The sequence below is a fragment of the Strongylocentrotus purpuratus genome, unplaced genomic scaffold (assembly GCF_000002235.5).
Source record: "Strongylocentrotus purpuratus isolate Spur 01 unplaced genomic scaffold, Spur_5.0 spur5_scaffold_1, whole genome shotgun sequence".
Taxonomy (NCBI): domain Eukaryota; kingdom Metazoa; phylum Echinodermata; class Echinoidea; order Camarodonta; family Strongylocentrotidae; genus Strongylocentrotus; species Strongylocentrotus purpuratus.
In genome coordinates, this window is record NW_022145594.1 from 43,485,342 (window position 1) to 43,557,430 (window position 72,089).

The 72,089-nt window shown below is 36.7% G+C and overlaps 2 protein-coding genes across 4 annotated transcripts; one reads left to right on the forward strand and one right to left on the reverse strand.

The window, feature by feature from the left end:
* Window positions 1–2,708: 2,708 nt before the first annotated feature.
* On the forward strand, window positions 2,709–31,960 carry LOC100890565 (nuclear factor related to kappa-B-binding protein). 3 transcript variants are annotated; one of them, XM_030978273.1, is made up of 20 exons: window positions 2,709–2,765; window positions 4,257–4,393; window positions 5,388–5,521; window positions 6,414–6,609; window positions 6,991–7,103; window positions 7,758–7,788; window positions 8,278–8,314; window positions 8,667–8,837; window positions 8,980–9,089; window positions 10,476–10,569; window positions 11,429–11,696; window positions 12,540–12,614; window positions 17,248–17,434; window positions 18,273–18,378; window positions 20,271–20,406; window positions 21,381–21,447; window positions 22,577–22,751; window positions 23,712–23,939; window positions 24,377–24,459; window positions 26,022–31,960. In XM_030978273.1, the coding sequence occupies exons 2-20, from the start codon at window positions 4,271–4,273 to the stop codon at window positions 29,526–29,528; spliced, it is 5,841 nt and encodes a 1,946-aa protein (XP_030834133.1). In that variant the 5' UTR covers window positions 2,709–2,765; window positions 4,257–4,270; the 3' UTR covers window positions 29,529–31,960. The 3 variants fall into 3 exon arrangements, with proteins under 3 accessions (XP_030834133.1, XP_030834134.1, XP_011678077.2); XM_030978274.1 differs by lacking the exon at window positions 12,540–12,614; XM_011679775.2 differs by lacking the exons at window positions 2,709–2,765; window positions 4,257–4,393; window positions 5,388–5,521; ... (4 more) ...; window positions 8,667–8,837; window positions 8,980–9,089 and adding an exon at window positions 9,349–9,460.
* Window positions 31,961–34,426: 2,466 nt separating this feature from the next.
* LOC589600 (tetratricopeptide repeat protein 12) lies at window positions 34,427–47,402 on the reverse strand (the record flags this gene model as incomplete). The annotated part of the gene is made up of 14 exons (XM_030978813.1): window positions 34,427–35,179; window positions 35,669–35,888; window positions 36,953–37,058; window positions 37,557–37,661; window positions 38,217–38,390; window positions 38,807–38,944; window positions 39,824–39,887; window positions 40,561–40,653; window positions 41,496–41,664; window positions 43,620–43,717; window positions 44,173–44,239; window positions 45,039–45,227; window positions 45,829–46,021; window positions 47,172–47,402. Coding segments are annotated over 14 exons (1,920 nt in total), but the record flags the coding sequence as incomplete, so codon positions are not given.
* Window positions 47,403–72,089: the final 24,687 nt, after the last annotated feature.

A 72,089-nucleotide genomic window follows, 5' to 3' on the forward strand; every position in this document is an offset into this window, starting at 1 on the left:
GCCCTCAGCTTTCCAAAGATATGTGATTTATAGGAGTTTACTTTATCAAGTAATGATTTATCAAAATTCTTTATCAACTTGTATTTCACTGTATTTTACCCTCAAATGCATTTAAAGGCCCACTGCACTACTTATGACTACTTGCGCCCTCTATATAACAAACGATGTCTAATCTGTGACCATCGGTCCCCCATGATCCTCGATCTTTTTCTAATGTTAATTGAGAGCTGAGTTGATGAGATAACCACCTGTCCAGTGACCTTGCAGGGTGCTCTAATCCTTCCTGTACACTAGTATACAGATGAAATAATTGAATTTCAGTAATCAGAATGGAAATTGTATAACGATCATATTATTACGTGTTGTTTTTTTGGGCAAGTCATAATGTAATTAATTGTCTTACCTTGTAACAACTAGTGTATGCAATTTGAATTCTGGCTATTGAGATATATTTATTCATAAGGTGAATGAAATAATTTATATTGACACACTTAAATTTGGTTATAATACATGACAGAAATGGCCAATTGATGTGTTTGTCATAAGCAGTCATGATTCTAAATTAAATAAACAAGGACGATTTAATATACTTCTGAATCTCTAATCTATTTTGTCTGATGTGAAATCTAGGAGAGACATGGGAAGTAGATGAGAGAGAGAGAGAGAGAGAGAGAGCGTGAAAGGGAGAGAAAGAGAGAGAGAGAGAGAGAAGTGGGCTAGAGAGGGTGGGAGAGATGAGCAGACACGTAACTTTTTATAAATGTAATGCTTCCTGGGAGAAATTTCAATTATTAAATATATTTGTGGCTTCCACCCAGTAAATAAGATCGATTGATCGATCTGTATCAATAAGGTCGATTAATCGACCTGTATTGAAAAACACAAGTCAGAACAAATCTTGGAACCAGCGGGATTTCATCTTCTTCAAATCCCGCTGGTTCCAAGATTTTTTCTGACTTGTTTTTCAATACAGGTCGATTAATCGACCTAATTGATACAGATCGATCAATCGATCTTATATTTACTGGGTGGAAGCCACAAATATATTTAATAAAAGACACACGTAAGTTTCAATGGGATCGAGTGAGCAACAAAAACAAAAATACCAAGGATCCGAGAAAAGGGAGATGCCATAAAAAGAAAGGGGGGATTAAAGAAATTAGCAAAGGAGAGAGCATAGGCAATGGTGATAGCTAGATGAGTTTGGAGGAAGACTAAATGAGAAGAGCTAGGGACCAGAGAAAGGCAGAAAGAAGATGAAATCAAAAGGCGGTTCATTAAAAAAAAAAAATATATATATATAGAGCATATGGGAAATGGTGATGTACGTTAACGTAGCTAAAGGCCCGGTCCCACTGCACTTACGGATGCAAAGAGGATGTAAAACGTAAAAAAATCTTGCCATCCGTTGGAAAACGCTATGCATCCGTTCTGTACTCATTGCATACGTGTTTCATACGCTCTATCCATCGAGCATCCGTCCACTGTGATTTCATCCGCGCAAAAAGTTTTGAGCTGCACAAAACTTTTAGAACGGATGAACTTCCGCCGTGTACGATGTAAATCCGCGACAAATACGAGCAACAAACGTTCTATGTCCGTTATCATCCGTTAAACGTCCGCTGTATCCTCTCTGCATCCTCTGGGCATCCTCGCAACTCACATCCGCTGCAGCTGAAAACGGAAAGAGGGAGGAAAGATAAGGAACATGGAACGTCTATACATCGTTAGTAGCACGGAAATAGAAAGGATGTAAGCGTATGCATCTCGTATATAAAGTATTCAAAGCTGTCATCCACTTCCATCCGCTTTCATCCGCTAGGCTTCGGATGAACATCCGTTTAGAATCCCCGCTACATACTACCCACGTCCGTTATTTTCCGTTCTGTTTTCGCAAATTTTCGCAAATTTTGTCCATTTCTGGAGCGGATGAAAACGGATGGAGCCACCCGCGAAATTTTGCTCGTCCGCTGTGTCCTTTATGCATACGTTTTCCCGGTGGGGTCACTCCCCTGCAAAGAGTGACACGTATGACCGTTACCACCAATGCATATAACCCCCTTTTGCGGTCAATTTCAAGGACATTTTGTGAAATTTAACCCCCTTTTTTACGTCAAAACAAGGACAAAATCGTACTTTGGAATACCCCTATTTATAAGATTGTAAGGACACTTTCGCAAATTTACCCCTATTTTACCATATTTCAAGGACAAGACTCGGCTCCGAGAATTTTTCTTCCCGGTTTTCTCTTTTCCCTTCCCGGTTTTCTCTTTTCCCTTTTCCTGACCCCTATTTATCAATTTCGGGGACACCTGTGCCCCCCTATTTTTCTTTATTTCGAGGAATATTTTGTCCGCGGACATTGCTTGAAATTGACCCCTTTTTCCGCGATTTTGGTAACGGTCATGCGGTCCGGAAGTCACATTGAGTGACCCCACCGGGTACGTTTTGTGTCCATCGGCCAGTGGGACCGGGCCATAAGATATGGAGGCCGGAGACTAAATGAGAATATTTTTAAAAAAAGCTAGAGAGAGCTAGAGAGAGGAAATATTCAATATAGCTAGATATGAAGATGAGAGTATACTCACCCTGAAATTAGTTTACACCATAAGATTTTTATTTCTTCGAAAATCAGTTCGTAGACATGATATGCTGAGTGCACCGACAATGTTGTTCCTTGACCCTTGAGTTGATTCGTGATGAACAGTTGAAATTGTATTTAAAACGGCAGTGCCAGCGTAGGGCTGGCCTACACATCATAACATGTAAGTTTAAACGTTTTTTCTGTTTTTTGAATCTATTTGGACATTAAAAGCAAAATTTTTCTTTATAGTGTATAATTTGCTTTCTATTATTAAAGTAACATACAGTACGGTTAGCCGATATGATCATATTATGATTGGTTTCCTTTGCTAGTTCCGCCAGCATTGTCCCACTAACTTGATTTTGTGTGTTGTTGCGTGTGAGTGTTCGTTTGATTCATCACTTGACTTGTTGTCAGTATCATTTGTGCAAAGAAACTTTCTAAGAAAGCTCCATGAATTGCCGTATTATCAACTTTATTCTTCTCCTTCTTGGTCTACTCTCATTTATTTTTGTCATGACTCAGTCTAGACTTTATATTTTTAGTTCTTATTTTTATTTCTTTGAATCTTTGCCTTTTTTAAAAATCCATGTTCATGATTTTTTTCTTTTTTTTTCCTTCTCTCTTCTCTTCTTTTTCACATTTTCTTCAGCACTTCAAGGCCTTTGTTCTTTTTGTACTTCTTATTTTCTTCATAAGTATAGCCATGTTTTTGTTATTGCCATCTTTGCTTTACTTTGATTTAATCAAGTAATGTTACATGATCTTTTCTTCAAATTTATTTAATCTTGTTTATTTTGATGAAGATCTAGATCTAGCCTAATTTAATCGAATGTAAAAGATATGTTTCTGAATCTGTTCACAGAAGCTCTTTTAGGATTGGAATATGGTGAATGTGCAGTTTTATCAGAGAGGTAATAAAGAAGAACTATTTTACTGCCCCGGCCTGCCTGCCTGCCTGCTGTGTATTTTTTTCAGTTGTTTTTTTAATATCATAAATATAAGATTGACTTCACGTCTTCACGACATGTTATTTTTTAACTCTTGCTTTCTAATTTTTAACTCTTGCTTTTTAATTTTTAACTCTTGCTTTTTAATTTTTAACTCTTGCTTTTTAATGTACCAAATGTGGCAGTTCTTACAGGTATGCTGCATCAATACTTTGCCAATTAAAATTTGATCTATTTTCAGCAAATAAAAAAAAATATGCAAAGTCTACCTGACCCAAGTCAGGCTTGTCAGGATCGGGAAGGCAACTGATGACTGCTGCCGTCTGTGTCGGGCAGAGCGAGAGGATGTTGAGCATCTTGTTGCAACTTGCCCAGCCCTATCATCTGTGCGTCAAGACCTTATTAATCGTATTAAGGATAACCTCAACGCAAAGCAGTTTGATCAATACTTCGAGTCTGCGCCTGCGCTGTTCTTGGAGTCAGTGCTCTTTCTCCCTGCTGGGCACATCAGCAGTAGTGCCAAAACACAGCTGCATACACTTATCCTTTATTTTATACGCAACCTTCACACAACCCGTCAAAATCTACTTAACGACCTATAGAAAGCCATTTATGTAACTTCGGCAGACTCACAGTGCCGCCGATCTCCGACCTGAGCGGAGGAAGGATACAAGAGAGAGATAGCATTTGCAATGTCATTTTTTTATTTTCATTGTTTACAGAGTAGGGGGAAAAGATGACTCATTTGAGTAGGAAAACAGCAGACATGGAGTCTAAGAGAGATGGCGCTAACTTAACCTTTGAACCTTGCATCCTCGGCAAGGCAAAAGTGTGGCTCCCTGTTGATCTCATAGAAGATGTGAGTAGAAATATATTCAGCTACTTAAAGACCTACATCAAGTTGACTATTTTTGTCGTTTGATTTTGATTGATATTGAGTTTATTTGTCATCTCTTTGGTGATGTCAAATTGTCAAAATATCACTATAAACAGGTTTTGTTTTGTTCTACATAGTCATCCTTTTCCGGTAACTTATAGACAGACTTATAACCAGAAAGGTGTCTGGGCTTCCAAAAGACTCATTGAATCATTTGTAAGAATAATTTAACAGAGCCCCTTTGTTAAAAAACGCCTTACTTTTTTCATTATGGACACCCAAATTTGAATTGCTGGCTAAAAGCCTGCTTCCTGAAATTGTATTTTTAAAGGAGAATCCAACATTGATAGCAAACTACTCTGAAGAAAAGCAGAACAATTCTGATTAGTAGACCGGTGAGAGTTTTGAATGAAATCAGACAAAACATAAAAAAGTATGAATTTTAAAATATTTGATCACTAAAGGTATAGGCTCTTCAAATTGGATGAATCAGTAATGTGTCTGTGATGTCGTGGCAGACAGCTTTCTTATATGTTCCAACACACAAAATGGCTAATATTTTGATTTTTCTAAAATGAAAGACTCGGGGAGAGTCATTTCTCTCTAGAGGATCTAGATAATAATATGCTATCCAAGGGAAAAGGCACTTATGAGAAAAGCAGAAATGATTTTATGTACACAACAATTGGGAGTTATCTGCGACTAAGTTACAATCAAATGACCAAACTGCCAAATTAATATTTGCATAAACTTAGTGATTTCATATTTCAAATATTCATATTTTCTTATTATTGGTCCCATTTATTTTTAAAATGTTTCCATTCTGTTTATCTTATTTTTCTGCTTTTATATAAATGAACTTATTGCAAGCTTTGGATTTCCCTACAGTTACCATTTTCTTTTGTAACGCAATGGCATTGCCAATACTAAACATTATCTGTAACAAAATGATTGCTTTTCAAACTTTCTCTTACAGCCTTGTGTATTCAAGTCTGTAATGAGTCAAGAGACATGGGATTCTTCCCTGACTGGAGAAGAGAGGGACAGACTCATGAAACTAATGCCTCAGTTCCCTGAAGATGATGAGAAGGAAAAACAAGAAACATTAAGGTTTGTTTTCGTGTAAATATTGATAATCGCGATAAGATCTTATATAAAATTTCTCTTACAGATACAAAGGTGTGATTGACGATAGAAACGCCTGTATAAAGCACCCTATAAGTGTAATTATTATTATTATTATTGGTCTACAGCTCGTCAAGTAATATCGACTGCGAGGATCGTAACTGGCATATTTCACACCCGGTGATTTTTTATGTTATATTGACCATCTGGTCTAATGAGTATATTTTTGTGTCATACTGTATCCATGCACCCCTGCGCTCACTAGCACGTACCAATGGTTTGCATTGTCTTAGCGGCATGTAATTGATGTGAAAGGCTGGAAGGCTCAAGAAAAAAAAGAAGAGAAACCATGAGATTACAATTGCCCTTAATTTTATATAAGAAAGTTTAATCAAGGCTATCTAATAATAATTATAAAACGGTGCTCATAAAGCGCTTTCCACCAAAGTCTCTAAGCTCTATATAACAGATATTAACTGGTACTAGTGGTAGGGTGTGTAATATAACAAATTTGGGACAGCAAGGGAGAAATAATTTCCCTCATGATCATATTTTCCCTCAGCACTGCAAGTTTCGTCAAAATATAACCTATTGGGAAAATGTCCTGTTTAAATTTTAGACATGGAGAGGTGAAAATTAAAAGTTATAACTACCGGTATTGAATAATTCAATGATTAAACAAAGGAAGAAACATAATTATTTAAAGTGGAAACATGCTACTCACATGCAAGGAATACACGAATAATGATTTGATTTCTATTTTGTCATTACCAATTGCTCAGTGTATGACAGTCTTTGAACATTTGACATATTCCATTGCCTGAGGAACATAGCTTTGTAAGCTCATTGCTTGCTTGGCCTATCATTCACATTTCAGATGTCTCTTTGAGCGAGAGAACTTCATGTTCGGCAACCCGCTGACTACCTTTGAGGAGAGGTTGAGGGCGGGCTTCATGAATCCAGAGATCGTGGAGGTCGAGCGAGGGTTACGCCGAGCTACATACAAGGATTATAAGTTCAGTGAGCAGAGGAGACTCCACAGGTTACTCAAAGAAGTTCTGATATCTAGACAGGTTAGTTGTCTTCTCTACTTGCACACTTCTCTCTGAAAATGTACTTCACCTTATGTTTCCTTTAAGTGTCGCGATCCAGTGGATATGTCACTCGAGTGTGGATCACATGGTTCGGGGTTCAAGTACTGCCATGGCACCAATGTCCTTAGGCAAGACATTAATCTACATTTGCCAGGTGTAGTGTAAATGGGAACCTGGTAGAAATTTATTCCTTGAATGCTTTTAGTGCCTTTTAGGGCAGCTGGGCTAAAGCCAGGGTAATAATAATACTTTGTACGCACCTTGAGCATTTCCTGGGATGGATATGTGCTCAATATAAATATAGCTATTATTATTATTATTTATATGTGGGTGTCTCTATATTTCTTCCATTTTATGTAGGAGTTATTAGAAGCTGCTATTTTCACTTCTCCCTCCGCTGCTGTGCCAGTGAAAAGAAGACTGTATCGGAATGATAAAGCAGTAGATGCAGTGGTGGACAAGAAATACAGAAAGTAAGTCCGTTGGAATCAATGAAAATAAAAAAATATAGTAGCAATGAGTGATTAAGCTCTGGATTGCTCTGTCCTGGAAATGATCTTGTTAAAAACACAATGTATAGTCAAACCTGCTTTAGTGACCACCTGTATAGAAATACCACCTGTCTCTAAAGACCACATTTTGTTTCCTTGAAACAGTTTCTCATTGAATAATTTACTAAAGGAACCTGTACATAAAGACCATTTTTCTTGTCTCCCTTGACTGGTCTTTATAGACAGATTTCTCTGCATTATGAGGAAATCTCACTTTTTCCAATAGCAAAGCATTAAAACAGATTGCATTAACAATTATTTCTATGTTATATAGATTGAATCAAATGTTAACACTCTAATTAACCCCTATTTTGAAGCTACCCATCATCTTCTCCATTTTACAATGACATAACTGCAAGTATTTCCTATTTTTGGAGGAAGGATGGATATCCTGTTTTTCCCCTTTAATAAACTAATGGTATGATCGGTTTAGATGTTTGTGAATGTAAATGGTACAATGTTTGAGGGTACATATTTTGATGTCCACTAGACAGTAAAATGTTCAGACACTTTAAAGGTATAGTAGGGTTCTCTTTAAAAACAATGTGATGTTTTGTTTTGTTTTCTGTTTTGTAGGATGCTAGCATCGGCAAGGGAAGGTGACACAGTAAGTTCTTGTTTGTTATTGTTATTGTTATTATTATTATTATCATCGTTGTTGTTGTAGTTGATGTTATTATTTTATTATTATTATTATTATTATTTTGGCAATTATTATTTATTTGGCAATCATTTAAACATAAGTACATAGTAATAAAATAGAATACAGCACAATTGAAATATAATCCATAATTACATGTAATAGGAACTAAGAGTGCATTTTCTCCCTCATTTCCCTAGGACACCGGGGCAGAAAAAACATGTATGAATTCCTAAGACCGAAAGGCCTTCCTACCTTTTTTAAGGAAATGTGGTATATAATGTTTGATCCCTGGTTCAGAAATGTATCAAAAATGTTATTTGCTTTTTGAAGAAATAGTATGAGATGAAGAATAATGAGGTACCTAGCCACCTGTCAGTAATTAGTCAAAATAATAATTACTTAATAATTAAAAAATTTAAGTTACTGATATCTACTTTTCTGGTTTACACCCAGACACCAGACTCATCGGATGAAGGAGAAAGCAAACCAGGTTAGTATGACCCTCTGTGTATGATCATCATTACAAATAGTCTCTTTGAACGAGGAGGAATTCAAGAATCAGTGATATCAAAATACATGAAGAATCTTAAGTGTTACACTTGGCGACGTTCATATAAATGCTACTGAACCGATGATTGTTTTGGTGTAATTTGGCTAATCCACGCCAACATTAATGATCCTCCCCCTTTTCTCTCATATGGTGCAACCGTAAACCTACTGTATACCTACTTACATGTATAAGCCGCATCTATCATTGATGATGTTTGAAAAACTTTGCAAAAAGGTTACATGCCTTTAACTAGAAGGTTCATGGTTCAAATCTGCTCTCCCTACTTGTACAGAAATGAATGGATTCCATCGGAGTCCCGGAGGTCGCCTCTCAGACCTAGACCTGCGACTGGATCCAAAATGGACCGATTTCTGGCCCCAGGAGCTGGACCAGGAAGAGGAAGTCAGAACACATTCGACCTTTGACCCGAAGCCAGTGCAGGCTGATGGGAATGGTACACCAGGTGAGTCACATGCTAAGGTCAAAAGTCATTTGTTAACGTTTACATGCAAGACTTTCTTATCACAAATAAGGTGTATTATTCTAACATTGTTGTCATTGCTATTGAATTTGTCTTCGTCCTTGCCTTTGACCTTGTGCTGTAGGAAAGACATCTTCACCAACCAAGCCGCCTTCACCAGTCAGGCTGAGCCAACAGCAGTACATCAAACTCATAGAGAACTACCAAGACCGCATAGAAGATGAACATTTGAGGGTAAGCTGACTGCAGAGAAAAGTCAATTGTCTCTGTTGTGTTGAGAAGAGAAGATAATTTAAATTTGTTTATAAATTGAACATTTTCAGCCTGCAAGCTGCTTGTTTGATGTGGTTTTGCAATAAACCAAACCAATTCAATTTGATAAAAAAACCTGTGAAAAAGATCATGGGATCTGAAAGGGAATGGTATAAGAAGGAAAGGAAGACCAAAGATTTCATGGAAAGATGGTGAAGAAAGAAAACAGCAAAGTTGGTCTAAACATGCTAGTGGATAAACAAAGCATATACAAATTTAATAAAGAAAATGATAAATGATACATCAAACTTATAGAGAACTATCAAGACCGCGTAGAAGACGAACATTTGAGGGTAAGCTGACTGCAGAGAAAGGTCGATTCTCTTTGATGTGTTGGGGAGGGAAGTTGATGAACCTGTGAAAAAGAGCATAGAACAAAGTACAAAGAGTAGACAATGCCAAAAATGAAATGAGAGATCCGGGGTACAGAAAATAATACAAAATGATGAGCTGCAGCATGTGGGGTTGAGAAGAAGATGAGGAAAGAGAAATGCGCATTATACAGGAGATAAGCATGAGGAGGCACAATATAATATATCAAATTACATTTTTAGTCAGCGAGTGGAGAATGATCTTGTATTCAACAAAAACAAAACAAAAAACAGATAAGAGGGAAAGGAAGACCAAAGATTTCATGGAAAGATGGTGTAGAAAGAAAGCAATAAGGTTGGTCTAAACATGCTAGTGGATAAACAAAGCATATACAAATTTAATAAAGAAAATGATAAATGATACATCAAACTTATAGAGAACTATTAAGACTGCATAGAAAATGAACATTTGAGGGTAATCTGACTGCAGAGAAAAGTTGATTCTCTTTGATGTGTTACGAAGGGAAGATGATGAACCTGTGAAAAAAGAGTGTGGGTTTTGGAAGGCGATTGTATAAGAGGGAAAGGAAGACCAAAGATTCAATTGAAAGATATGGTGAAGAAAGAAAGCAGTAAGGTTGGTCTCAATATGCTGATTGGGTAAACAAAGCATATAAGAATTTTAAAAGATGATAATTTTACTGTTCTGATAATAATAAGGCCTAAAACAAGATGTTGTACTGCCCTTTGCGACCGACCCAAAAATCTTGAAATCTACGGTCGGCTTTTTTTTTTTTTTTTTTAACCATTAAAAAAAAAAAATCCCACCGACCCATGTTTCGGCACCTAAAGGGCAATACAATATCTTTTTTTTTAGGCCTAACCAGTGAGTCCTTGCACAGTACACGTACTTGTGTCTGTCACACTTAATAAGCATGAACTTTGACTTTGTTGCCAATTTGGTTCCCTCCTTATGATAGTGATTGTATTGTTTCAGAAACACCCTGAGCTGAATACGAAGCACATCACCGTGACTGGAATCATCTCTAGAGCCTTCCCTACGCCTCCACCTCCTCAGCTACCCATCCCAGGTGAGTTTATTCATTCTGTTGTAGATCGTTAAGGTATCTGCCAACCCTTCCAAAAAATCAGATTTTCTTGATTTTTAGGACCTAAGAATTCAGAATATTTAAATTTTTCAATTTTTTTTTTTTAATGTTTTGTTTTGGTGTGTGCTTAAGCCAAATTAAGCTTGTTTTATCATGTGCTGCGATTTGGGGAGTTCACATATTGCGTGCGTTGAATGGCTGCATGATCGAGCAGCAAATTTATATTCAATTTTTCGTACAGATTTACCGCATATTGCCAGTTACAATGCCGCTGCATGTGCGAACGCCTGTTAAGGGTACAGATTTCTTATTTTCGAAGGCATACCGTGCTAGAAATTCCTAATTCTTATTTTCAAATGTTGGCAGGTATGGGTTATTACAGTCCAAACTTTCTTGGCGGCCACCTCTCTATAAAGACCACCTGTATATAGAGGTCATTAATGTTGCCCCCCTAGAAAAATAAATGTGTGTTTTAGATCTTGTCTAGAAAGGCCACCTGTCTACAGTGGCCACTTTTTCTGTTTTCCTTGGGAGGCCTTAATAAACAGGTTTGACAGTACATGTGTATACAGCCTTAAGACAATTTGCACTTTGAATAAGGTAGCTTAAAATCGAAATGCAGTGGCACGAAAAGACACCTCTGAAATGCAAAAGGTGTGATAGCGATACTGGCGATTTAAAATTTCTTTTTTGTTCCAATGTATTACATCAGCACAACACATCTTGATATCTAAGATTAACCACAATGTTGATAATTATTTTCTGAACCACATAATAGTCACTCATTGAAATGACTCCTGTGAAATTGTGCATGCTTTTCATATTCACAATTTTTCTCCAGGAGGAATGCTTTTAAAAACTGAAGAAATGGAAGTCAAGACAGGAAAGAAGAGAAAGGACCGGGAGAAAGACCGGAAGAAGAGAAAGAAGAAGAAAATGGCAGTGATGACACCAATGACCCCACCCAAAGCTGTCACGCCCATCTCCATCGGTTCCTTGGAGGGGAATTCCCCTGTGGACATCCTAAGTACTCCGGAGTCTCGACCGTCTACTAGGGACGATTTCTCTACCTCGCCAGCCACCTGTTCGCCCGCTTCAGCTGGCTCTTCGTAAGTACTACCATCTTACCCCAATGATGTACATCTTTCATTTATATGCCTTTATGCAGTTCCATTGCAATGTTGTTAATGATTATTGCTTTGCTGTATTCCTCCTTCCTTTTAAATGCCAGTCCCATCTCAATTTTCTGTTCCACTCCCCTTTTTCTCTCTGTCTCTTTGTCTCTCTTTCTCTCTGTCTCTCTCTCTCCCTGTCTCTCTCTGTCTCTCTCTCTCTCCATCTCTACCTCTCTCTCTCCTCTCTCTCTCTCTCTCTCTGTCTCCATCTCTGTCTCTCTTTCCCTCTCTTTTTTCAATATAAGCCTGTATTACCTCAATCTCCCATGCGTACCCAACACCAGCTCCACAGGCCCCTAAGCCTTCTTCCACATGAAGATGAGTGTAGTACAACCTTAAATTTTGTTTTCATTTTATTTTGCCATATTTCAAATTTGATGAGCAAAGATCTTGGACTTTGTAGTTTAGTAGAAGGGGACTCCTTATATCTTACTGAATTTGTAATATGTTTGAGGATGTTTGTCCTATGATATAGTTTAATCCTATAATGAATTGTGAAAAAGGGGAAGTCCCTAGTATCTTTTGTATTATTATTATTATGATGATGATGATGATGATGATAGGGGAAATCCCCCAATATGTTCTGTTGTTGCAAGTTGATGTTTCTTTCTCCATCCGTAAGAGTAATATTTGAAGACCCTTCATATGCATTTATCCATGTTATGCTATCTGTTCCTAGACTAATTGGGGAAGTCCCTCTTTTGCCAGCGATCCTTTGTTTTGTGTATTATAAGCTGACAGGGAAAGCCCCTCTTTTATGTTTGTTTTTGTTGGTAGGGTAACTGCATCCAGCACAAATGATTTCCTTACTTCACCATCTCCTGCTTGCTCTCCCGCTTCCCCATCGTCACCGTAAGACTGGTTACCTGTTCTTATTCGTATTAACCATTCTTGAACTGTTCCTCGGCCAAACAAACCGTGTTATTAACCATTCTTTTACTTATATAGCCAAATTATGTTATTAACTATTCCATTTCTATTCCAAATTCCAGCAAGTTGTTAATCATTCTTATTAATCATTCTAGTTGTTTGCTTCATTCCATCAAATTGTGTCATTATAAATACTACCTGTTCTATTCCTTATTCTTACAAATTGTGTTATTAACCATTCTTTTACTTAAATAGTCATATTATATTATTAACTAATCCTTTCCAATTCCAAATTTCAACAAATTTTGTCGAACTTATTAGTCATTCGTATTACTATTAATCATTCTTGTTGTATGTCTCATTTCATTAAACCGTTAGTTATAAATACTACCTGTTTTATTCCTTATTCTAACAAATTGCATTATTAAGCATTCATAATATATTCCTTAGTACAACACCATTACCATTTGGTTTAATTCTCGCTGTTGCCACTATACTACAGTATTCTGCCAAAGAGGACAGCACTGGCCATGGGTATATATGTGGCAAAAGCCTCTCCAGGTCCCATACAAATAAAGTGGGTTGAGAACGCGAAATTATAGTTTTGGAGCCAATAAAATAACAGCCACAGATTATGATGGTACCTACACAGATCTGGGAGTTCATGAAACCTGAAATATACTTTTGTAAAATCAGGAATTTGTTGATACTGCTGTACAATCTCTATGGAAGCTGGATGATGCTTGTCTTGTCGTCTTCCCCAGCATGTGCTGACCTGTGCAGCGTTTGAGGGAAGTCCCCCTCTACCGTCTAATATCGTATCGGTGGGAAGGGTCCATAGTAGAATACCCCACTCCACATCAGAACAATGGATTAGGGTTTGGGTTGTGGTTAGAGTTATGTTTAGGTTTAGGGTTAAGGTTATTTATTTGTCGGGGTATACTGCAGTCTTTCGTAATGTATGACTTATTCCAACTAAATACATCATTTAATTTCCTATTCCTTGTTTCAACAAACCATGTTATTAACCACTGTATACAGTGTAGGTCTATTCATATATGGCATGGAAAACCGCAGCAAAAAAAGCTTATGTCATTTAAAACAAGATTTAAATGAATGGCTTGTAACAATGGACTTGCATGTATTCATTGAGCTTAAAAGCAAAATGCTGCGGTTTTGATGCATCATATCTAAAAGAGCCTTTTCTGTATTCTTTAGTCCAACAGACTCTCTTATTGACTGTCTTAACCCATTGAGTGTTGAATTCTCTCATTGTGATAGGCTTAACACAGGGACCACTGGGGTCCCATAGTGAAGGGGTTAATATACTTACCTGTATGAAACACTCTAACAATAATTAATTGCTTCCGAATAATACCATTTGAACCATTACAGTACATGTTCTGTGGGAAAAGAAATGGGAGTTCAAAATTTTATTGACCTCAAAATAGTTCACAGATGCAACTCTCCTAGCATTATGTACTCCACAATTAATAGCTAACAACTACTCCTCTTGTATTTTCCTTCTTCCATGATGTTTGTTGTACATGATAACCAATTCCTAGTCTGTTCGCCATTTCATTGAATGTTTGTAATGTATGTGGTTGTAGCCTCTTAAGTGAGATATGAAACTAATTTGCATTTTATAGTGGAAACACAAACAAGACCTTGGTTTAAATGGCTTCTGTTAAAATCGACCTATAGAATAGAACTTAGACTGGAGACTCTGCATCAGATTTAGTTAGACCGAGAGCCCAGTTTAAGCCTAGGTTTACAGTAGAACTTGGGCCTAATGGTCCACACGTTTAACTCTCTTGGCATTAACTATTTCTTGATTAATACATGTAGGTAACAACTGCTCATGTATTTTTCTTCTTCCATGATGTTCATTGTACATGATATCTGATTCCTAGTTTGTTCCCCATTTCATTGAATGTTTGTAATTAATAACATTCTATTGTACTATATTTCTATGTTTTTATGTAGCCTCTTCACTGAGATATGGAAACTAACAAGGCAGGTTCAAACCCTAAATAACTCCAAAAGATGGTTTAACACTAGACGAGGGCTCTACACTAACAGGACGCCTGGACACACAAACTAACACTTGACCCCCCCCCCCCCCCCCAAAAAAAAAAAAAAAAAAAAAAAAAATTCTATATAGGGCTCATACTTAATAGAGACTGTAAAAAGTTCAATCCAGACATACATGTATGGCCCCCCTCCCCCAAATTTAAGTCTGGACCATCCCCCCAAAAAAGGACATTTCCATATAGATCTCAAGCGTGGAGTCTGTAAAAAGTTCAAACCCCCTTTAAAATAGGTTAGTGTGGAGCCCTTCCTAAAAGACAGTCTGAACTAACAATTTAGTGTGGGTAGCCAAAGTGGTAGAAAATGAAAGCTGAACAGAAGATTTGCTTTTTGTTCTTCAAAATCATATTTTTTTTGTTTTGGGGGTTTGTTTGTTTTTAAAAGACATCACATAAAGATAAACATACCGGTACTTCGTTTGCATGTATGTTCTATTTTGATTTTGGGAAAGAATTATTTACTTCTTTGGCCACCCGCAGTAAACCGGTAGTTTATGCCATGCTGTCGGACTTTAAACCATCTTTGATTTATTTAGATTATTGCACTTCTTTGTTGACTGTTTGAATAGAAGCAGTTGCTAAAAATGTTTGCAGATGCTTCATTTTTTTCTTTTTTTTCTTCTTCTCCTTTCTTTTCTTTGTTTCTTACCTTCCTATCTTTTTATTTTTTATTTGTATTTTTCTTCTTCTTCTTTATCTTCTTCTTTCTTCCTCTACTAATTCTTGTCTTCTTCTTTCTCTTTGTCTCTGTATGTCTGTCTCTCTATCTGTTTTCTCTCTCTTCTCGCTCTCTCTCTCTGATTTGGTTTCTGTAAAACCTCTCACAGGTTCACATATTTTTATGGCAATAGTTGACGTATCATTTTTTGTCCCTTCAAAATCTATTTTATGGTAGAATAGTTCAATCTATGCACAACCATATTTGATCTCTGTCTTTATGCACATATGTAGGCACTCCATTGTTATGTCAAATGTTCTTTGCACAAGTTGTAACTAGTGTTAACACCCTTTCACCAGCATTTATCTGTGTTTCATTTTCTGTATTCTTGTTCTTGTGACTCAGAAGTTTTGTGAAGTCATTGTTATTTTCAAACTCACAGGTTCACACATTCTAATGGCACTATTTTGCATATAATTTATTTCCCAATTCAAGTTTATATTGGGAGGGTAGTTAATCAATGCACATCCTTATTTTTATATCTGTCTTTATGCACATAATTATGTAGGCACTTAATTTTCTGTTAGCGGTAAATGTACTTTGCACAATATGTAACTGTTAACACTCGTTTTTGTTTATCTGTGTTTTTACTTTCTGTATTCATGTACAGTCATATTCTTTTTTTCGTTACTTGAAGGTTTTAAAAAGTCATTGTCATAATGGTATTTAAAGTTATTGTACTGTAAGCTAGATGAAATTGAGTTGAACCAGAAATTAAACCAACAATGATTTTTTTTTTTGCAAAACGTATGAAAAAAGAAATAGAAGAATTATCTAAACTAAAATGATTAATTTTATTTAAAATTTTGTTCAAATTTAAGTCTTATTTGCTTTGCAAACACACATTAGCTCAATTAAAATTAATTCATGATTTCTTGTCTACACCTGCTTCTACCTTTACATGGAACTCCCTTCTAATTTTCGAAAAATGTGGACAAGAAACTAGGTTTCAATTTTATTTTGCCTGAGCCTTAGTATTTGTACAATTTGTCTAAGCCGTATTAAAGTATTGCACAATTTCCATATTGCGATTGGCAGCATTCTTACACATGCATATATATTGATGTGCACTCTGCCTTGTACATACACTTAGATGCACTCACTTTACAATCCTCTCATTGTAGTTCACTTGTAAAACCCGGTTCAGATTTCACCTGGTAAACTGCCTCAAAAAATAAAATATAAACACCGCAGCCAAAATGAATGTACATAAAGTCTGAAGCAATATATCAGATTACTGGTAATCCAACATTTACCTGGCGACAATACCGTAGGCCATTTTCGTAGTGCCATATTTCATGCATTCATCTTTGTGAAGTGCCTCAATGCTAGTTATTTCATTCACATGATACAAATTGTTTCTCAATAACCTGAATGCGTATTGCATACATTAGTTGTTGCTAGGTAGGACAAACATTTTGGCTTGCCTTACCTTACACCATGTAAAATATGCAATTTGCATACTGACTATTGGAATACAATAAATCATAACAGGTGATTAAATGGTTCATATCAAGGCACTATAAGCATGAAATTTGGTAACATTACGAAAAATGGCTTTATTGCTCTTGGCTATATTTCGTCAAAAGTATAGGATAAGGGTAAGGGGCTATTAGGACTGCAGTTGGGTTCTATATATTTAGGATCAGGGTTGCATGTTTGAGAAGAGTTAGGTCCAGGGTTCAAGGTAGGAATTCTGTTAGTGTAGGAAACTGACAGAGAACCACTGTCGCAGGAGCATATGTCGTACAACACACACAATTGTATTATGATTTCTATTATGTATTATTATCCTTTCTACTCTTAGATCCAGTGACATCAAGCCGCCGCTTCGTGTCCATCCATCGTTCTTCAGTCTGATCAGAGACATCTTCAGTGCGGCACCAAGCCATCGACTCACCCTCGCCAAGCTGCGAGAGAGCTTGGCAAACTGGCAACGCTCACCAGTCAGTATGCTGAGCACTTGGGCTATCCTCCAGCCAAGCTGGGCCAAGGTAATAATATTAATGGCGCAAGTTACTTAGGCCTAAACAAAAAAAAAGATTGTATCGCCCTTCAGGTGCCAAAACATGGGTCTGTCGGTCGGAAATATTTAAAAAATATTCTTTTTTTTTTACTCCCTCTTTGGGCTGATATTTCTCAGTTTTTAATGCTTTAATACATTTTTTTTCTCTAAAAAACTGTAAAAAAAAAACCGTTTTAAAAAAGCCGACCATAGATTTCAAGATTTGTTCCAACATATTGTCTTTTTAGGCCTCATATTACACCATCTATGTAGTAAACCAATTTGGAAGATGATTGTGGAACTAGGAAGAACAAAAGAGATGCAATACAGTAGACTAGGGAATGCTACATAATTATGTTGAAGTACATTCAGATACTGAAAGATGACTGATTACCGATGATACTTGAAAGAACCACAATTTTTAAAAGGCTTGCTCAGATATGGGGCGTTAAACCAAAGCGAATCAGCCGCCGGCAAACGTTCATTAAAAGCAGATTTTCGATAACTGGCTTCTAAGGTTTTGGCAGCTCTTTACATGTAATACCATTTTTGTAAAACATGACTTGGATTTTCTTTGTGGTGACTAATGAAAACAGAAAGTGGATTGTAACTCCTTAATTTGAGTACTTTCATGTCTTATGAGCACTTCATTTTTTTGTTTTTATGGGAGTTTTATTGCTAATGATGGTGTGCATCCGTGTGTAGCAGAATAGTGCAACGCGTAAACCCCCTCCAAGCCGGACAACCATTCTGCTTAGCTACCTAATGGACCACAACTTTGTCCTTGATACGCTCTCTGACTCGATGCAAATTTAATCCTTTGATAGGTCGTTGATGGTGCTATGAGGTTTCTCAACGGAGAGGTCACCGTCAGTCCAGAGGTCATTCCGAGGGTCAGGTACGACGAGGAGAGACAAATGTGGCAGTGGAGAAGTAAGTAACAGTGGAGGTGTTGTGGTTTAGTGGTTCATTCACTGGACTCTCAATCCAAGGGTTGAGGGTTCCAATCCTAGCCTGGTACTTACGTCACTTGACAAGACATTAAGCCACTTTTGCCACTCTTACCCAGATGTTAAAAGGGTAGCCGGTAGGATGTGAAAGTCATTGTAGTTTGCTCAGCATTGTGACTTTGTGAGCATCTGTAATATGGCACATTGCTGGAATACTCCCAGGGAGCGGAGAATGTGCATACATTGTGTGTGGGCAGATCTGAATCCATATTCAGTATAAATTTTCTGTGTAAAACTGATGTATTGACATTGCAAATTTATATGAAACTAAAAAATAAAAAATATGAATCCAGTCACCAGTGAATTATGCAGAAATGTCCCAAAGTCATTGAAATTTATCTTGGGTGTGGGTCGTGTGTGGTGTCAGATTTAAATACTGTAAATTACTATGGTCTGACGATAAATTAGGTTCTGATGAAATGAGTATGTATCACAAGAAAATCAAGCAATTTCAAGAGTAAAATATAGTGTACAAACAGTTTATTTAAGAGCCATCGGCTCAATTTAATTAAACATGCAAATAATTGACAAAAATAAAATGATTCAGAATCACTATGAACTTAAATAGGAGTATTTCCTATCACTGTATATATCGTCTTATCGGCACTCGATTATATCACAATATATCACTCCACATTTCCACAGGAAAATAAATTACCTGATGACCAGGTCATCCTTCGAGGTATAACATAAAATCAATCATCCACCGATTCTAGCCCGGTCTTTATATATAAAGTAAACTGTTGTGAGTTAGAGAGTCCCGATTTAGAGTTCGTAAATACCACCTCTTCCTGTTTCTGAGTATGTGAAACAAAATACTCCAGTGTATGTAGTATCCCGGTGCGGTGGTGCATGACCTGCTAAGCCTGTCCAACCTGACCGGTGTACGACCGCAACGGGAGTTGACTCGATGACTTGACGCGAGTAGGTTGCCTGAGCGTGTCGACTACGAACACATGTCCATTCACTCCATTGATGGTGCCTAGAATTATGGCTACGAGCCCAGCTTGTCCAGTTCAGATGTTCAAACAATGATTCAAGATGAGGCGAGGACTGATGAGGCTTCTACCACGTCGGCCTGTGCTGCCTGGTTCTTGCCTGGCCCCATAATATAGGGAAAGTCTATGCCAACAGCAGCATGCGTACAGCCTGTGTTTGTAACTTTTACCTTCGTGGCCAACACCCCTCATTCACTCCCAAAATCAGATCAAGTTCTGACAGGTCTGCTCCTCTCGAGATCTCATATGCAATCTGATTAAACTACCCTAAATCTCTCATCCACTTTGGCTCTCTCAATAGTAACCTCCTTAACATTCTTTGTATTCCTCTCATGCCAAAACTGTCCATCCAAATTCCTTTTACTGAATCCTCTATACCAAACTTTCCTATTAACATTCTCCTCATCCTTTCCACACACACAGACAAAGACAGACACCTGCTCTACTAGAGACCCAAGTTAGTTGACCTAGTAAATTGCTACCAACAACATCTATTCGGCTAACACCTGTCCATTACATTCTCTGTCTAAAAAAAAGAAATCCCAGTCACATTGTGACATGTGGCTAGGGCAGCCTTTTAGGTTTAACTGACGATGGGCGTGGTATTTGCACGCCACTTGGATACTGCAAACTATACCAAACTGGTACTAATCCGGTCATGGAAAGTCAAGGAATTAGGTTCTCAAAAAACTGTGATTGAAAATTGTACATACAATTGGTAGAGGAAAAAGGAATCACTTTATTTGTGAAAATCTGAAAAGTTGGGGTTGCACCTTAAACAAACTATTAGTTTTTACATGTAATTTATCTTTAACAGGTGAGTTACCTCCAGATTCAGAGGAAGAGCTGGTGACCCTTTTTAAGCAGTGGTTAGACACCCTCCCAGGTATGAGAGCAGTACCACCAATACCCAAAGAACTTGACACCAGTACCCCTACCACACCATCAACTAGGTGAGTGTTTGTATGTATGTTCCTTGGTCCGTATTCAACAACCTTTGTACTATAGCCTATGTAATTAGTTGACAACTGGCTAACGTTTTATGAATATTGGCCCTGGGGAGTGTTTCACAAAGCCTTTTTTCAATGACAAATGACAAAAAACAGTGACAAATCTGCTGATAACCAATCAGAAGCAAGGATTTCAGTAGCTTATAACAAAAACTGTCATTTGTCACTGATGACAAGTTTTGTGAAACACCCCCCTGATTTGTATGCCTCTGGCACCAAAGGTGGTGCAGGAGGCATTATGTTTTCAGATTGTCCGTCCGTCCTGCTTTTCGTTACCATTGAGCAAATTTTAACCAAACTTGAGTCAAGTTTGTATATGCATGCAAAGATAAACTTAGTAGATTTGGGGTGTAAGAGGTGAAAGGTCACAGAGTCCTAAAATGGTTAAAACATGCCAGAAACTTCTTGTTACCACAGTAGATTTGTAGTAATTCAAATCAAACTTGGATGTTGTGTGAATGAACTTACAAGGGTAAACTGCTAAGATTTGGGGCAGAAGAGATCAAAGGTCAAAGGTCAGTGTCATGAAGTGTTCAAATATGCCAGAATTGATCTCATTACCACAATAACTTGAAAAGCATGAAAGCAATTCAAAGCAAACTTGGGTAGATTGTGTATGAGCATGCAAGGATAAACTTTGATATTTTTAGGCTGAGAGGTCAAAGGTGAACGGTCATAAGTTAATGAAAGTGTTTAAAGTCCAAATGATTTGATTCATTTACTCTTTTTAAAAATAATAATAATAATATTCCGCTCTTATATAGCGCCAAATACATTGATACAATGATGTGTCCAAGCACATAACAGATAAATTATTACCCCGGTCATTGGATTCAGGCTTACCCGCACACAATGTATGCACATTCTCCACTCCCTGGGGAGCATTTTAATTATTGCTTTCTTTGATGTCATTCCAGTGTTCCCCAAACTGTAACAGAAATGATTGAGAGTAAGGTTGAGGTGAAACCAAGCTTCGCAGAGCAGGTGAGTCATTCTTCTCCTCATTTATTTACCAAAAGTTCTTTAGTTTGCCACGTGGCCTTTTGAAGATATACAAATCGAGGGGTCAGTGACACAAAGACGTAACTCCATATTTTGCCAAAATGAGTATTTGATATCAAAATGTTCAGAAAAATGTGAGCTTTCCAGGAAACACAAAGACTTAACTCCACCGAACACCCCTATTGAAGTCAATGGCTAGTGAAACATACACTTAAATCCTTAAGGCCCAAGTGCTCAGAGACACATAAACCTCTCTTTCTCAAAATGGCCAAAATGGAGTTACGTCTTTGTGTCACTGACCCCTCGAAATGTAAAAATGAAAATCTAGCTCAATTATACAAGAAAAACAAATGTATGTTGCATGAGTGCACTCTTTTGTGTCATCTTTCTATTGTTAAAACTTGTTTGTTTTGTGATGTAAAGTTCTTGATTCATTTTTATAAGATAAAAACCTTTTTGGTAAATGAATTCATATAGGAAACAAGCCTAATCGGTGACCATTGGTCCCCCATGATCCTCTTTTTCTTATGTTAATCGAGAGCTGAGTTGATGAGATAGCCACCTGTCAGTGAGCACCCTGGGTGGTCTAATCCCTCCTAGCCAAACTAGTACAGGCGGTCTTTAAAGCCATACCGCACTAGAAGTACTATCGCAAAATCCCCTTTAACACCATCTTGGGTCAGCTGAAGCAGTATGGTCCTGTAACTCGCTGCTTCCCTAACTGGGCTGCTGGTTCTCACATCAAGTCCTCTGTCTGCGAAGTGGAAATTAGGTATCGAGTTACGCACTGTTGTCAAGTTGACCATGAGATGGCGCTGTCCAATGAACAGTACACTAGGGCAGAAGGTTAATCAGTTCAGTATCACTTTAAGGCCGTCTGTACTAGTTTTGCCAGGAGGGATTAGACCTCCTGCGTGGTCACTGACAGGTGGCTATCTCATCAACTCAGCTCTCAATTAACATAAGAAAAAGAGGATCATGGGGTACCAACGTTTACCAATTAGGCATTGCTTTTTATATAGAGGGAGCAAGTAGCTACAAGTAGTACAGTGGGGCTTTAATACAGAAACCACATGGGTCAATAACATTTTCTGTGTTATCCATGATACAGGAGAGAGAGAGATACAGCCAGCCACACAAAGCCTTTGTGTACAAGATGGCCGACTACGAGGCGGTCGTCGCTCCGGTCAAAGGTGTGTTTGGGAAGGAGACTACTCCAAACAAAGCCAGAGAACATGCCCTTCTCATCTCCGATCGACCATCGTATGTCACCATACTCTCTCTAGGTAAGCCTAAAGTCCCTTTCAGACAGGCCTGATTTCATTCCACTTGATATCAAGAACAATTTATAGCAACTTTTATCATTTTGCAAAATATGTATATAGCTTGAGGTATGAACAATTATGATAACTTTATATTTCATCATTTTAATTGTACATGTACCTGACCATCCTGTTTTTATGCACATTTTATGTAAAAATTGCATTATTGGTCCTTGGACTACTGATTTGTACATTGTAGATGTTGATGGTAATAAACCAAAATTGAATTGAATTGAATTGAATTGAATTGAACTGAATTGAATTGAACTGAACTGAATTGAATTGAACTGAACTGAATTTAATTGAATTGAATTGAACTGAATTGAATTGAACTGAACTGAATTGAATTGAATTGAACTGAATTGAATTGAACTCAAATTGATGCATTTGATTGGCCTTGAGCAGATTTGCTATAGAAATGTGCCATTTGAAATAAGAAAAGGGTAGAATGCAGCAAATAATTGCCACAGTAAGACTTTGTGTGTCTTATCCATTGCATAAAAGCTGACGCAGTATCTGACTCGGTTTTTCTAAATAGTATAAGTAGTAATTGTAGTTAATAGTAGGAGTAGTAACAGTACAAACAGAAGTAGTAGTAGTAGTAGTCGTCGTGGTTGTTGTATTAGAAGTAGTAATAGTAGTAGTGGTGATGCTAGTTGTAGTAGGAGTCATATTTTTATTATCTTTGTATGTATAATCACTATTGCTAATTTTTTTTCTTTTTTAATGAATGTTATAAATCACCAGTGCGAGATGCCGTAGCAAGGCTTCCTAATGGTGAAGAGACAATTTCATCACTTTAGTCTTGATTTCAACCGCAACAACTTTCATCAAATATTGTGAAATCGCATATGCTTCCAGTATGTTCATTTGAACCAAATTCATGACCCCTTACCAAAACTTTGTATTACCTTCAATCACCAGTGCGAGATGCCGTAGCTCGGCTTCCTAATGGCGAAGGGACCAGAGCAGCCGTGTGTGAGCTTCTCAAAGACTCCCAGTACCTGGCCGACTCCAGCGATTCCCAGATTAACAACGTTGTGAGTGGGGCCCTCGATAGGCTTCACTACGAGAAGGATCCATGCATCAAGTATGATGTGAATCGTAAGCTGTGGATCTATCTTCATAAAGAACGCACCAAGGAGGAGTTTGGTAAGAAAAAATGAATGTGAAACCAGAATTTTCCTGCCATTGAAATCCACTTGAAGCTACCTTTTAGCTACTTGCGCCCTCTATATAGCAAGCAATGCCTAATCGGTGACCATTAGTCCCCCATGATCCTCTTTTTCTTATGTAAAGTGAGAGCTGATTTGATGAGATAACCACCTTGCAGGGTGGTCTAATCCCTCCTGTAAACTAGTACAGATGGGCCTTTAAGGAATGTTGTGTCTCCCTTGTAACAATTTCCTAAAATAGCAAAGTTATTGAGAGAATCCATTTTGACCCTTTCTAAGTTAAAAAAAAAAAGAATGTGACCTTTAAGATGACATTTTCGTTAATCACATCTGACTCTTTTTCTTAATTGTCATTATTTTTGTTTACAGTGTCCTTATGTGATTGTATTTTTTTGTTCTTTTGTTATTTCTCAGAACGTCTCCACATGGAACAAGGTGCTGAAGCCAAGGCAAGGAAATCTATCGCTCGTCAAACCAAGCTCCTGCCTAAAATGACAGTAAGATACTTCTTTACTAGAAATGTACATTAGTCTGTCTGCCCTCATTCCTTCCCCCCTCTCAGCCCTTCTTCCTGTTCCCTACCCTGTCCTTCCTCCTCTGCCTCTCTTTCCTCCCTCATTTCTCTTAAAGGTATAGACCAGTTCTGGTCATGCGATTGCATTGTGAAAGAAACGTTGTGGAATTGATCAGAAAAGGTTGATCATCTTGCATATAAGTATTGGTGTGTACTGCAAGGTTCTGGAATCATCAAAATGATAAGAAATTTGGCCCAGTCTTGGTAAACTAAAAGTTTACAAGCACTGTACACAGAAACATGTATATGGGTCTACCCTATTTCTATCCAGTCCGGATAGATATAATAATTTACCAAATATATCAATTAGTAGGCGGTGTCCATGCAAAATTTGTATTATTACGTAAAAGTCAAAACATATTCTTGCACATGATTGGTAATAAGAGCTTCCATTTCATTTTTTGAGAGGGGGGGGGCATTTCAAAAGCTGGTCTTTACCTTTAAGGCTCGTTCAGACATGACATGGCAAAATTGCTGTTTTTTAATTTTATAATGACATAAAGTGTAATACGCTTCACATTGCTCAATCTTATAACACAGAGCTCAGTGAATACGTGCAAGTCCTTTGTTGCATACAGGTGACATTCATTTACACGTGAACAAAATAATGGCGTTTATATGCAGCGGTTTATGCGGTTTACCGTGCCATATCTGAACAAGCCTTTGTATTTCAAGACTTTCCACGACCTTGTGCAACATTATATATCTTGTGGAATGGTTTTACTTGATAGAGATAGTTATGTCACAGGAACTTTCTTCCGATTGGTCAGTCATTTCATGAAGCTCCAAGTAGTTCCCTTTGAAAGAGATTGTGCGTGGGACAGGGAGGGAACTATTTTGATGAATGTGGTTTAACCTATGACCACGCTTGCGTTTCTGTAGTTGCACCTGTCAAAAATATCTCTGTCAATACACTGGTTTTACCTAACGGTTCTAGATTATTTTACAATATCCAATTGAAAAGTACTGTACAGACAATAAAAGATTGACACGTAGCCCTTATATTGCACTATGTACATGTAACCTCTCTGATATTTGGTGACTATTTTTCATGCTGATCATCACTTCATACATGTCAGTAAACGTGCCAAATGGCACTTGAAGCATTAGAAGGTCAACGATATCATTTGTAAAGTGCAATAACTATGTGGATATATTCTAGTGCGCTGCAAGAGCTCGTAAATGCTGTGCTATACATAATACATGAACAAATGAGTTTTCAGTCTGAATTTAAAAAATTCTAGTGATGGGGCTTTCCTTATTTCTAGTGATAATCTGTTCCATAATCTAGGGGCAGCACAAAGAAATGACCAGTCTCCGAGGGTTACTTTGGTTTAATATAGGGGTATTTGCAACATAAATGTGTCTTGTGTACTACAAAGGTTACGACCATGAGTTTGAGACTTGATATTCAACATCAGGAAACATTTAGAATGTCACACTAGTCTAATTCTGCTCCTCTTCTCTCTTTGCTTTGTTTGACAGTCTGGTCTTCGAGATTCCCCGATCAGTTTCCAGGCCTCTAGACCAGGGTCAGCCATGAGCGATGCTAGCAGTGAGAATCTAAGCATTGAAGTCTGCAGCCCAAAGGCATCGCCCGGTAGAGCATCGAGTCCTAAAGCCAGTCGCAAGAGTCCTGCGTTTGCTAAGATGAACCCTGTACCTGGCTTTCCTGGAGGGGTAGACTTAGGCAGAGGCGACCGTCCCGTGTCTTCTGGCTCTGTATCGACAACCGGTGGGAAGATAGTTTCTACTCATGCACCAGGCCAAGCTCCGTTTGTCATCAGCCCGCAGAAGATAGACAGCCTTCAGTCTGCGTTAAGAGGCCTTCATCAGAGTCCAGCAACCGCGCGTATTGCTGGAGGGGATAACCTGATACGAGCGCAGCTTCTTGCTGCAAGGGCCTCGGAGGGTAGTTCAGGTGCATTTGGTGCCCAGGGTGTAACAATGTATGATGGCACTTCGGTCACTTCAGTCGCAGATATTTTGAAAGGAACAATAGGTTCCATGGGAGACATGTCATCAAGGACTTCAACTAGTGGCTTTCAAGAGATGCCTAAGTTTGTGAAGAGCATGTCTGTCCCATGTACCCTACCTGATGGGAAGGTGGTGATGATTTCACCAGAGCTGCTGATGCCTAGTGGAAAACCAACAAAGAAGAGAGCAAGGAGCGGAAGTGGAGGGCGAAAGAAAGGGAATGCTGGACAGTCAACAGAGGGAGCTGTGACTTTGAGTGGTGCTTCGGATCTGAGCAAATTGATCAGCTCCAACATCATCACCCCAAGCTCTGTTACTGTTAGTCAGGGTACGTCAAAGACAAGTCGGAAGAGTGTGACACCATCGCCTACCTCAGTCACGCTTGGGACGAACAAACTGGCAACCGTGAGTGAGGCTCTTGCTCAGAAACGAGCTGAGGCAGCTCTGCAGAGTGGCAGACAGCAGAGCAGAGGCCAGTCTACAATAACACTACCTCCTGGTGCACTTAAAGGACAAACTGTGAAAAGCATTCTGGCAAGTGTGGGTATCCCACTCTCAGGTGCCTCGGTCACTGTATCAAGGATTGATACTCCAGGTTCATCCTCGTCAGCCAAGCAGGGCTCCACCAAGAGCAAAGATAGCAGAAAATCACCAGTATTTTCTGGTGTTAATATTTTAGGAAGTCAACCGGCTACAAAGGGAAGGCCATCCTCTGCTCCTTCTATGAGTGGGAAGAAGTCCCCCATTACAAGTATGCATCATGCTTTAGGCCATCAGACAATTGGTTTGACTACAGTTACAAAAGGTGGTCAGGTTGTGGTCCAGCCAGTTGCCTTGGGGATAGAAAGACCTGGCTCTGCCGCATCACCTGGTATTGCAAGACAATCCTCAAGTCCAGCCGCACAAGCACTTACACTCAAAGCCATACCCGTGTCATTAGCCAAGAAGCATGGTCAATCTGCATCTCAAGACTCCAGGAAGATGCCGCATCAGATCACCTCAGAAGCAGTCGGTGTGGGTCAAGATGACCATGATGGCTCAGGGAAGAAGAGGATGGGGAAAGGAGGACACCCTAAGCAACACTTTGTGTCAGGAAATGCGGCTGCTGCTCTTGCTCAAGCAGGAAAGATGTCAGCGGGAACAGAGTTAAAGGACTTTGCATCTGTACCTTTGTCACTTTTGTTTCCAGGATCTCGGCAAGGAGGTAATCAGAAAGGTGGCCTACCCTTATTGACAAGCCCCTTTTTAACAGGAGGTCAAATTCCAATAGCCAGCTTAACAGATGGGAAAGGAGTTGTTTTCCAGATGCCCCATGGTTCTAACCTCATGTCCTTACCAATGTCTGGAGTACCAGTCAATCCTCAGAGATCAGGTGCTATGGCAGGCAGTCCGGGAGGACAGTCTCTGTCATCAAGTGGTGCCTCAACTACGACAGTATCCGCTGCACAAAGTGCAAGGCAAATTCACCATCACCTCTCGCAAGGAGGATCTTCAGCAAAGACATCACCTGCCCTTCCCTCCAATATAGTGACAGCCACCATCCGGAGTGCCCTTGCAGCAGCTCAGAACAGGGCCAATCCCCATCAAGGTTTATCAGCGGCTCATTTATCTCAGTGGGCGTCCCAACAGAGTACTTCTGGATCAATGAAAGCGGACATGCAGAGTGTCTCGGGTAGAACAAGCCAGGGTGCATCCATGATGCCTTCTCATATGACGTCTACCAGTGGTGGGATGCCTTCACAGTATAACTTCCCTCCATCAGGGTCAAGATCCCGCATGCCACCTTCACCTTCAGAATCAAAGACATCATTAACAGCTTCATCCATTGCCAGCATTATTGCCAATCTGAAGCAGAATCCAATGGCTGCCATATCTCTGCCATCAGTGTCTTCTTTTGTCCCATCGGCCAACGTATCAAGATCGATGTCTCAATCCTCAATGCAAAACCAACCTGTTTATTCACAAGGGTTCATCAGAGCACAGATGAAGCAATCAGCAGCCTCAAAGACCACCTCCCAACCAGCAGCTAGCCCTTCACACCCACAGTCAACCCCTCCTAGAGGTGCAGGACCTACACTAGCAAGATCCTTGTCACAGCCATCATCATTGTTCCCTCAGATGCCATCAGCTGGATTCACCAGAGACCTCTCGAGAATGCAAAGCCAATCAACAACATCAGCTCCTTCCAGTGCGTCTCAAGTGAGTAGGAGCGTACTACAAACTGCAGCAGGAAGTGCCTTGTATGCGACTGCCTCCAACCCATCTGCAATGGGAGTTTCATCTTCAAGGATTTCAGCAGCATCCCGTGTAGCAGTTCAGTCATCCGCCAGTACCGCGACTCTGAAATCTGTACCCATGCAGCCCACATCTGAAATTCCTCCCGATGTCAAGCCTGTCACACAAGCCAAGCAGCGCCAAAATCCTGGAATCATAACAACTTCAGAGTCCAAGTTTGTACCCAGCTCAGCTACACCTGCAGGCACCAGATACATGTCTACAGGAAATACCAGGTTACCTGCAGGAGTTAAGCCTGTATCGACTTCAAATATTGGAACACCTACAGGAACTAGACCTGTGTCTACAGGAAATAATGGTAAAACTACAGGATCCAAGACTGTATCTACTGCAAGTGCAGGAATGCCTACAGGAAGTAGACCTATATCTACACCGGTCACAGGAAGTAGACCTATACCTACACCGGTCACAGGAAGTAGACCTATATCTACACCGGTCACAGGAAGTAGACCTATATCTACACCAGTCACAGGAAGTAGACCTATATCTACACCGGTCACAGGAAGTAGACCTATATCTACACCGGTTACAGGAAGTAGACCTATATCTACACCGGTCACAGGAAGTAGACCTATACCTACACCGGTCACAGCAGGGACTACAGGATCAACAACTCAGGTGTCTGCAGCACCCCCTCAAAGAGTCATTCCTCCTCTGGAGCCCAGAGTGACACGAGGAAAATCGAAAGGGAAAGCAGCAGTAAAAAAGGAGGAGTCTTGATTTAAAGCTAGCCTTATAGATACTATTTCAATTTTGCAGCCAACATCAAATTCTGTAGAATTTTGCAGGATTTATGAATATGTCATGTATGTCCTATCTGTGAAATTTAAACATTATCAGTGTTCTAGTATTCAAATTATGCAAGGAAACCCGTTTTACATTCTAGAATCACTGTCAGACGCTATTGAATGACTGACTGACCACTATTTTTTCTTTGGTAGTAACATACATAAAATGAGCTGTAGCAGGTACATGTACATGTCGATTCAACAACTAATGGTTGTTATTTTCCTAATAAAAGCCTTTTTCAAGCCCCTTCGTTTTGAGGAAAGTTCTAAATTAGTATTGTGTTTCAAATGCCGTTGGAATGTAACCTTTTCAATTTTTTGAGGTCTGCAAATACGACATAGGTAGTACCTATAATAATCAAAATTTGTGGTGATGAACTGCATTTTGAGAATCATTGGCTTGAATTAATACTGATTTCTTCATCGTAAAGGGGATCAGTTATTTGGTTCAGCAAATAATAACAATTTCCCCCCTTTCATTACCAGAACTTGAGATTACCCGTAACGCCTTGTTCAGTTATGACGCGGCAAAATGGCTGCCGTTTATTTATGCTGACGTAAAGTGTACTAGACGTTACATTTCTGTATCTTATAACACAAAGACCTCAGTAAATACGTGCAACTGCATTGTTGCCCGCAGGTACCGTTTATTTACACAAAAAATAAAAACGCTGCAACTCTTTTGCGGAGGTTTACAGCGTCATATCTGAACCAGCACTGGTAGACTTTTCTTTGCCTGTTAGTAATTTTTGAATGATGAACGATTACATATATTGCCTTGATGTTCTTGATTTCTTACGTAAATTAAGCACAGCATTAATTGTATTGAATGTGTTCTGTTGACATAATTGATAGTGTATAAAGAATGTTTACTGAAAATATTGTAAGATATTTTGTAATGTGATTGCACTGTCCTTGTACTATACTTGTCCATTCTGAGGCTGTACGAAAATGAATTATATGTAGTTGAAATATTAGACAATTTCTCATGGTGCTTATATGAATAAATAGGTAGCTTTTTATGTTTTACTATGTGCTATGCATATTATACATGTAATGGGTGTGAACAAGTCCAAGTTATTGTTTCCTCTACATTACGGACCACATCTAAGATTTTAGCATATCAGGGGAGTGTTTCACAAAGACTAAGATTGACTTTAAGTTGGACTTAACTATGGCATGCCATTCATGCCACTGTGTTCTCTCACCATTTCCTGGCATTGGTTTCTCAAGGGACTTACAAATTGTGGTCACAAATCGTAAGAATTTACTTTTTTTGATAGTTCATTATAAAAAAAAAAATTCTCTAAAGATCATAACTGAGAGACCAATGGTGAGAGCAACCAGTGGCATAAATGGCCTGCCATAGTTAAATCTAACTTAAAGTTGATTTTAGTCTTTATAAAACACCCCCTGATCAATGATCATTGTATTACATTTAAGTTGAAAGCCCTACTTGAGCTTGAATCAGACCATATATGAAGTGGAAAACCACACTTCGCCAGGAAACACAAGGTGATTGTAGTAGGGTTTGCAGGTCCATGGTGACTTCATTTATTAGATGGAATTCATAAAGTCAAGTGTACATACAGAGGACAACATTACACCAATGGCGACAACTACAGTAGATCATAACATTGCCCCATGACGGTTTATATAATGTCAATCTATATTCAAATTCCACAAAATTAATACTTGTACCGGTACTTAATAATATTGGTAATACCAAAACACCAATTAGCTTTCAGCTCCCACCTATGTTGCCCTATAGCCTATAGGAGTTCAACAATTTTGCAGTCATCTGGTTAATTTAGTCCATTATTATTCTTTATCTAAAGACACATAGTAGTGGGCTCTCATGGCGAATTTGACACCGTTCAAGTATTGACCTGATAACAGATGTCGTCAATTACCAGGGTCCCATTATATGAAACTTGCCATTGATGGTAACTTTGTCATTAATGTCAACTACCATGGCAACATCACTCAACAGCCAATCAAATCACGTTTCTATGAAAGTTACCATCATTGGTAAGTTTTATGCAATGGGCCGTTGAGACCTCTACTTTTATGTAAATGCTCAGCATTTTCCATAAATCACCCCTTAAGGAAAACTCTTATCTTATATTAAGCCCGCCCAAAGACTCGCTGAGAGAATAGTGTGTATTTTCTTGCTAGTTTGCTGTATGGGAGACTTGTACTCTAATGAATGGTATTTCCACCAAGTCGGGTGTCTTCAAATTATGACCGACTTCACATGGACATCTCCCACTATACCCCTTTGAATAACTCTTGAGGATGTCAATTCTATGTTGTGTATTATTGTAAATTCATTGTACAGGATTAAATTTTTCTAAAAATTTGCATGAAACTGCTTTGATTTTTGTGGTACATGTATTACTTCATAAAGACTAATGATAAGTGCTTAAATGAAACCAAAACCTTCATACTAAGTTACTTTTATTGTAAAGTTTAAAAGATTTGAATAAATCGGTGAAAATTTGAACAAAATCGGGTAAGGAATAAGAAAGTTAGAGCTTTTTGAAATTACTAGTCACTAGAGGGCGGTATTCAATTTGATGACATCATCTGTGAACAACTCTCCATGCCTTTTGTACATAAAATTTCACAATTTTGTTTTCTTCTTTGTATTTATTTGTGTTCTTGATCCGACTTCATAACATGTGAAGTAGAATATCATTTTGCATTCTATATCTTGCTTTCAGGGGAGTACATTATCTCAATCACAAGAAAGAAGGAAAAACATGAAATTTGATGTACAAAAGGCATGGAGAGTTGTCCACAGATGATGTCATCAAATGGAATACCGCCCTCTAGTGACTAGTAATTTCAAAAAGCTCTTACTTCCTTATTCCTTGCCCGATTTTGTTCAAATTTCCACTGATATTTTTCAAATATCTTAAACTTTACAATAAAAGTAACTTAGTATGAAGGTTTTGGTTTCCTTTAAATGATGAGAATAAGGATGGGGTGGTGTTGATGTTCATTTGCATCTTATTTTGTATTATTAATTCACAAAGCCAAGTGATTACAATGGCTATTATGATAATGGCTGAAAATAATGAGGGTAGGGGTGCATCTTGTTGATGATGTTGAGAGAATGAGAATAAGGTTTTTTAGCCGGTGCCCCCATTCCCCAAAGTGATATTGATTTGGAACATACTACCTCCTCCCCCTCAATTTAATACCGACACAGGCTCATTCAGGCCCTTCAATTTTCCCTGCCTATTAATAAGACCTTCCTCACTGGATATGTTCTATTTTGCTGTAGAGGGCAAGTCCCTGGCAAAGACCATAACTTCAATAACTAAAGTAATCTGTAAAAGATTGAATAATTACTTCTTATATCTCCATGCTTTTACCATGCATTGTTCTTCCAACAGTAACAGCTAGCTTTGAGCGTTGATCAAACCAGATTTGCTCGATCAGGCACCTTCTGTAATATTCAGTTGTTAAAAGGGCAAAATGGAGCAGATTATAGAGATGGGCCCTTCATAAGAATGATTCTCATAAAACTAAACGGTATTAATCAAGGCAGTAGTAATAAGACCAGGTATAGATCCTGGCGTTTTGGCCTCTGGTCTGGACCGTACCCCCTTGCAAATAAGTTGAATGTCAAAAATAGAGGGGGACAAAAAGATGAAGATAATGGGAGAAAGTGTGTGTGAGAGAGAAAGAGAGGGGTAGGACATACACAGGAGAAGCTAATATCCCTGAACAATGTATACATAGAAATATATGGGAGGGGGGGGGGGGTATATGTCCAGACTCCAGAGGGGGCTTGCCTTGGAAAATTCTCCATTTTTCTTAAAAGGGGAAGGCCACCCTAATAGCAAATTGGTTTTAATAGAAGCAGAAACAAAAGTAAAGAAACATATCTCCTATTTTTCTGCTAAACATCAGCACGACTTGCCCTTTACCATGTAGACGGCTTGTTTTTTCTACTTTTACTCTTCATCAAATAAATAAACCCTTCATAGATAATGGGCTGTGTGGAAAAAGAAAAATCAGACAATGACGAGAGTTTTGGAAAATGGTACATGAATATTTAAAGAAAGTAGGGTAAAAATAATTTTGTTCTGAAACTTGCAGTTTTGGTCGTTAACCCTACAACCTCCTCCAAATTTTCTCTGTCTCCCTCTCACGCTCTAAATCTGCTCTTTTCAAACAAAATCCTTTGCATTTGCATTTTCTCAAACTGTCCGTATCCAATTGTGTTTCAATTTCCATTCTCCATGCTTTCCTCTAATTTTTCTCTCATTTAAAAAAAAAAATTATGAATAATATTGGAATAACTCCAAGCGAAATGAAACAAAACACCTTTATTCCTTTGTTTTCTTCATAATAATTTAAGGTTTATTCTGACATTAAATACTTTTGGACATTAGAACACACTCAAGTTTTATGCACATTTAGAGTGGAAGCTCTCTACCCACAAGTATGTGCAAATGATGAAAGACATCTAAGCAAAATTTATTGATAATTACAAAGAGTGGCTTATAAATGCTGCATTGTCTATATAAATCATGCTCGTATTATGTATGTAATACCATAGAGATATTGACTGGTAGAGTGTTATTTAACTTTTTTATTTTTACCGCAGAAGGAAGTTATATTTTCCCAAAGCGTGCAGCTCTGAGGGAAAATATGACCCCGAATATGCCACCAATGTCGCCTGAGAGATTTATTAGTATTTTTCTTTGATACATCACTGTATTATCCAAAAGTATTGTTATGCCGTTCTTCCATTTTTCAATATAGTTGTAGTAGCATTTAAGTGTCACAAAACAGGATAGAACACACAGCACATGAGAGGTGTATGAGAGTATTTTATTACCAGTGAGGCTGTGTGATGCCCTCTTTTTATATAAACATTATAACTGTTTCTTTTCTTAAATCTCACAAACAAAATTGTCACACTACATAGCTTTAACTGTAAACATTCTGAAGATCGCCACTGAAGCAAAATGTGGAATGCAGTATATTTCATATCTATTTTAATACACACAAGCTTTCAGAAAAGCAAAACAAATGGTATTCTTTCTGCTTGAAGTAAATTGCAAAATAGCCCTCTACTTTTTAATCCGGGGAATTACCCCGATATTTGAAAAGGCGTCTTCATCAGACCCGAGTACGGAAAACAGAACTAGCTGGAGCTTCATTATTATTCAGCCCGATGTTGACGTATTCGTAAAAAGTCAAGTAAATTGTGCGTGTGACACATTGCATGACGGGATCGATAAGTCAGCTCCGTCATCACCTTGACTGAAGACGCGCCCAGAATTATTAGCCTAAAATTAGCTGGCTCTTTCGCAAAAAAGATTGATCTGGCTATTTCCAAGGTGAAATAGCCAGCTATTTGTATCTTCGTTAGGGATTTAGCTGGCTATTTCCTGACTGGGCTAGATCTCTGGACCAGAAAAAACCCAAAATAGAGGGCTAATTCTAAACTTTGGTTTGATAAAGACAGCCCTGGCGATTCCATATGGCTACCTCAGAGCATACTTAGAGCAGGTGTGAAGAATCCCAATGCCACCAAGATCACGCAGTCTCTCTAAGTGTCTGCATAAAGACAAAGATAAAGACAAGAGAAACAGAATGAGAAATGCATAGACAATAGACATGGAGACCGACAGAGAGAGACAGAAAGGGAAAGAGAGAGAGAGGGAAAGAGAGACAGAGAGAGGGAAAGAGAGAGAGAGAGAGGGAAAGAGAGAGATAAAGAGAGAGAGGAGTGAGAGAGAGAGAACACGGTTACATTCCAATTATCAATGAAACTAACATTTTTAAAAGAAACATCTACATGTAACAACAACAAAAACTGCAATTAAACAATATTGACTGTCTGTATGAGAAACTATGCAGGAGATGTACAGTTTCAATTTTTGAAAAAAATATATGTCCATTATCAGTACGTACTGAATGAGTGCGCTATAGCAGGACCCCCATGTCCCCTCACTGATGTTGACAACTCACAACTGGAGTCATATTTAAACAGTAATCAGTTTTTAATAGCTATGGTTGATATACAAAATAATTCTAGGTCTGTACCTTTGGTTTGACGTTGCCAATTTGGCCAGGGTAATAGCACAATTCTGCTTAATGGTTTCGTTGTTCGTATCCGTCTTGGCCAGTAATGTCTTGACCACGTCAGTGTCTGCTAACCTCTCACTGAGCCCTTCAACCTGGACACAATGACCGATTGAGAGAGCAACGTTGGCTACCACTGTATCGCTGGTGGATGTCAGGAGAGAGAGGAAGCATCCAAGATCTGAAAGGAACAGGAGATTGTATGCCATTATAAACTGGAAGCTGCAGAGATAATAATAATTTTTATTTGCTTATATAGCACCTAACATTTACTTTATCAGAAGTCTCTAAGTGCTCTACAATAATGCAGCATAATTACCCTGGCTTTAGCAGTGCCGCTGTCATGCGCGTTGCGTTTCAAGGAATAAATTCCTACCAGGTCCCCATTTACTTTACCTGGGTGGAGTGTGGCAAATGTAGACCAATGTCTTACCAAAGGAAATTAGTGCCAAGAGGTGTGAGAGGGGTAACAAGAAAAGAGATGAGGCGGAATGATTAGGTACAGAAGGAAAAAAAAGTGGCAGGGATGAGGGAGAAGATTAGAGAGAGAGCAGAGTCGGGTGGTATGGATGTGTGAAGAGGAAAGATGAAGATGAACTGATTAGATTGGCAGCAGAGAGAAAGGAGTAAGGAAGGAGAAAGAACGAAAGACCCAAGAAGAGGTGGAAAGATTGTATTGAGGAAGACTAAAGAGAAATTGATTTTGGAGCTGGCTACAGACAGGACGAGATGAAGAGTGGTAACGAGGAGACCTGACCCACCATAGAGGTAGTCACTGAATAATGATGATGATGATAAAATGGGTTCTTGAATGTAGGCAATCTAATTGGTCAAATGACATCACGTGACTGTGTATTTTTATTTCATTCCATTAGGACCGTGCAAATACTTTCTCATCAAAAAGTGAAGAAAAAATAAATGCAAAGTTAAGATACATTCATACGTGCATCTAGCACGCATAATCTTAGGAGAAACAAAGAAATGCACATTGTGTCAAATGCAAGGACATTAATGCACATTCTAAGACACGCATTATACTGTTTGGTTTTGCCTTGTGATGTCAACCCATAAAGCAAATGGTCACCTTGACGATTGCGTGACTCTTCGCTTTTTGACGCCCTTCTGGCTCTCAGCAAACAATACCATGTTTAGTCTTTGCTCATATTTAATATAATGGAAAACAATTTCTGTATGATATATGGACAAATAGAAATTTAATCTTAAAGACCAATTTCTTTGTCTCACCTGGATCAGCTTGAGTGATCTGATTCCTGGCGTCTTCACTGACTTGTGTGAACACGACCAGACATCTACTGAATGTAGACTTGGCTTCCATAGACAGATCTGAGCTCTAAAGATACAATGTACAGAAAATAATATTACAATAAAGTGAAATTGATTTTAGGTAAAGATGACAAAGAATTTGTGAGCTCTCTAAATCTTTCTTTGTCAATGGGGGAAAAAAATCATTGTAGAAATAACCCCTGAAAAAGATAGCTCTACAAATACCCTGTTTCTCCAAATATGATAAGGAGTAGCTGAAAGTTGGACCAAACCAATGTGCCACACAACACACATGCAGTACACATGTTTTTCAGCGAGACTGATTCAATTTTTTTTCAGTTGATCATTCCAAAACCTCCCATTAACTCTTACGTATTCCGCCAAAATGACCCTTAAAAATGGGTAGGGGTTTCTAGGCTTCAGCGTCACACCCCGTCAAAACCAAATCTGAGTACCTCCCCCCACCAAAGACATGAGTGATAAACAAATCAGCAAAGTGATAAACGAATGTATAAGAACATATGCAAATGAGTAGAAATAAGGAGGTAGTAATGCCTTCACTTACATCCTTCAGAGCTTGATGTAGAATGGTGGGTATCTTTGCCTCACACGCCCCCTGAACTGCTTCTGTAGAATGAGGTAATGCCCTGCCCAGCAATCCAGCTGCTCTCTAGAGATGAAACAAAACCATTAATCATATATTTTATGTGATTTCCTTCCTTTTTTCACAAGTGTGCCTTGAGCATTTGATTTCAAGTGGATTTGGCCCCATATAAATCTCATATAGCATTATGTTTATACTAATTTAATACATTCAGCATTCATTACAGATTTTTTTTTTTAATTGACAGTTTCTATCATACATAACATCGTGTGAGATAGCACTCAAGATATAACAATCATAATATCAAACATGGATTATGATGTAAGGAAAACAAAGGCTATAGATGGAGAGGGATGGAGAAAGAATTAGAGAAGGCTATGGGGCCTGTTTCATAAGCTTGTTATCAATAACAAGTAACAATAATTGTTATAAGCTACTGAAATCATGGAATTTGATTGGCTGAGAGCAGATTTGGTCATAGAAATTTAGCATTTGTTATTGATTACAAGTTTAATGACACAGGGCCTTGGTGTGTGGACCTGCCTTTTGGAGAACACCCGAGCGAGTGAGAGAGAGAGTTATTATCACTTTACAATCAATAACATCATCAACATACAGTACCTCTTTGAGTTCCTTGTCATTGCTCTTCACCAATGGAAGCAGCTCCTTGCTTAGAGCCTCTGATTGGTCCTTGAAAGCTTGGCTGGTTTCCATGGTGATATTCATGAGGAGACCGAGAGTGGTGTAGACCATCTCTCTGCTGCTTGACCTGTCTAGATGCTTGGTATGGAATTTCTGGAAAAGGGAGCAAATGGAATATGAAAGGAGTACAATTATTTGAAACTTGTGTAATCATGTAACGGTAATAGAACAGGAAAACCAAGAGCATGGATAAAAAAGCAAAAAAACAAACAGATGATAAAGAGGAAAACAATATATGAACATTATGAACACCTAAAGGCAGTACCTGAAATTAATTTAAAAGAGAGAAGAAAAAAAATTCTTTCTGTACATGTATGATTACAATCAAAATGAAAAAGCAAATTGCAAAACAATTGTAGGCTTTATTTCATTAAAAATATTGGATAAGGGTTGAGTGCAATTTGGTATATGGCTAAGGTTGGTACCACCTATTTGAAATCTGTAAAAAATTGACAATAGAACATCATATGTTGTCAGTGGATATGTCATAGAACCATTACAACACTCACCAGAACTTTGATAGAGGCTTCCCAGAATTCCTTCCTGCTAGCGATCTCCTTCCTGATGACCGGGTCATGCGCCATGTTCCCCATGAAGGAGATGCATGATGGGAAGACATCACTTTTCTTTGACGTGATGCTGTGCGTCTGGAAGATGAAAGACAAAGCTATTGATTATAGATATATCATAAAATGTAAATCAGTAGAGGTGTTGCAATCGAGTGGTTTAAGCACTTGACTTGAAATTCAAAGGTTGTGGGTTCAATCCCAACACAGCACTGACTGCCCTTTGGCAAGGCATTAAGCTACATTTACCACGCTTTAAAGTCACAGTCACATTTATATTTCTAAAGCCCATCACATCCCTTCGTAGTGATACCTAAAACTTATATTGTCAATGAAAATGTTCCTTGATTCATAAGTTCATGAAGATAGATTTGTCAACAGTTGTCTCCATTTGTCTACGTAACTGTAAAAAAAGTCATGTATTTTTCCATATATGTTGACTTTTCATCTTAAAGTGACTAGGTAACAAAATCCTGGATTTAGCTGATGCTGCAAGCATAATCATAAACCTTCAGGTAAGTCAGGAATCCCATGATTTTTACAAGCCGATCGCCTGTCTGATTATCAAGATATTTATGATAGGAAATCAAAATTGTATTTTTCGTTTTCCTAACGGTTTTTGTAACACTACAGTCTATTGGGGATAATGAGTATGGTAAAACCGGTCACTCTGAGATTTTTACTTTTTTTAGGCACTTCATGATCACTTTGAAGCGCAATTATTTTAGGACTTCAATATTACACCATATCACATACACTGATCACACTTAAGGCCATGCATCTCAGATTTAACATTGTTAAACGATGCCCTTAAAGAAGATGGTAGAATCACAAAGATACATGAGCAACAGTACTTCAAAATTGATCAAGTAAAACCTGAACAAGGGAAAAGGGGGGAGGTGAGGTTTTAATTCTTTTAAAAATATTAAAAGCAGGTATCCGGAAAAATTGAGAACTTACCAAAAACTGTTCAAATGCTGGGAGAACCTGATCAGTCACCTTATTCCTGAATTGAGAGCTGAATCTAGGAGAGAAAGAGAGCGAGAGAAGAAAGAGGGAAAGAGATAGAGAGAGAGAGAGAGAGAGGTGTTAAAGAGGGAAAGAAAGAGGGAAAGAAAGAGGGAAAAGGGGAGAGAGGACAAAAAAGAGGGAAAGGCAGAGACAAAGCGAGTGAGGTAGGAGAAAACCATTAACAATAAATGAGAGGTGACACCTACACTTCATTTGTTTGACACAAATATTGACTGCTTGCGGGGGGGGGGGGGGGGGGGGGGGGGCTCAAACTTTTGCCCAAGGAGATCTCAAAACTGTACTGTGCCCTGGAACCAAGTCGAGGGGCACAGTGGTCAATATTTGTTTTATATACCCAACCCCCAAATCAATCCTCTGAAAGAGAAATGTACCCGTTTAAGAGCACTTCGCGCATCCATTATTATTATCACCAGGAACCATCTCTTGTTGTTTTCTTTATGTGTTTAAAAGTAATTTGCAAATTTCTGAAAATGTATTTTTCTGTAATATTAAATATATTTGTATTACGTTATCGAAAGCAAAAACTAAATTCAAACAAACAAAAAGTAAGCACTACATGTTAATACAGATCATATTCTTTGATAACAAACAAATTATCATCAAATAATCCAATTCAATATAGTTTGATTTAGTTCAATTCTATATTTGAAAGTGCTATATCTTACTTGCTCTCCAGTGCTAGGTTATTCAATACCTTTGCAGCTTCTACTGATCCTGTCTGTGAGGTCTGCACATAGGCTAACAAGCCAACTAGCAGGCTGAAAAAAGAGAAAAAGGAAATCACAGATTGAAAACTTTCATCTATACTGGTAATCAAAATGTTAATTTAAATTTATACAATATTACAACTAGCGCAGGGCCCTCAGGGATAGTAGTTTGTTCACCAAAGAGGCAACCCTGCTTAAATGAAATTGTAAATAAAAAATATATGAATTACATAAGAGAATATACTGACAATGTTTAAGCTGATACTCATCAAACTGTCTAAGCTAGATCTAGATACAATGACTTGAGGAGCCACGATAGCTCAGTCGGTAGAGCAGTGGTCTCGTAATCCGGTGACCCAGGTTCGAAACCAAGGCGATGTGCTAGTGCCCTTTAGTAAAGCATTAATCCTCATTACCAGGTCCCTCAGAGAGGACCTAAAGCCGCCGGCCGTCTGGTTGCTTACTTACAAGCATTTGTGCTTTCTTAGCAGTCAGGTAAAATAACCACCATCATGCCCATAGCACGCGACTTGAGAATTAGAAGGCTAGCTGATAGAAATGAGTTTCGGAGCCAATAGAATATTAGTAGCAGATTATAATGGTGCCTACATAGATCTGACATCAATGGAGAGTTCATGAAACCTGAACGTGAACAACATTTTTAGTAAATTAGGAATTTGTTGACACTGCTGTACATTTTCTATTGAAACCAGAAGAAACCCTGTCTCATCGTCTTCCCCCGTATCGTATCTGCACATGTGACGACCTGCGCAATGTTGGACGAAAGTCGCCCTCTGCTGTTTAACAACGTATCGGCGGTAGGTTGAATTAACTACCTTTGCATTAAACAAAATTAGTGAAAGCAATGATGCATTTCCAAAGGATTTACTAACCAAGCATTATCAAATGTAGTGATGATGCATTGCCTGGATACAGAACTCTCTGTGAGCCTTAGGAGGAGAGCTACACATAGCCTTGATATGTCAGGGTTACCTGAACCAAGGATACCCAGGAACGTTGTAGCAAAGTCTTCAGATTCTACCACAGCTCGACTGTTTTCATCTGCGGGAGAGTGGAAACAAATAAAATTCAATACTGTGTTGAGAAAGAAATTAAACAAGTTTGGAGTTTAAATCTCCAGTGGTTCTTGAGATATCATGATAACAACCTCAATGTATGGAATTTCATAAGTTGACCTCTGTGACCCTTGACCTTTGACCTACGTGCTCCAAAATCTAATCAGATTATCTTCCTATGGTGATACACACTATCATTAAGTTTGAAGTTTAAATCTCTAGTGGTTCTTGAGATATTATGATATGGTGATACATACTATCATTAAGTTTGAAGTGAAAATTCTCCAGTGGTTCTTGAGATATCGCGATAACGATCTCAATGTATGGAATTTCATAAGTTGACCTCTGTGAACCTTGACCTTTGACCTACGTGCTCCAAAATCTAATCAGATTGTCTTCCTATGGTGATACACACTATCATTTAGTTTGAAGTTTAAATCTCCAGTGGTTCTTGAGATATTATGATACCAATCTCAATGTATGGAATTTCATAAGTTGACCTCTGTGACCCTTGACCTTTGACCTACGTGCTCCAAAATCTAATCAGATCGTCTTCCTATGGTGATACATACTATCCTTAAGTTTGAAGTTTTTACATCTCCAGTGGTTCTTGAGATATCATGATAACAATCTCAATGTATGGAATTTCATAAGTTGACCTCTATGACCCTTGACCTTTGACCTACGTGCTCCAAAATGTAATCAGATTGTTTTCCTATAGTGATACACACTATCACTAAGTTTGAAGTTTAAATCTCCAGTGGTTCTTGAGATATCATGATAACAATCTCAATGTATGGAATTTCATAAGTTGACCTCTGTGACCCTTGACCTTTGACATACGTGCTCCAAAATCTAATCAGATCGTCTTCCTATGGTGATACATACTTTCCTTAAGTTTGAAGTTTAAATCTCAAATGGTTCTTGAGATATCGCGCTAACAAACTCAATACAAGGAATTTCATAAGTTGACCTCTGTGACCTGTGACCTTTGACCTACGTACTCCAAAATCTAATCAGATCGTCTTCCTATGGTGATAAATACTATTCCAGAGTCTTAAGTTTAAATCTTAAATGGTTCTTGAGATATTGTGATAACGGTCAAACGGGACGGACGTACGGACGTACGGACGGACAACCCGAAAACATGATGCCTCCGGCACCACCTTCGGTGGCGGAGGCATAAAAATGCTATTATCTCTTCCTTTCTTTCCCTTTAATTTATAGTTCTTCCTAAATTTCTCTAAACTGCCCATAAGCTGTTCTTTTGATAAAAGAATATTTTAACAGCCTTTTCAGGGAGGCTACCACATGGTGTTACGTAAAGATCAGTTTGTGAATTCTTTATTCATTTCTGTCCAAAACATAAAAAATATAATTCAAATTCAAACAACTTATTGAAATCAAATCTTGACCTGATAGGATTGTCATCCTCTGCGTTTCATTTAATGATGTTAACTGAAATACGGTCACATTTCTGTATCTCATAGCACACAGCTCAATGAATGCGTGCAGTACCTTTGTTGCATGCTTTTGCCATTCTTTTACATGTAAAAAAAAAATGGTGGCTTTTTAGGGGCGTCATATCAGGAGAAGTCAACCCTGATATTAAATTGGTTTTAATAGAAGCAAAACAATTAGAGAAACAATTCACTGAAAGTTTGAAAAAAAATTATGAATCTTTCAAAATCATGAAAATCATTTGAGTGACCGGTTTTCGTTTTCCCCAATAATCTGTAGTGCTATGAAAACCGTTTCGCAAACGCAAAATTTGATTTCGATTTTCAATCATAAATATCTTGATAATCAGACAGGCGATCGGCTTGTAAAAGTTATGAGGTTCCTGACTAACCTTAAGGTTTGAGCCAAATCAAGTATTTTTTTTTTAAGGATCTGAGACAAAGTTATAGGATCCCCTTTAATACTGAAAAAGTGGCTTACCATTCTGGATGACAACCTGAATAAGTAAGTCCAAAAGAGAATGGGTGATCTCAACTGCCTCCACTTTCTTCTTCCCTTCAATGACTTTGGACAAACACCTACAAACAAATCATTTATTATTTATTAGTTTATAAGAACTGACCAGCATCACATGCTGAAAGGGTCAGTTTACAACTAGAATCATACAATATGAACAATATTATGAACATAAATTTGTACAAAAGAAATTGCACCTTACACAGAAAACATAAAAAAGTATGTCTAGTGTTCCTAATACGGACTTACTGATTGCAGGGTGCCTAGGAAGACTCTCAATTCTTAATTCTTAACAATTTGACTAACATCCTACTCGAAGAACTTACAACAAATATAAATTTCTTAACTGCACTACATAACCCTATTTTAAAATCTCTCATGCATTTCTCTAATTTCCTAGCTAGGATTCACACAGACAAGGCTACCCTTCATAAAAAAGACATGTTGTTATCATTTCTATTATCGTTATCATTATCATTATCATCATCATCATCACCATCATCATTATAAAATTCACCTTTTGATGTGGGCCTCAGTCAATAAATCAAACCCCTTGCCTGTTCTAAACAGTGTCCTTGCGGTGTCTGTTTGAAACGAGAGAACAAAGAAAAGAAGGGCATCAATCATATATACTTTAGCACAGAGGCACGATGGCTCAGTGGTAGGTAGAGCAGTGGTCTTGTAACAGTGAGGTCCCGAATTTGAAACCAAGACGACGTGCTAGTGCCCTTTAGTAAGGCATTAATCCTCAATACCAAGTCCCTCGGAGAGGACTTAATGCCATTGGTCCCCTTGTTACTTACCTATATTAGCATCATATGCTTTCTTAGCAGTAAAACAAACAAACAGAGACAATACCCTTCAGGCTCTCTTCTGAATAGACTAGAGTTCATTTTATAGCCTGTTCATGAATTCAGTCGGCACAACAATAGACCATTTTCGTAATGTACTCAAAATAATACACATGTGTTTGGTAAGTGCCGCGTCACAAATTATTTCATTCACATGTTACAAAAATTGTATTTCAATAGTCAGAATGCGAATAACATACGTTGTCGTTACAGTAGGTAGGACAAAAATGATGGCTTGCCCTACTTAACAACAAATGTATGCAATTTGTATTCTGACTATCTAAATAAAATTATTTGTAACAGGTGAATAAAATAATTTGTAACAAGGCACTTAACAAAGACTCATGTGTTAAAATTGATTTCATCACGAAAATGGTCTATAGTTGCAGAGCGACTGTCGCTAGAGAATGTATCACAGAACTGGAAAAAAAAATATTCGACTCCATAGAGAATAAACAGAGTTTAGACAACATGCTATAAGACAACTTGCGTCTGGATTGAAGCAAAACACAAATTTTCCAGATTCACGTACCATCCTGTATCATTTCTTTGAGTACCCTCATTCCTCCAGCGTAGTACATCAGATTCTGGTTGGGCCTCCAAAGCTTTGATAAGACGTCCGTCATGGTCTGAGAATGCATGTCACCGCTCTCTAGAGTCCTTTGAGCACCCTCCTCAGCCTCGGCTGCTGCCCTCGCTTGTTGGGCTTCAAGGACGTACTCTGAAATGGTGGATATATCACATTATTTAGTTTTAATCATGAAAAATAACCCAGCAGGTATCATATTTTATAAGCAAATTATTAATAATAATAATAATAATAATTATAGCCTAATTCTTTTTGCCCAATTGATCGTGAGCCCAGCAGCCACTGAGCAGCGCCAGATCGACGTTGCTGAACGCCAGACAAGGTAGCAACAACTCCCATCTTAAAATCATTCAAGCCAATAATTTGTTTTACATCAGATGCATCATATCTCTGTCACTATACTCCTCCCATCCACCCCTCACTCATAGTTTTTGTGTCTTCTACCTCCATGAATGGTCTTCTTAATCGACTCTGGACATACTGCACAACACTCCTTTCATTTTTTTTCCCTCTCTCTCTCTGTCTCTTACTCTCCCTTTATAGCATGAACTAAACAACTTCTGTTATTTCTGGTTACACTTGAGTTGAGCATTTCTTGTTTAGCTTCACCAGACTTCAGATGTCTTTCTTTCTCTACTTCTTTCTCTCCCTCCCACCTCCTCCGTCCCTTGCCCCTTGTCCATCCCTCCTTCCTCATCCCATTTCTCTGTACAAAAATGACATTAATACTTACTGTCTACCATTTTCTGTTGTTTTTGGTCATACTTGAGTATCTCTTTGTAGCTCTCCTCAGCCTCATCGTATTTCAGTTGTCCAAGTAAAGCCTTTCCTCTGTGTATGTGTGCCTTGGCATTCTGAGGTTCAAGCCTCAAGATCAGATCACAGTCAGCGATCGCCTCTTCATAGCAACCCATCTTGTTGTATGCCTAAAATTGATGATGAATAAATAGCCAGTGAAGAAAAAAAATGAATACTTTCCTTGATCAAACAATTTCTTTGGGAATCAGCAAAGTAAGATTTCCTCCCATTTGTTTTATTTTTTTTCTTCAATTAGGTGGATTAACAAACAAAATTAAACAAAGATTTTAGGCAATTTTTGGAAAGAAAAAACACAAAAGGAATAGTTTTGATACTTAAAATTAACATTATCATCCTCAAGGCTTGCAAGACATAACATACTTATAATATGTTTGTTTGTGTTTGTTTTATTTTTTCTCACCAAATAACTGCATTTTACTTCATATTACAAACTTTAGATCGTTGCTGACAGTCCTGTCCTTCTTGAGAAAACGATTTGTAAAATTAAGCACGGATTTGCCTTTAAAGTTTATTTAAGATTAACCGGAAATTTAACAATTTTGAATCTTTGTGCCTTATAAGGTAATGCAAAGTTTTGGGAAATTCTGACAATTTTGTGGATAGTGATTCTTTACAATTTTGATATGTTTGGATGCCCCTGTGGATATATTATAAGCACTAGAAAATTTAGCCCCTGAAACTCTTCTGCTTTCGAGAAAAATTGAATATAAAAGATTACCGGTGCTCCCGGTAAATTTTGATTAATTTTTAATAGCGCCTACGGCCGTACAATGGTAGCTGCGACCATGAAAATCTCAGAATATGTAGTGGTGATATATAATTTCCAAACAGGGATAGCTAATTGGTCGATTTTAGTCAATAAGCATTGTTTAATAGCTTATTGATATCTTGGCCTTGAGAGGGAGCTATACAACATAAAGAGTTTATTGTTTACAATTTCATAACTTTAGACTTGATTTCAACCGCGACAGCGATCACAGAAAATTGTAAGATCGCATATGCTTCCAATATGTTCATTTGAACCAAATTCACGACCCCATACCAATACTTTGTATTACCTTTAAACGTGTGCGAAAATTTACCTGACAGCAAAATAAAAACACACAGGAGCGGTGAGGGATTTAGCTCTCTAAAGCTTCAAAAGAGCTCTGGTAAAGACAATAAAATACTTAAATAACACTGTGAGAAGTTTCCTGAGAGACAACACCAAATCCTGAAGAGCTCACGCAAACAGAAAAGTATTTTTTACGTTGGTACCTGGGCTCTGTTGGTATAAAGCACACCAAAGTCTTTGAGATGGGTAAGACCCTCTGTGTAATGCTCTATGGCTTTCTCGTAGTTGCCTCCCTTGAATTCAACGTTCCCTCTATCCTTCCATTCGGTCGCCCTCTCCTTTGCTTCCTTCCTTCTCTGTGCCCTCTCCGCTGAATCTCTTTCTACTGCTTTCATGAAACCATCTGTAAGGAATTGGAACACCAGAGGGAACGTTTAGTATTTGTTAAGTGTGTGACAATATTCTGTTTATGTGATCTACAAGTTGAGACTATAATGTTCATACTGAGAGAGGGCGCTAGAGACAAAACCATCTCAGAGCCATGTATTGACAGAGTTTGGCCAACCCGGATCGAGTTGGACACAATATGGCGACTACTGCTTTGTTGGGCAAGCACAAAACAAAAGAATATACGCCATGTTGTGACCCAGTGAAACCAAGTTGGCCAAACTCTGTATATATGTGGAGCCCCACAGAATACCCCCCCCCCTATTTTTTTGTATATCTTTGACTATGTATGTATGACACAAGTATATTTCTAGCCCCCATATAGTCCCTCCTCTTAGTTAATTAGGTACCCCCTCCTGCGAGAGTGGCCTCACCCACAACTAACCTAAACACACCAGCTGGGATACCAGGAGTGGCTTCTCACTTTGTTTTGCCATGCATCCTAGTCAACACCCTTCTTATTTTGTCTTCCTTTAATAGGTAAGAAAGAATCTTATATTATTCAATTGTGTTATATGCTTGTTGTTCATAATATGTGTATTTCTAAACTATTAGCTTCACTATTCACATATCTTGTATTACTGTGTAAACAGAGATATTAATGATCTTTGCCAATGACTTGTTGGATTATATGACATGTGGACTATGAGAGGAAATATAAGAAATGCCATGTGGGAAGAGATGCCATGTGGGGAGAGATAATGTCATTGATGAACATAGTAATCACTTGTAGAAATGATAGGAAAGTATTATCGTGTGTGTGAGATTGATGATTATGTTGTTTGATTTAGACAACATTTTAAGTAAGTTTTGAGAAGAGAATATACTTTATTACTGTCAGTATATTTGTCTTTTGCTCGATATTCATGTGTATATATATATATTCTTAGCCAAGGACATGTGCCATTTACTATGCATTATGCCAAAGCACATTGTTATATATTCTAGTTCGAGTTAGATACAGTTTGAATAGCGAAATGAGTTGTTCAAGTCCAGATTATCTTTAACTTACAGTATTATGGTATGAGTGAGTGTGGACGCACCATGTGTATAATATTAGTGTGTTATTAGGTTATGGCAGTGCGTGCAATGTGAACACAACTTCTTATCAAAGTTCTTAATCCCCTCCCCCAAGCTTTGTTTGCTTTTAGACCCATGCTGGAAAATGGTATCTTAGGCGGGAATGAAAGTTTGGTAGAGTCAGCATGATTACAAAATGAGAAGACAAAGGATTTGAGTTGGATATGCACTTGTTGAGAAACACATGGTCACACAGTCTAGTAGTTAGCTATAGAGCAAGGAGGCTAGAGTTGAATTGGTTGATGGAATATTGTAGTTGAAGACTTGCATAATCACAGTGTGAAATTCATTGTATTATATTGTTAGGAATGATTATTCAGGTTAAATGTTATTTGGAATTACTCTCTCTCCCCCTCCTCTCTCTCTCTCTCTCTACCCCCCTTCTCTCTCTCTCTCTCTCTCTCTCTGTATCCCCCTCTCTCTCTCTATTCCCCTTCTCTCTCTCTCTCTCTCTCTCTCTCTCTCTGTATTGTTTACCCCTCCCCTTTCACTCCCACATTACTTTGTATATAACTATGATATGAATATACATGTATTTAGTAAAACTATTGGTCGTTGTTTAGAATTAGAATATGAACTGTATGTGAAGATGAGATTACAGTAAGAGGAAAGCGTAATATTGGTTGTTAGTTTGCTAGAGCTATATAATTAGTGCAGACTGCAGACTAAGACTATTTGCCAGTTCTGTTAATATTGTAAGGAGTTTAAGATATAAGTTGTTAAAGATGTATCTTTTCAAGTTCAGTAATCTCGCTGAAAAAGATAGTATTAGATCAAAGTGATGCAGATGACTATTGGAAAATACATGAGCTATAGTTAAGGGAGAGTTATAAGTTTATTCAGTATTAATGTGAAGTCCTGAGACAAGAAGTAACTTGTGAATTTAGGGATTAGTGAAGGCTGAGAGTAGAATTACATTCTAAGGGTCTATGTGCACAAGGGATCCTCAGTCTTGGAGCGTAAAGAGTAGAAAGCTTATTAGGCAATAGTATAGGGATGATTATGCCAACATTCTTGTATTAGGTCTATATATGTGATTTCTTGAAAGAGACGCTACGTGAAGAGTTATATGATTAGAAGTAGATTGACTGATACCGCAATGTTATAGACATTTGATAAGGGTTAAGTTATTTATTAGTAGCCAAGTTATGATTATGAGATCGATGAAGAGTTGCACTTTTACATTAAGCATGGAAGTAAGGATAGTTTCGTTTAGAGATAGTAAAGTAATGAAACTAACCAGATGATGTTCTTAGTGATATAGTAAGAGAACACGGAGAGCTAATGAATTCAATGTATGCGAACAGGTAGATTTATTTGTGTTTAATACTTGAAGAGTATTGTTATGCCATTTGATCGTATATATGTTATTGTAAGAAAAGACTGTTATTGTAAAAGATTAAGTAATAAAGACTTTGTTTTGCCATGCATCCTAGTCAACACCCTTCTTATTTTGTCTTCCTTTAATAGGTATGCCCCCTCCCTCGGGGTGTGGGCGCTACAAATTTGGCGACCTTGCCAGGACGGCCATCGTCGAAGAGACACGAGGACGATGTGTCGTCCTATGACACGAACAGTTGGATAATCGAAGAAGCAGTGATGTAACGATTAGGATAAAAAGGACCAGAAGTCAGAGAGCCGGAGAAGACCATCCCTGATTGAAAATGGGGTTGGCTCAGCATCACAGAGAATGGGACGAGCTACAGAGAAGAGAAAAGGCTACCGTGCAGTATGCAGCAGGGTGCTACAGCAAGGGGATAGGGCCCTGGTGCGAAGTCTGGCCCCTCCAGGTGGCCAAGGGAAGCTTCACCCTTACTGGGAGGAAATAGATGGCGAAGCAGTGAGTGGAGTCAAGGATGTCCAGGGGTTCTCCAAGCCGCCATCCTCAACAGCCCAGCCCCCAGCACCGTTCCAGTACCGGTATGACCCACCATCCTACACCCATCAAAGGCCATTACAGATACAGACGCCAGTAGCCCACCAGCAACCAACCCACTACCAGCGTTAGATGACAGAAGACCAACTTCAATTTTTCCAGCGAGCGAGTCAATCATTCGACCCGCGAGGAAGGCCTCAAACGGATTCTTTTTGTTTTTAATATTTTGTTTTACATTAGATGCATCGTTATTTAGAATCATGTGCTAGCTGTTTAGTAAATCAGAAATATGAGTAATGAGAAGTAGTAAGATGAAACAAGTTGTAAATCGTTTCATGAATTGTGGTGTAATATAAGGAAACAAGCGATGACACTCGATAGTGATCAATATAGATCTTTGTGATAAAGTCTTCGGGATGAGTCGCGAGCTTCCCAAGAAACCTTCACCGTTTGTCAGGCGCGCCCGTAGAATGGGTTAATGTTTCGCAAAGTTTATTTGTATGGAAGAAAAAGCCACGTAATTCTGATACGATATTATGATATGTAATTCTGAGACTTCAAGTACCTATTAGGTTTCGCTATAACAAGTTGCAACAAGTGTATATATGAACTCGATGTACTACATGTATTTCGCAGAAGAATTGGAGCACGATGATCTGTCAGCGTTGCAAGGACATAGACTTTCATGGACTTTGGTGATAAGTCTCACCTCCCTGATCTGTCCTAAGTTCATGACGACATTGAACAAGAACTATGAACGTTAGAAATCTTATACTATAATGATGAATTGATGTAAATGTTTGAAAGTTGAAATGTCCAGGAGACATTTATTTTTGGAGGGGAAGGTGTGGAGCCCCACAGAATACCCCCCCCCCTATTTTTTTGTATATCTTTGACTATGTATGTATGACACAAGTATATTTCTAGCCCCCATATAGTCCCTCCTCTTAGTTAATTAGGTACCCCCTCCTGCGAGAGTGGCCTCACCCACAACTAACCTAAACACACCAGCTGGGATACCAGGAGTGGCTTCTCACTTTGTTTTGCCATGCATCCTAGTCAACACCCTTCTTATTTTGTCTTCCTTTAATAGGTAAGAAAGAATCTTATATTATTCAATTGTGTTATATGCTTGTTGTTCATAATATGTGTATTTCTAAACTATTAGCTTCACTATTCACATATCTTGTATTACTGTGTAAACAGAGATATTAATGATCTTTGCCAATGACTTGTTGGATTATATGACATGTGGACTATGAGAGGAAATATAAGAAATGCCATGTGGGAAGAGATGCCATGTGGGGAGAGATAATGTCATTGATGAACATAGTAATCACTTGTAGAAATGATAGGAAAGTATTATCGTGTGTGTGAGATTGATGATTATGTTGTTTGATTTAGACAACATTTTAAGTAAGTTTTGAGAAGAGAATATACTTTATTACTGTCAGTATATTTGTCTTTTGCTCGATATTCATGTGTATATATATATATTCTTAGCCAAGGACATGTGCCATTTACTATGCATTATGCCAAAGCACATTGTTATATATTCTAGTTCGAGTTAGATACAGTTTGAATAGCGAAATGAGTTGTTCAAGTCCAGATTATCTTTAACTTACAGTATTATGGTATGAGTGAGTGTGGACGCACCATGTGTATAATATTAGTGTGTTATTAGGTTATGGCAGTGCGTGCAATGTGAACACAACTTCTTATCAAAGTTCTTAATCCCCTCCCCCAAGCTTTGTTTGCTTTTAGACCCATGCTGGAAAATGGTATCTTAGGCGGGAATGAAAGTTTGGTAGAGTCAGCATGATTACAAATGAGAAGACAAAGGATTTGAGTTGGATATGCACTTGTTGAGAAACACATGGTCACACAGTCTAGTAGTTAGCTATAGAGCAAGGAGGCTAGAGTTGAATTGGTTGATGGAATATTGTAGTTGAAGACTTGCATAATCACAGTGTGAAATTCATTGTATTATATTGTTAGGAATGATTATTCAGGTTAAATGTTATTTGGAATTACTCTCTCTCCCCCTCCTCTCTCTCCGTCTCTCATGGTAAAGTTGTTGTCCACTTTTTGCATTTAGAGCCCCTCCCCTTTCTGCTCACTCAATTATGAGACTGTGACATTTTCATGCACTTTGAATAGGAAAATGACAACAACTTTACCCATTACCAGGTTGACAAAATGGTAAAGTTGTGACACAGGTTTTTTCACCATGATTTGACATTGAAAAGTCAAGAGAATATAATTTTTGCAGAGGGAATAATCCATTCCCTTATAATAATTACTATGATACAGTAATCCACTTTTATTCCCTCTCCAAATTTGAAAAAGTATCCTCTTTAACATAATACTAGACAACCCCTAATGTGACCAACATAGTGAAGCAAATGTAAAAAATTGTTTTTACTTCTACTTGAAAGATCAAACTTTTTTTTCACTTAATCTTATCACACATTGTTCTCTTTTGGTATTAGTACTTAGATAATATATTTATGAAAGTAATTTAACAGTTTGTATGTTGATATAAACAGCGATATTTTTTTAAATAATTTTTTCTCAATGGAATTTATTGGGCATCATAGTCATTTTCTCCAGAAAATATGACCATAACATGGTAAAGTTGTTTCACAGGAACCAGTCAATTCTACAGTTTTCTTCAATGTCATTGCTCATTTATATAGAAAATATCAATCATATAGCCTCAACAAAAAAAATTACCCTAAAAAACAACAATTTTGACTCTAAAACTCTAACCCTAATCGTGTTACTTGAAAATTTCGCCTTTGTTTTCTATTGTTTAGTTCACTATTTTGGTAAATGTGTGCCAGATAAAAATGACAGTAAAATGCAAATAATACAGGGAAATGCCCTATTATCAAGATTTCCTATATTTTGAATATCAAAATTTAATGAAAATGATCATCCCATCCTCCTAAAGCTTAAAAGTAGTAGAGAAAATATGTTCTCACTTTTTCATTTTTTAAAGTCCCCAAAAAATAATTATAGCGCCCTCTACTGCCACCAAAAGTTTTCTAAAGTAATGCCTTCTACTTTTTGTATTAACTATTCTTTTATTCTTATAATGTGTGTAAATAACACCAGTCAATAATACTACATGCTGCATTTTAGTTACATGTGTATCATTTTCATAGCATTGAAATTTTCATTATTCAAGATTGATAATAATCACATCTACAAACAGTTTTAATCTCTTTTATTTAAAAAAATACATGTAATTTAAACAATTTCTCATACGGTGATAGTTTTCTATCCCTTATTTATTTATTTTTTCCTTCAAAGCAAGCATTATGCTTTATAATAACTTGTGGACACCCATGGATTTTAAATACTGTATAGCGGAACTTGAAATTGAGGAATAATGCCTTTTAAAAAACGGCAGTGAAGCTAGAGGGGGCAGAGAAGGGAGCCTGTGCCCCCCCCCCTTTCTCGTCCTATGCCACTACAAAAGTACAATTAACATACAGATTCAGTTTGCAACCCAAAATCTGAGTTATTTGTACAGCGCATTTGAACATGTATATGGAAAATACGCTATATAAATTCAGTATTATTATAATTATTATTATTATTTGAACACTGTTCAGCCACTGATCCATCAAGCCCCAAATAATGTAGGCCCAATGTTCATTTCTGTTAGTAATGTACCAATCAATAATAGTTGATAAAAACATTTCAAAATCTTTATCTGCATAATTACATTATTTCCTCTTTGATGACCACCCCCCCCCCCCCCACACAGTCTTTAAAAAAATCACGACTTTTTTTGTTGTTTTGTTCCTGTCACATAATGTTCTTGAAGGTATATCTGCTTTATTTGCATCTTATATGTATGCCTAACAACCAATAAGGAGGGCAAACAGAAATGAATATTTATCACCACTATTGGTTGTTGTTCTTGTTGATATTTCATTATGTATCACACTGTTAATGTTTGATTTTTATGTTCCTGGAAATCATATTAATAATTAAGTAAACTAAATCAATCAATCAATCAATCAATCAAAATCATCATCACCCTCATAATTATCATTATCTATTAGATTATCTGATCAACAGCATATCTCGACAAAATGAGATATGTCGATTAAGAGATTTGATTTGTATTGTAACTTGAAAAACCATTCTGCTAAATAATAGTACACCATGCAAATGCAATGTTTGGTGAAATTTTCATCTTCAACACACAATCAACATGAGCATCATCTTCACGATCATCAGATTATCACAATCATTCCCATCACCATAGCCATCTTCACTACCAACACTTATGTCATCATAAACGACATTAGGATATGTAGAACAAAAATATACAAAAGATGTTATATTTGTTTTAAACATATTGCATTGTGTAATGTTTTTAATGGTTGAATGACAAACAAAAATATATAACAGTATAAAGCGGTCACAGTCATAACTTTTTAGACAGTTTTCATATTAAGCATAACAAAAACAAGGGTTAACAATTGTAGCCGAAAAACCCCACAGAGCTATACCAAAAATGTTCATTTACATTCACAGTAACGAAAGAAACAGAATCTGTTTTTTGCGGTTATTTGAGATTTAATAGAGGATGTTTTCTTGTTACCCTGAATATCAACATCATGACAATAACAACAATTACAACACAAACTTTCCCAACTGAATATAATAATAATATCAAATATTTAGGAGCGCTAAAAACAATAAGTACCATAGCGCTTACAAATACATATATATATGAAAAGAGGACAACAAAATGTTCTCACGTGAAGTAGATCCCATAGATCACTGGGGAAAAGGGTAAGTTTTGAGGGATCTTTTGAAGGTGGCAAGACAGGTAATTTCCCTTATAGAAAGAGGGATGTTGTTCCAAGTCTTTAATGCAGCTACTGCAAAACGTTTTTCAGCTGTTGAGAGTCTAGATTTGGGAATGATAAGTTTACATGCGTCGGCTGCTGAGCAAAGATTCCGAGATGGTGTAATGTGTATATATACAAGGATAAACCATTGTCGTACTTTGACTTTACATGTTACACTGCTACAATCCACCCCTAGGAAGGACCCAGGTATTAATTTTTCGATCCATTTATACAAGTATCTGCATATGCATACATTGGAGCATGGAGCTACCATGTCCAACTCTAAGTACTCTCTGCATCGTGGCCACCAACAGACAAGACTTTTGTACACCCCCCCCCCCCCCCCCCCCCCCGGCCATAAAAAAGGCGACACTACTCCGTGCATTGAACAGGCGAACAGTATTACTTTCTTGCCCGGACCAGGGAATACAGGTTATACATAACCCCCCCCCCCCCCCCTTGCATAGAAGGCAAATAGGTCCCTGCATTGAACAGGCGAACAGATGAAAATACAATGCCATTTTATTTTGTTGACAAGTGACAGATTCCTTAGTGTTACATGATTAATTTTTTGTAGAAAGCCTTCGCTGAGCATCCTAGGGGTCCTTTCCTAGACATCGGGTCATACACAGCATTGGTCTATAAGGAATAGAAAATGAATTATATGTTAATTTCAATTCATGCACCATATAAAAAATGTACTTCTATGATTCAATTATATGTATTATTTTTTTCATATAATGGCGAGTTTGACCTCATTCCAAGTAGCAACAGCTAACTATGAAATGGACTTGAAGGGTGTTCTACAAAGAGTTAAGTTTGACTTAAAGTCATACGTAAGGGCCAATTTGCATACGTTATTAAACGCAAAATCTCATTGGTAGATTAAGCAACTAGGACTTTAAGTGCCACTTTAAAGGTAAATGTCCCATTTGAAGGCCAAATAAATGAAAAGATTAAATTCCAATGGCATTTGGAAGATATTACTAATTTATAACTTCTGTCAAAAGTAAAGGGCTTGAAAATGCCTTTTTGTGGGAAAACAACGACGATTAGTTGTCAAATCGACATTAGAGATTGCAATCACTGAAGTAAATTGTCTGATTTTCAGACCCTTGTACCGAATGGTCATATAATTTGTGCTGCACATAGACCAGATCAGTTTAATTTTGGCCATTATAAGAAGTGGGTTATTGATGTAGACAAATGCTGCATGTTACAGCTCATTTATGTACTATGTTATTACCAAAGAAAAAAGAAGTCAGTCAGTCACTCAATGTTGTCCGACAGTGAAGTCTATAAAGTAAACGGGTTTCCTTACATAATTTGAATACTAGGACTTTGCTAACGTTTAAATTTCACATATAGGACATACATGCCATATTCATGATTCCTGCAATGTTCTACATAATTTGATGTTGGTTGCAAAAGGGACACAGTATCTTTAAAGTCAAACTTAACTCTTTGGGAAACACACCCCTGATATTGTATAGGAGGCAGTCATAGTAGACCAGTTTAAAAACAGACTGAAAATTCACTTTTACTAAAGTGCATAGGGACTGAAAAGTGATATGATCTATACAAATACAGTTTATTATTATCATTATCTATGCATCTAATACTTCACATAATTTAGCTGTAGTATATGACAATTATTATGCTTACCAATGCTCGAAATGGCCTTTTCTTCATCTTGGACGCATTTGAAAGGGCAGCCTGTAAAATGAGCTTGATCATTGTCTGCTCTCCATCTGGTTAGAGGAGTCTACGCTGAAGGACACGTTGTGTGCTGAAAGAAATGTGGAAAATATAATTTCTTACTCCTCAAAAAATAGATTTCTGTTTCTTTCCAATACTTAAAGGGATCCGGTAACTTTGTCTCAGATTCTGAAACAAAATCCTGGAATTAGCTCATGCTGCAATGATAATTATAAACCTTTAGGTCAGTAAGGAACCCCCAAGGCTTTTACAAGCCGATCGCTTGTCTGATTATCAAGATGTTTATGATTGGAATTACAAATTTTGACACTACAGTCTATTGGGGAAAACAAGTGATGATTTTGAAGCGTGATTCTTTTAGGGCTTCAATATTACACCATATCACAGACACTGATAACATTTAGGGCCGTGCATCTCAGATTTAACATTGTTAAACAATGCCTTTAAAGTACCTACATACATATGCATGTATCTACTAGCAGTGACATTTGTTTACATGGCAAGTATTTTTTTCTTCTAAGTTTGGCGTAACAGAATTTTTGTTTACATTTAATCCCACAGAGTACCTAACATTTCATTCAAATAAATCTTACACACTGTACAAAAAAAATTCCTCTACAATATTTGTAAGTAGGATGGAAAAGACAGACAATTGCCCATTACAAATGTTTTATAGGAAATGTGTATAACAAAAAGAAAAATTATGCTTAAATTTTCTTGGAAAGCAAAATTATTAATCATTTGAATATTGGTTTGGACTATTTATCATCTACAAGAAAGTTACAATCCACGTCTCATTTAAACACACTTTATTGTGGATATATAGTGTACTTTATAGAAAACAGCCCTACATGTATTTCAGGTTCCCCCAGTATCTATACTAAGGTGAGTTTTGAGAGCTTTTGTCACATAAGATTAAACTTGTTTAAAATGCTGCCCTAATTTGGCAAAAGGAACAAGTGACAACAGTGACATTTCATGTAAAAGAGTAAAAGAGCAAAATGCATCTGTCATTTACACTGACCCCAATGCAATAGCATGTCTTGCCTAACATATCTCTAAGCAGGACGAGTGTTCATGCATAAAATTTGGCCCGGAAGAAGAGCCCACTAGGTATAATATGTCTTTGCTTCCTTTTGACAAAGCAGGGCAGAATGTTTATTGGACAGTTAAGGATGTACAGTGTTTGGTTTCTACTAGCTGGTCTATAAGTACTGACAAATGTTTACAAGTTTAGGTACATTACTACATTTTAAATCTAAACTTATGATAAATCCATTTTAATCACACTCCCAAGTGTGATTTACTTACATGTGACTTTGTTGTGCTCAATTATATTAAATTGTGACAATTTCATAATTTTCTTGATATCCAAACATCCTGCAAGAAATACATATTCCCCCAAAAAGATAAGTTGCAAAAGTCTGCCCAAATAAATATTTCAATACCTTTTCAAGAAATTCCTTAGAAAATATCTATAGCTGATGGTTTCTTCTATTAAGGTTAAAAGAAATGAGTTTTCAAGAAATAAATTTCACTAATTTCTCATGCTCAAATAATATAGAAATCAAAAGATAAAAAACTTTTAGGACAGTGGGAAGGGAACTATATTGTCATGGAAACATTTTTTTCTTTTTAAAATTAACTGTAGGGTGTCCTGTCATATATTAGCTATAATGACTGGATAAATTTGCATAGGGAACAATAGGGATTTTTTTCTTCTCATTTAATAACCTATCAAGATAATTCTTTCAAGCTTACCACAACTGCTTCCCCAATACTCGGTTGCCAACTTTGTACAACAGTAAGCTGTAAACGAAGAGGGAAAACATGAAATCAGTATAATTGCATTAAATTCATAACATTCTATTTTGTTGCTTCTTATTTTAGTGTGATCAGTTAAGGGTAAGCATTCTGTCTTACAGAGAAGAATAAAGTTATCATAAGATCAATTCAAAGCCTATCACTACCTTGAAATTCATTAAAGTTGTTATTTCAATAGGTAAAATGCTTTTTTCTTGGGTCAAACTCATTCAATGTTAATGACTGATGATATAAGGTAAATACATACAAACAAATTGGGAACCAGTGCATTGCCTAATAATTTCCATATGTCACACCACCGTTCACATCATAACTTGCCTCAATTGCTTTTGTTAGGAATTATTGACCTAAGTTACATTAATTGCTTGCAGAAAAATACTTCTTTAACATTTATGGAAAAAATAAATTACACATTGTGCAGTTTTAATTAGTTTAGGACATATACTAAGTTTGTCTGTATTGACTACTCAATTATGAAAGGTGTACTGTTCATTGCAAGTACGTGTAGTTAAAAATGCTTATGTGATCTAACAGAGTAAAATATGAAGCTAATAGCAATTGTAGTCATCAAAACTCCTTAGAAAATTCACTTACAAACATAACTCTCTTTTGCATGTTATGAAAGACAGGGTACAATGTATTCTATGGTTTATTTTGGATGTTACACAATGTTAACATTTCAATCAGATCATCAATTTCTACAAACTCTACACTATAGATGTTTAATCAGCTTGCTTTGTTCTTTGCTATAAACTACATGTACAATGTGTCATTCAAGAATATCACTGAAACATATGTATGAACAAGCAAAACATTAACAATTACAACAACAACAAAATGTAAAAAGTTTCCCAGCCATTTTAAGTTTTAGAAAAAGGGAATCCTAATGCATTGTTCATCCTGAGAATTGGACATTTTACATGTATTTTGTATGTTTCAGGTTTTAATACTAGTTAGTAACAATAACGCTCTTAATCTTAATATGTATTTATCTATTTACTTGATGACCGATGGATGGATGGATGGATTGATTGGTTGGTTGATCTTTACTCTTGCTGTGCCGATATCATAAGTGACAAACAGTTTAGGTTAAACATGTATTTTAGATTGCACATTGCTCCAACATGTATTTGGATACCAAGATATTCAGAGCATAAATCAATCATTCTAGTTATCTGTGAAATGTGAAATATAAGACATTATAGATTCATAAAAACATTTATTTTCTTCTTGATCTTTCCAATTTCTCTGTTTGACAATAAACAATGGTTAAATAAGCAAGAGAAAAAGGACAAGCAGTATTAAAGTCCATTTACATGTATATTTCACACTGCATGTACCTTATAAATGTACAAAATACATTTGAGGAAGATACAATATATATGTTTAGGATCATTGAATAAGGTATTAATGCCGTTTTCTTTTATACATGTACATGTATGTAAATCTTGTTGGAAGGGTCAAGCGTTTGAAAGGTATTTGTCATTAGTACATGTGAGGGTAATGAAATGAAAGGAAAAATGTATGAATAAATTCATTTTGAAGAGGCTTCACCTTATTGCCCCCACAAATTGGTAATCCCTTTTCTTGTAATTTGGAAATTTGGCAGAATTACAGCCACATGAACATGTGTTTTACAAGTTTCTCTAATAGGAAATGGATACTAGAACTGATTATTGTTTTATGAATACATACTGTAAGCCCTTGTGCTAATCAATTGTATTTGTACATGTATGCAACCAATGAGTGTGTCTTGTAGAGTGCAAGCCTATTTCATAACATTTCTTGATAAATTGTTATCATTTAAGAGAAGGTTCATTGATTTTCAAAACTAACTTTATTGCAAAGCTAGGTGAAACTTTAATTGGACAAGGTTATCAAAATTCAATGCTTGGAAACATTTGAAGTAAGGATTATTATCAATTACAAAGCGCTTAAATACAGCCCCGGCATAGCACCTGAAGAGCTCTCTGAACACTTGAGATGTGTGACGTCACATTTTGAATATGATTTGCTCAAGCAGACGCTGTCCCATGACATCTCAAACATTTTCATTGCCTGTTTTGTCATCTTCTCTTCAGTTATTTCTCTCACTTCACTACCCTCAGGCTAAATGTTTAATCTATTGCCTCACTCTAAACCTCGTGCATGGTATTATTTTGATAAAAAATGCAGCGATTTAAAAATTAAGGAATCCATGTAACAAAAATAAGACGCCATTTTATTTTCAGCAGCATCCACGGTGGTATGTTCGGCATTTCAAGAGGAAAATTTTATAAATCACCCGATATGGAGTTGACCTCAAACTTGTACGATGGCCATCTGTTAGCTTACCAGTTTCTAGTGATACATAATTTGCCATATATACGGACTTACAGATATATGTGATTTTCTTTGAACAGGCACTGTGAATGCAAATTTAAGTATTGAATAATGGCAGTAGTAATCCTTTCTACATAGATTAGTTACATGTACTTGGTGCTTTTTTAAAAGATATTGTAATATATTTTTAGATTTTAAGCTGGCTTTCGATTCAATCAACCATGATATTCTTCCTTTCAAAACTTTATTGTTATGGAATTCGTGGAGTTACCCTCAAATTTATTTTGCAGTTATCTAAATGATAGAAAACAATTCACTGTTTTCGATTCTAAAACTTCAAGTTTACAGTCAGTTTCCTGTGGAATTCTGCAGGGGTCAATTATAGGCCCCCTGCTCTCTTAAATTCATTTAAATTATTTACATTCAGTCTCTCCCATTTTGAATTTTATACTGTTCACGGACGATACCAATATATTTTATAAGCATAAAGATGTCGAATGCCTGACCCAAAATCTGAACAATGAACTCCTAAAAGTTAGTGAGTGGATAAGCGCAAATAAACTGCAAATGTTATGTTGTTTTACTTTCCAAAGATGTGTGCTAGTGAAGTAAAAATATATATGAATGGGAATTTGATTAAACATACAAATTTAACAAAGTTCTTAATATTGATAAAGATAAAGTGGAAAGCACACGTCTATGAAGTTCTATGCAAAGTGTCTAGAACAATAGGAACTATGAGTAAACTAAAAGACATCTTGCCAACCAATATTCTTACAATGTTATACAACTCACTAATCTTGCTTTACATATCCTACTGTAACATTATATAGGGGTTTTGTAAACAACATTTACTTGATCATAATTTGCTTGATTTTATCACACTTATATATCTGTAGCATATCCATGTCATGTACACTGGGTATTGTTTAAGTGGGTGATTTTGAGCTTTTTGTTATCTACCAAATAGTTTAAATTGACCATCTACATTCTTTGGTTATATGACATCATTTGGAACACCCTCTATGAAAATGAAAACCTGATGATTTGCAAACACACAACAATAAAAATATCAAGAGGAGAGGTTGAAAAATTGAAATCTTACATCTATATTTGCCCCTCATTTAAACTACTGTAGTTAAAGTATGAAAATGTCTGTTAAGTGTTAACAGTCTAGTGTAACGTCCGAAACGTGCTAACAGCATACCAGAAAGTGCTGTTAAAATGGCTGAATAATTTTTACGAGTCCCTTTTGTTGAGATTTTTTCAGATAAAGTACAATTATGGATTTACTGTTTAAAGCAGCAAGCAATGCCTTGCATCACAAAGTGTGGCTTCAATATTGTATGTTTTATAAATCAATTTTGCAAAAAGTTGAGATATTTTACAGAAAATTTGATTTACTTTTTTAGCATCATATTTCTTAATATCTTTATATTCAAACCTATATAAATTTATCAAAATAGTTTCCTTAACAGGAGTGTTCATTGTGAAATCGTAACTTGCAGATATGATCAAAAATGGTGTTAACAATGAAATTGTGTAATGTCCAAAACAGCCTTCTTGTGCTTACACAAAAATGATTGGATAAGAAAGACCTGATTTGTGTTTTGACTTGTGTTAGGACTTATGATAACTCATTTAATAAACATTTATGAACTCCAGATATCCTAAAATATGGATTATCATCATTAAAATGGTATTTCTTGATTTAGACATTAAAAGTAAACTGTTAACAGAAAATTGGTTTTAACTATAAAAAATATTGTAATGATGCATTGCAAAATTTCTTTGTTTTGGTGGTTAGCTGCCTTGAGATGTTCAAAAATGTTATGATAGATAGTTCCTGCAGTTCATATCTTCTGCTACCTCTAATGAAAATTTTTTCGGACGTTGAGACAACTTTTTCAATTTTTGACTTTATTTCTAATATGCACTACTATAATTTGATTTCATTTCATTTTCATAGAATCACTTGGAGTAACTAATAAGCTTATTCAAACTATATACAATCTCATTAATTTATTTTTCTAGTGAGTTAATTGGGGATCTACATTGTTTACAGAAAATGTAACATCTGAAGCAACATTTTCAATTGTACTGTTCCATCAAAATACAGGAGATGATTCAGATTACTGTTAACTTTCTTTAAAGTCCCTGTTCAAAGAAAATCACAAATATATGGCAAATAACGCTTCACTAGAAACTGGTAAGCTAACAGATGGCCATCGTACAAGTTTGAGGTCGACTGCATATCGGGTGATTTATAAAAATACATATAAAACCACCTCCATTGCATCTGGGATATACGAGAGATTCGCCAGAAAAATAACGATGTTTTTAATGATGTCACATTATGAACCATCCCTGCCCAAGCAGACGACATCCCACAAAGAATGAACATAATTGCAATGCTATTATTTCTCAAATTATAATGAGTTTAGTGAATATAAATGTGATGGCATTTGACACCATTCAAAAAGGGGTATGAAACCGATTCTAAATTCTTTTATTTGTAAATACACAGGATAGGGGTTAATGATCAATCAAAGAAACCACACTTTCAAATTGAAAAAACCCTGAATGATAGCATGGACAGCATATGTTCCCTTTTGAAACGCCGAACTACCACAGTGTATATGCAGCTGAAAATACAATGGCATCTTATTTTGTTTACAAGCAATGGATCACTTTATTTAAGCGTTTTGTAACTGATAATAATCGTTACTTTGAATGTTTCCAAGCTTTGAATTTTGATAACCTTGTCCAATCAAAGTTTCACCTTTGCAATAATGACAATAAAGTTAGTTTTTAAAATCAATGAACCTTCTCTTTAAGATCCAATTATGCTCATTAATCATCAATAGAAAATAATCATATTGTTTGTAGCTACATATTTTTTTCAGCTCCAACCAAAAATGGTATGTCAATTTTGTTACAAAATTCTGTAAACAATTTGCTGTTCAGGGATACCTCATGCACATAAAGCAAAGTTGACAATTTTTCATCAAGCTATGGGAGGTCAATCTAGGTCCATACTACAAGAAAAATTGGCAACTGATTTCTAATACTTTATCTTTGAAAAGTTTCAGGCTCTCAAAGAGCCATTTAGCTATTTGGTTTTTAAGAAAACAGTGAGTGCCTTATAAAATCTAAAGTTTTTTTGGAAATTCTGAATATATCTGATAGGGAAGCCAATTTCCCTGACTAACATTGGCAAGTGATTGTATTAGACAAGTTCATGATGTTCTTATATGAAGAGCAAAAGAGTACTGGGAAGTCAACACAAGATTTCTATCTCCCACTTTGAGAGACTGAGAATATCACTGATTCTTAGTTGAATAAGTAATGATGGGAACTTAACTTTATCAATTATCAGTACACCTGTGATACCCTCCACAATATATCCTAAAACAATCCATCATATCTAATTATGTCTTACAGGCCTTCCAACTACAAATAGTTCTTTGACATTAACTAATCACACTCATTGATGAATGTGAAAATAAATTGCAATCACAATTTGTGAAACAAAATCACCATGATAATGTCAAAAACTGTGGACAACTAGGTTTATGAAAATTACATAAGTGAGCTTCAAAGCTTTTGAAATAAAAGAGAGAGCATTTTGAGAGTTCACATCAGGCAACCAGAGGCTGCATAACAATGGGCCTGGAAGTAGGTGTGGATGGGGGGGGGGGGCTCATTTGTACACCAAACAAAAAGGTCCCCCATCCACACTTATATAGTCCGAGCTCGATGCTTGGCTGCACTTGCAACATATTTTAATTTGCAAAAGCAAAAAACCAAAAGATTGCCCTTAAAGAATAAATGGCCCTTTTTACATCATTCAAAACAGCTATATTGATGAGAATGGGACATTATTGGCATTAACTGCCTGAACATCATTAAAAACACAATCCATCTTCAAAAGTAAAGAATAATTCACTGTTGACAATAACAGTGTTGTATAAAACATTTTGCTTTTGGACATATTTAGGATTGTATATTCCATGAGAAAACATCATTAATAACAGGCATCATTGCAGGGGGGGGGGGGGGGGGGATTCCCTTCGTAAACATAAGTAAATTAGAGCAGTAAATGAAAATGAGGAATATCGGTGCTCAAACCTGACTTGCAGAACTTTTTATGAGGGGTATTTACATATCAATACACTAGCCAGAAACTTACCACAATCAAATCGCTTCTTGATCCAGAAGGAACATCCTTACATCCAGGCTCCTATTTGTAGGACATAAACAAAAATGACAGGGGCATCGTTCATGGCAGGTAATACAAATGGAAGTAAACATTAGAAAATCATAAGTTTGAAAACAATTTATAGGTCATGCTGTACAATGTAATTCTTAGTTAAAGAATTTCATTTCATTTCATTGATTGGTTCAACCATTTTTTTAAAACAAACATTCAAAATTACAAGCTCGAAGGCTTGACTGCACCTGCAACATATTTTAATTTGCAAAAGCAATAACAAAAAGAAGCTGATATGCTTTAAAAGACAAACAAAATCAATAGGAATAAAGTGAAAGGACGTGAAGATTTAAGGTACATAAAATGTTTGAAAGAGTTACAAAGACCTACTCTCAGGATTACTATTTTAAGTTTTAAGAGTCACATACAAATAAATCCCTCATAAATGTTCATAAATCAAGTTTGACTGATGATGTCTCTCGTATAACAATATCCTTGAATTTGGTGTGAATTTAAATGGTGTTTATTCCCCTTCATAATGATGCCCCATTTGTAATGATTATCTGTTTGTAATCATGGAATGTGCAATAAACATGAGTCTAAGGCAAAATTAAAAGTGAAATGTTGCAAAATGCATTGTAATTGTCAGGAAAGCATTCTCCATTTGTTTGAAAGATGTTGAGGCCTTGCAAAGTAATTATATGCAGGACTAAAAGCTGTAACTGACAGACTTGCAACAAATGTATGATGTACTCAAACAAAATGCAACAAATGTATGATACTCAAACACAATGACAATTTCTCAATCAGCTGATTACAAATGCATTTCATCTTACAAACAAAGTTTAAAAACAAGATTGCCCTTAAAGAATAAATGGCCATTTTCACATCATTTAAAACAGCTTTATTAATGAGAATGGGACATTATTGGCATTAACTACCTGAACATCATTAAAAACACAATCCATCTACAAAAGTAAAGAAGAATTCACTGTTGACAATAACAGTGTTGTATAAAACATTTTGCTTTTGGACATATTTAGGATTGTATATTCCATGAGAAAACATCATTAATAACAGGCATCATTGCAGGGGGGGGGGGGATTCCCTTCGTAAACATAAGTAAATTAGAGCAGTAAATGAAAATGAGGAATATCGGTGCTCAAACCTGACTTGCAGAACTTTTTATGAGGGGTATTTACATATCAATACACTAGCCAGAAACTTACCACAATCAAATCGCTTCTTGATCCAGAAGGAACATCCTTACATCCAGGCTCCTATTTGTAGGACATAAACAAAAATGACAGGGGCATCGTTCATGGCAGGTAATACAAATGGAAGTAAACATTAGAAAATCATAAGTTTGAAAACAATTTATAGGTAATGCTGTACAATGTAATTCTTAGTTAAAGAATTTCATTTCATTTCATTGATTGGTTCAACCATTTTTTTAAAACAAACATTCAAAATTACAAGCTCGAAGGCTTGACTGCACCTGCAACATATTTTAATTTGCAAAAGCAATAACAAAAAGAAGCTGATATGCTTTAAAAGACAAACAAAATCAATAGGAATAAAGTGAAAGGACGTGAAGATTTAAGGTACATAAAATGTTTGAAAGAGTTACAAAGACCTACTCTCAGGATTACTATTTTAAGTTTTAAGAGTCACATACAAATAAATCCCTCATAAATGTTCATAAATCAAGTTTGACTGATGATGTCTCTCGTATAACAATATCCTTGAATTTGGTGTGAATTTAAATGGTGTTTATTCCCCTTCATAATGATGCCCCATTTGTAATGATTATCTGTATGTAATCATGGAATGTGCAATAAACATGAGTCTAAGGCAAAATTAAAAGTGAAATGTTGCAAAATGCATTGTAATTGTCAGGAAAGCATTCTCCATTTGTTTGAAAGATGTTGAGGCCTTGCAAAGTAATTATATGCAGGACTAAAAGCTGTAACTGACAGACTTGCAACAAATGTATGATGTACTCAAACAAAATGCAACAAATGTATGATACTCAAACACAATGACAATTTCTCAATCAGCTGATTACAAATGCATTTCATCTTACAAACAAAGTTTAAAAACAAGATTGCCCTTAAAGAATAAATGGCCATTTTCACATCATTTAAAACAGCTTTATTAATGAGAATGGGACATTATTGGCATTAACTACCTGAACATCATTGAAAACACAATCCATCTACAAAAGTAAAGAAGAATTCACTGTTGACAATAACAGTGTTGTATAAAACATTTTGCTTTTGGACATATTTAGGATTGCTGTATATTCCATGAGAAAACATCATTAAAAATAGGCATCATTGCAGGGGGGGGGGGGGGATTCCCTTCGTAAACATAAGTAAATTAGAGCAGTAAATGAAAATGAGGAATATCGGTGCTCAAACCTGACTTGCAGAACTTTTTATGAGGGGTATTTACATATCAATACACTAGCCAGAAACTTACCACAATCAAATCGCTTCTTGATCCAGAAGGAACATCCTTACATCCAGGCTCCTATTTGTAGGACATAAACAAAAATGACAGGGGCATCGTTCATGGCAGGTAATACAAATGGAAGTAAACATTAGAAAATCATAAGTTTGAAAACAATTTATAGGTAACGCTGTACAATGTAATTCTTAGTTAAAGAATTTCATTTCATTTCATTGATTGGTTCAACCATTTTTTAAAAACAAACATTCAAAATTACAAGCTCGAAGGCTTGACTGCACCTGCAACATATTTTAATTTGCAAAAGCAATAACAAAAAGAAGCTGATATGCTTTAAAAGACAAACAAAATCAATAGGAATAAAGTGAAAGGACGTGAAGATTTAAGGTACATAAAATGTTTGAAAGAGTTACAAAGACCTACTCTCAGGATTACTATTTTAAGTTTTAAGAGTCACATACAAATAAATCCCTCATAAATGTTCATAAATCAAGTTTGACTGATGATGTCTCTCGTATAACAATATCCTTGAATTTGGTGTGAATTTAAATGGTGTTTATTCCCCTTCATAATGATGCCCCATTTGTAATGATTATCTGTATGTAATCATGGAATGTGCAATAAACATGAGTCTAAGGCAAAATTAAAAGTGAAATGTTGCAAAATGCATTGTAATTGTCAGGAAAGCATTCTCCATTTGTTTGAAAGATGTTGAGGCCTTGCAAAGTAATTATATGCAGGACTAAAAGTTGTAACTGACAGACTTGCAACAAATGTATGATGTACTCAAACAAAATGCAACAAATGTATGATACTCAAACACAATGACAATTTCTCAATCAGCTGATTACAAATGCATTTCATCTTACAAACAAAGTTTAAAATCAAGATTGCCCTTAAAGAATAAATGGCCATTTTCACATCATTTAAAACAGCTTTATTAATGAGAATGGGACATTATTGGCATTAACTACCTGAACATCATTAAAAACACAATCCATCTACAAAAGTAAAGAAGAATTCACTGTTGACAATAACAGTGTTGTATCAAACATTTTGCTTTTGGACATATTTAGGATTGCTGTATATTCCATGAGAAAACATCATTAAAAATAGGCATCATTGCAGGGGGGGGGGGGGATTCCCTTCGTAAACATAAGTAAATTAGAGCAGTAAATGAAAATGAGGAATATCAGTGCTCAAACCTGACTTGCATAACTTTTTTATGAGGGGTATTTACATATCAATACACTAGCCAGAAACTTACCACAATCAAATCGCTTCTTGATCCAGAAGGAACATCCTTACATCCAGGCTCCTATTTGTAGGACATAAACAAAAATGACAGGGGCATCGTTCATGGCAGGTAATACAAATGGAAGTAAACATTAGAAAATCATAAGTTTGAAAACAGTTTATAGGTAACGTTGTACAATGTAATTCTTGGTTAAAGAATTTCATTTCATTTCATTCATTGGTTCAACCATTTTTTTTAAACAAACATTCAAAATTACAAGCTCGAAGGCTTGACTGCACCTGCAACATATTTTAATTTGCAAAAGCAATAACAAAAAGGAGCTGATATACTTTAAAAGACAAACAAAATCAATAGGAATAAAGTGAAAGGACATGAAGATTTAAGGTACATAAAATGTTTGAAAGAGTTACAAAGACCTACTCTCAGGATTACTATTTTAAGTTTTAAGAGTCACATACAAATAAATGTTCATAAATCAAGTTTGACTGATGATGTCTCTCGTATAACAATATCCTTGAATTTGGTGTGAATTTAAATGGTGTTTATTCCCCTTCATAATGATGCCCCATTTGTAATGATTATCTGTATGTAATCATGGAATGTGCAACAAACATGAGTCTAAGGCAAAATTAAAAGTGAAATGTTGCAAAATGCATTGTAATTGTCAGGAACGCATTCTACATTTGTTTGAAAGATGTTGAGGCCTTGCAAAGTAATTATATGCAGGACTAAAAGCTGTAAACTGACAGACTTGCAACAAATGTATGATGTACTCAAACAAAATGCAACAAATGTATGATACTCAAACACAATGACAATTTCTCAATCAGCTGATTACAAATGCATTTCATCTTACAAACATTATTGGCATTAACTACCTGAACATCATTAAAAACACAATCCATCTTCAAAAGTAAAGAAGAATTCACCGTTGACAATAACAGTGTTGTATAAAACATTTTGCTTTTGGATATGTTTAGGATTGCTGTTTATTCCATGAGAAAACATCATTAAAAATAGGCATCATTGCAGGGGGGGGGGGATTCCCTTCGTAAACATAAGTAAATTAGAGCAGTAAATGAAAATGAGGAATATCAGTGCTCAAACCTGACTTGCAGAACTTTTTATGAGGGGTATTTACATATCAATACACTAGCCAGAAACTTACCACAATCAAATCGCTTCTTGATCCAGAAGGAACATCCTTACATCCAGGCTCCTATTTGTAGGACATAAACAAAAATGACAGGGGCATCGTTCATGGCAGGTAATACAAATGGAAGTAAACATTAGAAAATCATAAGTTTGAAAACAATTTTAGGTCATGTTGTACAATGTAATTATTGTTACAAGAATATCATTTCATTTCATTGATTGGTTCGACCATTTTTTTAAAACAAACATTTAAAATTACAAACGATGTTCGAAAGATATATTCAAAACATATTTGACATACAAAGTAAAAATGGTAGAATCATTGACATATAGTAAAGACGTGCTTAAGGATATGTCAGGAGGAATAGGGTTCCAAATAACAGAAAAATTGTTTCTTACAGATTTAAAAAATATAGTTGTTTCCTGGCCAAAATTTAAATGAGTCTCGCCCACGAGTATTATAATAATGAACATCATTAAAACATCAGAAAGCAATCAGTGAAAACTGAAGAAAAAGGGAAGTGTAAAATACAAGCAGTTATGAAATTTGAAAGTATGCTCAATTAATCAGAAGTTGGATATCTGCAAAATATTTTAAAGTCTACAATTTTTGGGGTAGAGAAATAGTCATCAATTTCTACTTGTTTTCCAAAAAATCATTTTCTAGCACCTGTGTCCTATTGAACCAGGGAGTGCCTACTAACTCTTGATTATGTTGATCTTTCTTCAAAATAGATCTATTCCTTTGATCAATTAAGGATGGTTGTGTTGTAATAATTAATGGGAAGGCTTCTCACAAGAGAAAACATATAATTACAAAGTATTGTGTTTAACTCATCAACTTGAAAACTTTAACATGTCTTAAATGTCTTAGCTTTTATATAGAGTTCCCTTTAGATTTCACTATTTTGTTTCTTGCTTTTTTTTAAACCAACATAATAACAAGATGGACATCCACTTTCATGACTGGTGTTACATACAGGTACTTCCCTATTTTAAAAATCATTATCCTTATTGACAGAACTGTAAGCGATGTCAGAAAAACAAAACTTGTTCAACCTAAACAACAAGGAAGTCTACAGCTTTTTCAGGCTGGGGTAAAGACTGAGATGTTACAGATACAAACAAAAAGCCAGATTCCTAACTTACAATACAAATTAAAAATAGAAAAGGACTTTCATTTGTGTAAAAAAAATTGGCAAACTTACAGTGCTAGTTGACACTCTCTTGGAAGAACAGCTCTGGAATCACTGGGAACACCTCCATTCGTAATTCTCATCTCATTCATCTGCTAAGAGACAATGACCAAAACTTGTACATTCAAGAGATGCCTTAAATTTACATTACCTTAGTTTTAGCAGAAACATCAAATTTTTCTTTTAAAATTGAAACCAATTATGTCATGTAGTGATTATTGAGCATTACTGGTATGACTCCAAACTTTAATAGCGCTCAGCAAGTTCAGCAAGCTCAGCAAAATAAAGTTGGAACTAAAGTTGATTAAAAATGGTAGTTTTAATTATTAAAATAGAAAATCAACATACTATAACAAAAACAAATTAGATAAATTGGAATGTTTTCTGTGACTAAATAATTCTGAAATTCATAAGATACATCTAAATTAGACTCTAGACCCAACTCCACTTCTCAACTAAATCTACAAACACCCAGTATGGGCACATCATAGGTATTTACATGTGTACAGTATGTTATTGAGGTTTTATCAAGCTGATGGCCATGCCCTTACTCGCACTAATGTAGCCAGGGGACAGGGCGACACATGCCTCCTTAATAATGCTTTTGGATAAAACTTATTTGTTGTTGTTGGTTTTTATGGCGTTTTCCATAGTCATTGGTAACATTGGTAAACCAAACTGA

What these genes read in the sequence shown, in the direction of transcription:
- LOC100890565 (XM_030978273.1), top strand. Translation starts at nt 4,271, where the DNA reads ATGACTCATTTGAGTAGGAAAACAGCAGACATGGAGTCTAAGAGAGAT. An exon ending in GAAAAACAAGAAACATTAAG is followed by an intron (nt 5,522 to 6,413) that starts GTTTGTTTTCGT and finishes TTCACATTTCAG; the next exon opens with ATGTCTCTTTGAGCGAGAGA. An exon ending in TGATGGGAATGGTACACCAG is followed by an intron (nt 8,838 to 8,979) that starts GTGAGTCACATG and finishes CTTGTGCTGTAG; the next exon opens with GAAAGACATCTTCACCAACC.